Source organism: Populus nigra, chromosome 8 (assembly GCF_951802175.1).
Source record: "Populus nigra chromosome 8, ddPopNigr1.1, whole genome shotgun sequence".
NCBI lineage: Eukaryota > Viridiplantae > Streptophyta > Magnoliopsida > Malpighiales > Salicaceae > Populus > Populus nigra.
In genome coordinates this window covers 5,249,578-5,321,666 of record NC_084859.1, presented here as the reverse complement: position 1 = coordinate 5,321,666, position 72,089 = coordinate 5,249,578, and the positions used below count along the sequence as shown (strand labels likewise).

At 32.7% G+C, this 72,089-nt stretch overlaps 3 protein-coding genes across 6 annotated transcripts in view; 1 reads left to right on the top strand and 2 right to left on the bottom strand.

Moving 5' to 3' along the window:
• Positions 1-24,398: 24,398 nt before the first annotated feature.
• On the bottom strand, positions 24,399-45,769 carry LOC133700720 (leucine-rich repeat receptor protein kinase HPCA1-like). 2 transcript variants are annotated; one of them, XM_062124358.1, is made up of 19 exons: positions 45,334-45,769; positions 44,639-44,759; positions 44,483-44,554; positions 44,093-44,167; positions 43,922-43,993; positions 43,591-43,752; positions 43,417-43,491; positions 43,057-43,128; positions 42,894-42,965; positions 42,706-42,774; positions 42,515-42,589; positions 28,123-28,194; positions 27,820-27,957; positions 27,210-27,688; positions 26,944-27,102; positions 26,730-26,866; positions 25,941-26,160; positions 25,359-25,582; positions 24,399-25,180 (listed from the first exon to the last, which is right to left on the bottom strand). In XM_062124358.1, exons 1-19 carry the CDS (start codon positions 45,413-45,415, stop codon positions 24,701-24,703), a joined length of 2,856 nt encoding a protein of 951 aa, XP_061980342.1. In that variant the 5' UTR covers positions 45,416-45,769; the 3' UTR covers positions 24,399-24,700. The 2 variants fall into 2 exon arrangements, with proteins under 2 accessions (XP_061980342.1, XP_061980343.1); XM_062124359.1 differs by having other exon boundaries at positions 25,359-25,579; positions 45,334-45,764.
• A 3,875-nt stretch (positions 45,770-49,644) lies between these two features.
• Positions 49,645-52,272, top strand: LOC133701218 (uncharacterized). 3 transcript variants are annotated; one of them, XM_062125056.1, is made up of 4 exons: positions 49,645-50,294; positions 50,442-51,162; positions 51,228-51,331; positions 51,828-52,272. In XM_062125056.1, the coding sequence occupies exons 1-4, from the start codon at positions 49,774-49,776 to the stop codon at positions 51,901-51,903; spliced, it is 1,422 nt and encodes a 473-aa protein (XP_061981040.1). In that variant the 5' UTR covers positions 49,645-49,773; the 3' UTR covers positions 51,904-52,272. The 3 variants fall into 3 exon arrangements, with proteins under 3 accessions (XP_061981040.1, XP_061981038.1, XP_061981039.1); XM_062125054.1 differs by lacking the exon at positions 51,828-52,272 and adding an exon at positions 51,404-51,822 and having other exon boundaries at positions 49,648-50,294; XM_062125055.1 differs by lacking the exon at positions 51,828-52,272 and adding an exon at positions 51,404-51,822 and having other exon boundaries at positions 49,649-50,294; positions 51,240-51,331.
• Positions 52,273-69,942: 17,670 nt separating this feature from the next.
• LOC133702075 (pectin acetylesterase 11-like) overlaps positions 69,943-72,089 on the bottom strand; it is a 3,012-nt gene continuing 865 nt past the window's right edge. Inside the window, exons 5-13 of the mRNA XM_062126266.1 lie at positions 71,947-72,026; positions 71,772-71,858; positions 71,567-71,691; positions 71,397-71,457; positions 71,119-71,172; positions 70,960-71,037; positions 70,665-70,770; positions 70,386-70,534; positions 69,943-70,273 (exon numbers count right to left, since the gene is read on the bottom strand). Coding sequence (XP_061982250.1) covers positions 70,163-70,273; positions 70,386-70,534; positions 70,665-70,770; positions 70,960-71,037; positions 71,119-71,172; positions 71,397-71,457; positions 71,567-71,691; positions 71,772-71,858; positions 71,947-72,026 — 851 coding nt within the window. The 3' untranslated portion in view covers positions 69,943-70,162. The remainder of the gene's footprint in view (positions 70,274-70,385; positions 70,535-70,664; positions 70,771-70,959; positions 71,038-71,118; positions 71,173-71,396; positions 71,458-71,566; positions 71,692-71,771; positions 71,859-71,946; positions 72,027-72,089) is intronic.

The window sequence follows — 72,089 nt, the reverse complement described above, 5'->3', positions numbered from 1 at the left end:
AATTAAACTTTAAATGAGTCAAATTAATTTTATTAGGGGCTTAATTGAGAAGATTAGAATTTTAGGATACCAAATTTAATTTTTAGCAATTCAATTGATTGAAATTAACGGTAAAATCACAAAAAAATTAAAGTTTTGAGGTCAATTAGAGGTTAAATTGAAGAAATTCGCAGTCAAGGGCCATTTTACAAAAGGCGCTGAACTTTTGGGAACTAATTGGCTAAAATCAAGAGTGCAATTGATGAAAATTGAAAATTTAATGGTTAATTAAGGGTTAATTTGTTTAAATCCAAAACCAAGGACCAAAATGAAAAATGTGTTACAATCCGGGGTTGAATTTGAAGTTTGTCAGGGGTGAAATTGCATCAAATTGAAAGTTTTAAACCAAATAGGGGTGTAATTGAGATAAATCAGAAATCAAATGACTAAATTGAATTTTACCGAAATGGCGCCGTTTTGGTTACTGTTCATCGTCTTTTTCAATTTTTGTCAGAAAGATTGATCAGGGAGCTACTTTGTAGGTGCATTTAATGTCTCTACCCTTCACCAAATTTGACAAAAACTTGTATGAAGATGATCATCTAACATCTGACTACACCCTGATATGATTCTTTTTGGCCAATTGTTGCGATGTCACAGTCGCATAAATTAATTACCCTATCTTAAAACATACAAGATAGTATAGAGCAAATAAGGGGTCGATCCCACGAGGAAGGTTTAGTTTAGATTTTTATGTTATATGATATGTAATTGGGGAGGGGGGGTTTGAGATTATTTAGGCTATAGTAGAATAAAACAATCAAGCTAAATTAAATAAATCAGAAAACTATCAAGATAACAATCTTTGGTTTCAAGTAAACATCCACGTACAGAAATCAGAACCGATCATTGAAACGAAACATCAATTTATATTCTGAATCCTTATCTTTTATTAACATTGGTTAGTTAACAGACCCGCCGTATAACTAACCCTAACCATAAAAAAATCACAGTGTTCGCACTAGTAATTAAAATTCAATGGTAACCTTAAGAATTAGATAAGTTGATTAATCTAGACAACATAATTTTCCGTAGTTCATGTTTGATTTGATTGAATGTTTTTCTTATGATTAATAACAAAAATTCGTTACGATTATTAAACTTAGTTGCTTCACAAGTTCATATATTACAACTCCAGTTTTAATAGCAAACTTAGTAATAGATTATTCATAATAATAACTTAGAGTGCACTCTAACAATTAAAATAAACAATCCTAAGAAATAAGCATAAGAAAATAAACATATTCATTCATCATATAAACTAAAAAGAAAAGGTAAAATAAATCTCACAGTTCTTGAAATCGAAAGGTATTTTTGTGTCCTTGCAACCAAGAAAAAGAGTTTAGCCTTGCATGTTTATTGAATAACTAATCAAAAAGAAAGAAGAATGCATGATTTCGGTTTTTTTAGAGGAAAGAGTGTTTTTTCTCTCTTAGCTGGCCGCCCCATCTTCCTTTCTCTTTTCTTTTTATTCGATAGAAAACCTTAATATCTCTTTCCTACAAAATAGTCCTTACCTAAGTAGATAATTTACATTTAAGTAATTCAATAACTATTTTTCTAAATAAGGAGAAATAACCTTGCATAAAATCCTCAAACTTTGAATTTAGACTTATAAGAGTTAAATTGCTGAAATAAAGACTTGGATGTCGGTTTGGATGCTTTGGGAAGTAATTTGGACTTGTTTTTTCACAAAACCTGTATGCCAACAGAATTCATGTGTCATCTTAGAAAAATCATATCTCTCATATGAGCTCGTTTTTTGCTGAAATTTTGTATGATGATAGGTCTTCGAGTCAGAAATCCAAAACAATTGAGCTTTGCATCAAATAGACTTCTCTAGCTTAAGATATTCAAGTTGGGATGCCCAAAGGTCAACACTATAGCAGAATGTGATATTTGTCTTTGAAGGCTGTGATCTCCATGCTCTTTCTCTTTTTATTTTTCTTGCCATATATGTACAGAAAGGTATGGATGTTATCTTTCTAATGCCACTAGAATCACTTTGTTTTGACCTCTAGAGCTCAAGTTCTACACAAAACATCGATCGGGGGTCAAATCTATCAATTATCTCATATTTACTTCCTTTTGAATCGTACATCCAAAAGTGCCTTCAAAATATAAAACAAAGAATATCAAGGCATTTTATATATAAAACATAGGAAAAATACTAGGTAAATGTGGGTAAAATTATCAAATAATATGGTTGCATCACTACTTGACAGTACAACAATCGTGGCGCCGGCCCAAATAGGCCAACTCAAGCATCCTTCAACTGCTAGATTTGGCAATTCATAGTGACCACTTTGAACCAATTGTTAGGATCCTTCGGGGCTAAATCAAGAGCCAAGATTTGGCACCATAAAAGACAACATATTCCTCTTCCACTCCATATAAATATGGGTGGATTTCATGGCCTGAGAAAGGGGAAAATTGGGTCCAAAGTTGGAGAAAAACCAGCATTCTTCCCAGTTTTTCTGCCATTATTATTATTCTCTCTCTCTCTCTCTCTCTCTCTGTTGTGCCTTCAGCCATGATGACCTCGATGTTAGCCTCTCCACCAACAGCTCCACCACAAGCCACCCATTAGACCATCAGTCATCCACCATTTGTCTACGCCACAAACTCTTCCCCCAACAACCAACACCCCCTTCTCTTTCGTTACCAATACCCCTTCTCTTTGTTGTTACCAACACCCCCTATATGTTGTTGCCACCACAAGCCTCCACCGTTACAACCATCAACCTCACGTCGTCCTCCCAAACCACTAGCCAGGCTTCTCGACACCATGTGATCTCCTCCCCCCTTTAGCTATAAACTTGATAGCCATCTGCATGCGGAACCAAAAGACATATTAATTAACATGGTTGCTGGGTTGGGACAGTAACCATGTGGGAAGTGGGCTGCACCCATTCCAGCCCAGCCTAGATGGTTGGGTCGGGTCCAGCCCAATTTATATTTAATAATAATAATAATAATAATAATGAATTAAACATGAAAAAAATCAAAACAAAATCAAAGCCCTTTAAAAAAAACTTGTGTTTTTCTCGCATATTTTTCTACTAATTTTGCATAATATTGAGTTGTATATTTACATTGTAAGATAAAGATCCGGTATTAAAATACCTCGTTTTCTCTGAAATGTTTCTTAAAAAAATTAAAAATTCAAAAAAATCTCAAAACTTTAAATTAATTTCCCCTTTCAATAAACAAAAAAGTATTTTGTTTTCATGCATACAATCAAATCCTAAAAGTTTTCTAAGCATGTTTTCATAAATTAAAAAATTGTATCTTTCTCTTATTTAAAAAATTTAAAAAAAAATGGATATCGTAACTAATTTATGATTATCTATTAGGATTTAGTCAAAATATCAAAAACTCTTTACCAATCATTTTGTTTATTTTACATTAGGGTTTAGATGCAAACTTTAATATTTTGGAGTGTAAAATTACATTGTAGAGTAGACCTTCAAATATTAAAGATGCAAAAGATAAATGTGAGGCTAAATTTTAGAACATTTAAAATTGAACCTAATAAGGTAGAGACTTTCTCATAAAGGGAGATTTGTCATTAACCTTATAAAAAGACCAACGAATAAAAACTTGACCTATAAAAACAATCAAACAGCAATGCAACTAACCTTAGGCAGGTTGCACTAAGGCTGATGTGTCTTTCTTTTGCACAACCAATCCCTTACCTGAACTCTCGTAGACCATAGATTTTCTAATAGACTATGGGTTTCCTAGTAACCATAGTACTAGGTGGCGACTCCTGAATCTTAATCATAATTTTATGATTAAACCCAAACCCCTTTTTTTTCCCAATAACACCTCTCAAGAGGCTAAATAGCGCGTCGTTCGACATCTTTCCGTGACAACAACTATTGTTAATGTTTTTTTTATATATTCAAGAGAAGTTTTAATGCAAACTAAAAAAATTTTTGTTTGCATTCAATAGTATAAATTGAGAATTTATATTTATATACCAATAAATGATAACAAATTTGTTGATTACAACCAAAAAATGAATTGAAAAGCTAAAATAATTATTTAATTTCTTATAAAAAAACAAAATAAATATTTGTTTTAGTTTGAAAATTAATTTGAATCAATAATTTTTTTTGTATGTTTCCAAACTGAGTATTAACTCAATGTTGAGATTTATTCTTAACATTGTGAGAGCCCTACATAAAGCTAACCAGAAGAAAACATCAAAGACAATATCAAGTCACTTGACCACACATATGACTTGGGTTAAAAAATCTTTCTTTAATTAAGTTAGTTGCTAATTTGTATAAATTAAATGAGTTCTTTTTTATGTGTGCAACCACTTAAAAGCATTTTAAGAGAAAATTAAGTTAGTTGTGTGAGCTATTGAGGAAAATTGGAAGTCCAATTCTTATTAAAGTCACTATCCATAAGCATACCAAATTTGTATGCTTTTCTTAGTATCATGCTCGTCATGGTCAATTGAGGTTGGTGAGAGATTTGTGTATTTATGAGATTCGAGATCTTTAAATTTGGTTTTGACTTGTATTTTATATCCACTTTGTTTGATATTGTAAAATCTTTATATGTATTCATTGATGGATTAAATTTAGGTGAAACCACATAAGATTTTGGTGTTCTTGTTTTTTCTCTTTTAATTAACAATCTACAAGAATATTTTGTATGATCATTTAACCTTCTTTTAAGGTGTTTCCAAATGATATGCATCATGATTCTAACATGGAAGGGGTTGATTCTAATATGTATGGACATTCAGATGGTCCAATGACAAGAGCTCAAGCAAAATAACTATAAAGTGCTTTAATAAGTCAGACTAGCATGACTGAAGCTTCGATGAGTTTGAGGGCTTGAGAACTGAATGGAAATTGTTCAAATATGTTTGTTTGTCTACAAATAAGGCTTGGGTCATGATTTGGGATTTTTGACGAGTTTGGGTTTGCTGTCAGCCCCTAGATTAATTTTGGTCCAAATTTGCTTATGTTTAATGCGTGGGAAAATAAAGCCTATTCTACATGGTTTTCAAGTTCAGAATGTCATCTTTCTAGATGTCCAACCATGTATGTATTGGAGTTTTTTAGAAAACGTTATGGTTGTTTTAGTTTTATGTGTCTATTTAAATCTTCTATAAGTAAAAAGCATGTGTTATTTATTATTTGTTCAGTTTTCTGAACAAAGTCATTTATTGGGGTTTCCATTATGTTATTTTGGTATTTCTTAGACTTGAGGAGGGTTGTTTCAAGTATATAATGATTTTTTAGACCATGTTTTGTGACTTTTGGCAATAATATTAAACTTTTCAACTTCTCATTTAGAGAGTTTTCTTCCTTGTTCTTCCATTTCCAGGATTGGTTGAAGAACAAATCAGACTTATCACTCTTAATCACAAAGAGTGTGGCGTCTTTATTCTGAATGGAATTCCTTTGTGGCGTCTCCGACTTATCAATAAGTTTCATTCAAACTTTATCCCTCATTTCCATTATAAATTACATAATTTTTAGCCTAAACACCATAAGAAAAACCATATAACCAAACCTACCTTCCTTCATCTTCATATCAGATTATGTTAGTTTGTTTAGGTTAGAAAGCTAAGGCATATCACTTGTATTTTGTATCCACTTTGTTTGATATAGTAAAATCTTTATATGTATTCATTGATGGATTAGACAATTTAGCTGAAACCATGTAAGATTGGGTTATAAGCGCAACTTATTGGGTTACAATGATCTCATGATAAGATTTGGGAAAAAATAATAGGAATTCATGATTAGATAAATGCCCTTATACAAATAATGCAAACGAACAATTTGTAACCCCAACAAAAGTAAGCCTGTAGGGTGCAATGAAATGTTGTTGTAGAGGCTGAATTAGAGCCAAATAAGGATGTTGAGGCTGCCGAAACGGGTAAACCAAGAAGATAAAATATCTCTTTCATCATCTCTTCATAATCACCAAGGCTAGTTATCATAAGGTGGTTATGTTGGAGTTTATCGATTATGCTTTTGTTATGATAGGAAAACTTGAAAATTCAAAGGAGAAGGGATGACGAAGAGGATATCACCACTTGGACAGCTATGAAGAGGGTGATTAAGAAAAGGTTTGTACCTGATTACTACAAACAAGAGTTATACATAAAATTTCAGACCTTACGATAAGAATCTTTGAGTGTGAAGGAGTATATGATGGAGTTTGAGCTACTAATGATATGTTGCAAATTGATAGAAACCCAAGAACAAACCAAAGCTAGGTTTATTGGTGGGTTAATGAAGGATATTGCTAATGTTGTTGAGTTGCAGCCATATATCTTCCTTGAGGATGCGACAAAACTTAAGATAAGGATAGAGAGATAATATAAGAAAGGGTGTTTCCGAACTGGCATAACAACATCGAATGCTTCAAAATCTATTTCCACATCTTCACGAACATGAAATGCTCCTAAAAGGGATGAGAAAGTGGGGTTTAGTAAGGGGAGTACAAGTTTAAACTTTACAAAGGGTAAAGAAAAGGTGATCGAACCTCAACATCCTAAGAGGTCGCGAGACATTAAGTGTTTCAAACGTTTGGGGCTTAGGCATATTGCTTCTAAAGGTTCGAACACAAGATTTATAGTGGTGCATAGGAAACATGGAGAGTTGGTCAGTAGCGATGAGGCTGAAATTGAAATTAAGGATGAGCATGGAGAAGATTTTGAGCCAATAGAATGGGATTTGTTAATGGTGCAGCGAGTTTTGAACACAAAAATCAACGTTAGTGAAGAACAATGTGAGAACAACTTTCATATGAGGTGTCAGATTCAGGATAAGGTGTGTGGAATGATTATTAATAATGGAAGTTGAACTAATATTGTGTCCACTAACTTGATGGATAAGTTGGGTTTAACTACTGTTCCACATCCTAAACTGTATAGTTTACGATGGCTTAATGAGAATGAAGAGATCCGAGTGACAAAGGAGGTTCGTGTGCCTTTTTCCATCAAAACTTATCATGATAAGGTTTTGTATGACGTGGCTCCAATGTCAACTAGCTTTATTTTATTAGGGTGTCCATGGCAACTCGATAAAGATGTGACCTACAATGAACAAAAGAATACATACTCATTTATGTTGGATGGGAAGAAGGTGAATTTATTGCCATTGAGTTCTCGACAAGTTAGAGAGGATCAGTTGTGAAGTTAATAAAATGAGGTGAAATTGGGTAAGGGCTTCTATTAGCCAAGAAGGGAGACATCGAGCAAGCATTAGCTTCAATTGGGGCTGTTTTTATTATATGAGCGAAACCATTATTGCAAGTAGAGAATGTGGAAATGCTAGCACAAATTATAAAGTTGCTTGAGGAGTTTTCATATGTGTTTCCAAAAGAGTTACCTAAGGGTTTACCACCTATTCGTGGGATTAAGCATCAAATTGACTTGGTGTCAGGAGCTTCACTTCTTAACTAACCAACCTATAGGTGTAATCCAGAGGACGCAAAGGAGATTCAAAGGTAGGTTGGTGAGCTCTTAGATAAGGGTTACATGCGAGAGTCACTTAATCCATGTTTTGTGCCTACTTTGCTTGTGCCAAAAAAGGATGGAACCATGCAGATGTGTGTGGACAACTGTGCAATCAACAAGATAACAATTAAGTATCGATTTCCTATACCTATACGTGATGATTTGCTTGATGAGTTATATGGTGTTGTTTTTTTTCTAAAATTTATTTGATGAGTGGTTATCATAAGATTGAGATGAAAGAGGGGGATGAGTAAAAAATAACATTTAAAACTAAACAAAGGTTGTATAAATGGTTGGTAATACCATTTGGGCTATCTAATGCACCAAGTACATTTATGCGACTTTTGAATCATGTTTTGAGGAAGCATATTAGATTGTTTGTTGTCGTGTATTTTGCTGATATTTTGGTGTACGGTAGAACTTGTGATGATCATGTGGAGCATTTTAGGGCTGTATTTGAAACTTTGCGATATGCTAAATTATATGGGAAACTAGAGAAGTGTCATTTCTGTCAAGAAAGTGTTGTGTTTCTTGGTTATATAATTTCTAGTAGTGGGATTAAGGTTGATAAAGAAAAGATAAAAGCAATTAAAGATTGGCCAAAACCCTCTAGTATTGCTAATGTCAGGAGTTTCTATGGTTTAACTTCATTTTATCAATGATTTATGAAGAATTTCAGTTCTATAATTGCTTCTTTGATCGAATGTTTTTTTTTTTTAAAGTGAGTTTTGATGGAGCGAAAATGCACAGAAGTCTTTTGAGTTGATTAAAGAGAAGTTATGTACTATGTCTGTTTTAGCACTTCCAGATTTTGCTAAGACATTTGAGATAGAGTGTGATGCTTTTGGGGTTGGAATTGGGGTTGTGTTATTGCAAGAAAGGAGGCTTATTGCATACTTTAATGAAAAGTTTAATGGTGCACGATTAAACTACTCAACTTATGATAAGGAGTTTTATGCCTTAATTCGAGCTTTAGAGGTATGACAACACTACTTATTACCAAAGGAGTTTGTTGTGCATACAAACCATGAATCTTAAAAAGTATATTAAGGGTCAAAGCAAGTTGAACCGAAGACATGCTAAGTGGGTAGAGTTTATGGAGTCATCAAGTATAAGAAGGGGCAAGTTAATGTAGTTGTCAATGCTTGCTAATGATTTCTATTTTGCTAATGTAATTGCCAAATGTGTTAACGGAGCTTGTGATGGGTTCTTTATGCATGAAGGTTACTTGTTTAAGATGGGCAAATATGTATTCCTTCAAGATCTTCACGAGAGTTGCTTGTGCGAGTGGCTCATGGTGGTGGTCTTAGTGGTCATTTTGGTGAAAAGAAGATTTATGAGCTGCTGAAAGAACATTTCTTTTGGCCTAACATGTTGAAGGATGTTTACAAGGTGATTGAGAGATGTGTTGTGTGTAAAAAGGCTAAGGGCAAAGAGAATGCATATAGGCTTTAGATGCCATTACCTATTCCGAAGCAGCTATGGATGGATATTAGTATAAACTTTGTACTTGGGATGCCTAGAGCACATTGTGGAAAGGATTCAGTCATGGTTGTGGTTGATCGATTCTCCAAAATGTCATATTTTATATCTTACCACAAAGACTGATGGTGCTGTAACATTACTAATTTGTTCTTTAGAGAAGTTCTACATTTGCATAGAGTCCCTAAAAGTATTGTATCAGATCGTGATGAAAAATTCCTAAGCCATTTTTGGAAGACTCTTTGGAGGAAGCTTGGAATGAAATTATTATTCAGTATGACATGTCATCTGCAAACTGATGGACAAATGATGGTAGCGAACCAAACTCTTTCTTCTTCGTTGCTAGCTGTTATAAGTAAAAATTTGAAGAGTTGGGGCACTTGTTTGCCTATTATGGAGTTTTTTTTTTTATAATTGTAATGTGCATGGAGCTATAAAATTTTCATCATTTAAAGTTATGTATGGTTTTAACCCTTGCATTCCTATTGATCTAATGCCTATTTCAATTGATGAGAGGACTTTTATGGATGGGGTTAAAAAGGTAGAAATGATGAAAAAAACTCAACAAACAGGTTCGATCTCATATTGAGGAGAAGACAACAAATATGCCAAACATGCTAATAAAGGGAGAAAAATGGTCAGGTTTGAGTTGGGAGATCTTGTTTGGATTCATCTTAGCAAAGATAGATTTCCAAGTAAGCAAAAGTCCAAATTGATACCGAGAGATGATGGACCATTTCGGGTTGTTGAAAGAGTGAGAATGACGGTGCTTACAAGGTTGACCTTCCTGGTGAGTACAATATTTCAACTACTTTTAATGTAAAAGACTTGTTTCCTTACTTGGAAGATGTTGATGATTCTTATTTGAGGACAAATCACTTTCAACCCGAGGGTGATGATATGCATCATGATTCTAACATGGAAGGAGTTGATTCTAATGTGTATGGGCATTCAGATGGTTCAATGACAAGAGCTCAAGCAAAACAACTACAAAGACCTTAAAAAGTCAAATTAATGCGACTAAAGCTTCGATGAGTTTGAGGGCTTGTGAACTAAATGGAAATGGTTTAAATATGTTTGTTTGTCTACAAATAAGACTTGGGTCATGATTTGGGAGTTTTGACGAGTTTGAGTTTACTGTTATTCCATGGACCCATTTTGGCCTGAATTTGCTTTTGTTTAATGTGTGGGAAAATAAAGCTTATTCTATATGGTTTTCAAGTTCAGAATGTCATCTTTCCAGATTGTTCAACCATGTATGGATTGGAGTTTTTTAGAAAAAGTTATGGTTGTTTTAGTTTTGTGTGTCTATTTGTGTCTTTTATAAGTAAAAAACGTGTGATATTTATTATTTGTCTAATTTTCCAAACAAAGTCATTTATTTGGATCTCCATTATGTTATTTTGGTATTTTCTAGACTTGAGGGTTGTTCCAAGTATATAATGATGTTTCAGACCATGTTTTGTGACTTTTGGCAATAATATTAAACTTTTCAACTTCTCATTCAAAGAGTTTTCTTCCTTGTTCTTTCATTTCTAGAATTGGTTAAAGAACAAATCATATTTATCACTCTTAATCACAAAGAGTGTGGCGTCTTTATCCTGATTGGAATTCCTTTGTGGTGTCTCCAATTTATCATAAAGTTTCATTAAGACTTTATTCCTCATTTCCATTACAAATTACATAATTTTAAGCCTAAACACCTCGAGAAAACCATATAACCAAACCTACCTTCTTTCATCTTCACATTAGATTGTTAGCTTGTTTGGGTTAGGAAGCTAAGGCACATCATTTGTATTTTGTATTCACTTTGTTTGATATAGTAAAATATATGTATGTATTATTGATGGATTAGACAATTTAGCTGAAACCACATAAGATTTTGGTGTCCTTGTTTTTTCTCTTTTAATTAACAATCTACAAGAATATTTTGTATCATTTAGCCTCCTTTTAAGGTGTTTCCAACATAATGGTATCGAAGCTCTTACTTATTCTTATGGGCGTTTAAGATGTTAATAAAATTTAAAATAGAGAAATTTGATCAAGCTCTTAGTTTTGGCTTATTCTGATAAAATAAGGGTTACAAAAAGCATTGCTAGATGAGGAGAAAATAGTCACATAGATAACACATGATTAAAAGGTAGATATAGATAGGCAGGATTTAATGTTAATAATCTTATTTAGTATAAGCAAAAAAATTCTTAAACAATGTTGAAAAAATAATAAAAAAATTCTAAATAAAATAGAAAAAAATTCATAAATCAATTAGGAAACTAATACAAATCTCACACAATGGCTTTTGGACTTTATTGAAAAGCTTTTTCAATATCTGATCACTATGACATTTTAAAAGTATATATAAAAAGACCTTTGAAATCTTCTAACAAAATTTCAGTTCAATCAACTATTGAATTAAAAGTTATGCTTGTTAGTGTAAAACTATGTATTAGGAAAAATAAGCTCAAAATCACCTCTAATGTCCTTGAATGATAAGGAAACATTTCCAAATAAGTTTGCTGCTTCCTTTTAGTTTCCTTGTAGAACATGTCCTCTTTATAAAATTTATTTTCATATTAGATAAGAATTGTTGAGTTGTCAAACTTATCCAAGATGAACTCCTTTGTTTCCATAAATGTTTCCACACATAATAAGGACTCTTAAACTGATATGGAATTAATAAAACACATGGAAACACTTAATTAATTAAGTCTACCACATGCTCAATTTGGATAGCCCACTATTGCAAAATAATTAGGCCCATGTTGTAGATGAATTAGGCTCCTTTTGCAAATATATTAAACTGATTACTATATGCTCATCACTTGTTATAGTATCCTTGAAATTTGCATTGACCCAAATACTTTAAATAAGCTCATTGAATGCATCCTTTATCTTCTTTTCCCTTAAACGCGTAATTAGTCTAATTGGCACTTCTAATGAATCATTTGGTGTTGTAGGATGTGTTATTGATTTATTTGCATCAAGTTTTGTTTATTCGATGAGGCTTTATGTAAAGTTCTTAGCAAAAATATTGTAGGTAGTTTATAACTCATATTAGAGTCTTTTTATATTACAAAATCCTTCACCAATAAGTTTTAATTGAAACATCATTTGTATATGCCATGAATGACAAAAATTACTTAAATTAAGAATCATATTAATGAATTTGGTTATATTATGATGGATTTGAAGTCTATTAATGTTATGATTAAAGAGGAAGATTAATGTGAACCTTAAGTGATGCTAGCATGGTGATCACATAATCATGTAACCCTTAATGAAATTAAAAACCAACCCAAGAAAACCAAGTATCAAGTTTGAAACCATGACCCAAAGATATCCCTGTACCTAAGAATCAAAGATATTGGAAAAAAAACTTGGACCTAGAAATGACCTTGCACCTAAGAACCTGAAGTATGTAAATGACGTCACAAAGCCAATTAATCTTTGATAAATTAGTGTATGATATTTGTCCTGCAAATAATTTTTTTCCAACATGCAAAACGAAGGAAAAACCCTGTTAATTCAAAACTTCATAGCTGTCAAAACTTGCAGCCATAAAAGCAAAAAATAGTCCCTTCTAAGAGTGTGTTTGGTATTGCAGTAGCTGTTGTAGTTGTGGTTTGAAAAAAATTGTTTTATGAAAAGTACTTTTAGTTGAGGTTGGTTTGGAAAGATATATGTTTGGTTAAACCTGTGGTTGAAATTGAAATTGAACAAAAAGTAGTTTAATATGTTTGGTTAAAAATGCTTTTGAAATTGAGGTTATAAAATAATTTTAAAAAATATATATTAATATTTATGGTTTTTAATTTAAATATTATAGACTAACTATCGCTATTACATCATGAAATAAATAATATTTAAATATTTTTTATTGTTCCATTAAACTTTCTACAATTCCATCACGTATGAAATGCATCCGACAAGGACTATAGTTTTCACAAATTTCTTAAGAGCGCAACAACATCAGGTAAAATATAATCAGAAATAAAATTAGGATTGCAATCAAATTCTACAAATGCTACGTAATCAAGCGATCTCCGTCTAATTAATGTAGTGTCATTGAATAATATTTAACACTAGTTTTTGAATAAAACACAATATCTGTGAAATTTTATTGGATTTTTTTTTATTTTACTAGGTCACACCCGGTTCAATGTATTTAGGTTTGGAACAGACCCAGGTCAATGCATTTAGGTTTGGATCGGACCTGGTCCAACCCATATGGGCTGGGCTAAACCCAACCAGCCCGACCCGGTCACTGGCCCAAGCCAGTGACCCGGCTGTGCAAAGCAACACGCGTGTACTAAATTCACGCGTGTTGCTACACTGTTCAAGTGAATTAAAATTCACTTTAACAGTGTAATGTTGATAAAAACAAAGCGGGAGGAAGATGAAAGTTGAGCACTTTTCTATTCCTCTGTTCTGCTCCTTCTCCTCTCACAATGTCTGCTTGGTGCTGGAGTTGGACTTTTTCCCTGTTTTCCCCTGCCCCTCATTCTCCTTCTTCTTCTTCTGCACTTCCATATCTCCACTATTCACGTGAACAGTGGAGACATGGAAGTGCAGAAGAAGAAGAAGAAAAAATACGCGCCTCTGGTTACTGGAAGAAGAAGAAAAAGTGTGTGCCTTTGGTTACTGGAAGGAAGTTCAGTTGCGCGCATCTGGTTACTGTGCTATAACACAGGTTGCAGAAAAAGCAGCTTCAAGCTGCTTTTTCTCCCCCTGTATTGTAAACGCAGTAAACAATGGGGCTCATGCACAGTAAATCCTGTTTTTTTCTTTACCAAACAGCTTAAATATGCGGTTTACTCAAAATGCAGCCGCAACAGCGTAAACAAACGCTACTTAAATAACTTCTTCCCGAACTCTGATTGTTTTGAAAGAAATATGTAGAAAAGCATGTCTAGAAACTTCTATAAAAATCTCATCTCAATTCAATGATCGAATTGAAAGTTATGCTCGATAGTGTAAATCTGGACAATAAAAAATTTATGCCAAATTTCGAATCTGACCTTGCTTGGATCATATTATTCCCTCTCTCTTCAAGATGATTCATTCTTGAATCTCCAATAGGTATAATAGACTATTATTGAGCCTCTTGTTCAAGCCTTTTAAATTCGTTTCTTACCTGTACTTGCCTCCAACAATATTGTATGAAAGTAATAGTTGATAATAATTTCAAAAAAGCATGCTTTGCCATCCACTTGTATATATATTTTTGAATGATAACTATTGCTGCTCTCTTTTGTTTTTTTATCCTTTTAGTACTGAACTTAAACACTCAATTCTTCATGTTTTTTATTTGTTTCTTTATAAACCTTTACAATTCGTTTAGCTTCGCACTCTTTATCTAACATCATAGAATTATTATGATCATAAATATTTGAAACTTGTAACCTCGGCTTCTTTTCCTTACTCATATTGTATTCCCTCTAATCAACCCTATGTTCATTAGAACATCTCTCCAATCTTTCCGTCATATTCTATATATCACCCATCACCAAACTGAACTTTGTTAACTATTGAGTGACAACTCATAACTAAAAAGCAACGTCGTTACCCGTTGTTGGTGGTGACATATTGATTGACTTGGACATCCTCAAATCTGAAAGATTAGGTAGTGATAAAGAAAATATGTTTCCTTACTCACTCCCTCACATGCTTACACTCTTCTTGTGTTTCATATAAATTTCTTATGGTGATTTGCAAAAATAGTAACACGACAAGATGAAGACACCACAAGAATTAAATATATGATACAAAAAGACAAAGATTTTACCTAATATAAATTATAAAATTATAAAACCAAACTAAACTAAACTATAAAATAACAAAAAAATGACCTGAAACTTAAAACTAAAAAAGAATTGACCCAAACCTATGATTTTGAAAACAAACCTGAAAAAAATCAACTCTTAACCTAAATTTGCTATTTGGTTGCTTCCTTATTTTTGAAAAAACTAACATGACTAATCTAGATAGAAAGATTAATGTAATATGATTTTTTTTTATCAAGGAACCTTATATACAAACTAGTAAACTCTAGACAAGAAATAATTGAAAATCAAATCAAAGATAATAGAAGTTAATATATCCAAAAATAACAAGAAGAAAATAAACGATATAACTTGATTTTCTAAAGCCTTGCTTTGATACCAAGTGATGTGAACCTTGTGATCATGCAACCAACAATGAAATTGAAAACCAACCTAAAAAAGCTGAATATCAGGTTTGAAACCTTAAACCAAAGGTAACCCTATACCTAATAGCCGAAGGTATTGGAAAAAAAAACTTTGACCCGAAGATAACCTTGTACCTAAGAACCCAAAGTATACAAATAATGCCATGAAGCCATTTAATCTTTGATAAGTTCATGTATAATTTTTGTTCATGCAAAGAGAGGTTGTTTGCAACATGCCAAATAGAAAATAAATCTTGTTTATTCAAAACATTATAGCTGTCAAAACTTGCAGCCATAGAAGCAATATATATTTTCCTTTAAATAACCCCTTCCTAAACCTTGATTAAACTGAAATCTTAACCTAAAGTACAAAAGTTCATCTAAAAACTCTTGTAAAAATTTTAGCTTAATCCAATGGTCGAGTTGAAAGTTATGCTCGATAACGTAAACTAAACAATAGAAAATTTTATGTCAAAATCTGAATTTGGCATTGCTTGGATTGTGTCATTAAAAAATAACAAAATATTTTAAAATAAAATAGAAAAAAGAGTATTAAACCAACTAGAAAAGTAATGTAATTCTTGCATAGTAGCTTCTAATCTTTATCATAAAGCCTTATTCTTTTTCAATCACTAAAAATGTTTTAAATTATATAAAATAAGGCCTTTAGAATATTTGGGCCAAATTCTAGTCTGATCCAACAGTCAGATAAAAAATTATACTTGTTAGCGTAAAACTATATATAAAGAAAATAAGCTCAAAACTGTCTCTATTGTCCTTAAATAATAAGGATTATTGCCTGGTTGGTCTTCTTGGAAAATAAGGAGTCCTTGCAAAATAAGGATCAAACATGCAATTAACTCCTTGTCATGTAAGTATCCATAAATCATATGAAAAACATATTTTTTGAATTTCCTTGTTTGTTGGTAGATTTCAAACTTGAATTTAAACATATTGCTTTCTCTTATCTGGATGAGTTAATAAAGCCTACCATATAAGATGAAAATCTTGAGATGTTTAGTTTTTATCCCAATTGGAATCGTAGTAAAATTCCACTTGTAGCTTTATATATATCCTAATTAATACCTCCAATGGATCTTTTAGTGATGCTCATCGATTCTCACTAAATATAAAGCCTTTAAATTGTTCATTCCCTACCAGCCTCTTATAAATATCTTAGGAAAACCTTTTATATGGTAAATATGCCATTTTGGTTAATGAAGTCAAAGTTTCCATATTATCTAAAAAACATTGATATGCACATTAGTGGTGGTGTCATTGATATTTATGATGAGGCTTTGGTTGTAAGAGGTACGGTGTAGAAAAGGGATTTTTATAATAGTAGATACAAGTCTAGTGAGTCTCAATTGTATAATAATGTCATTCATAATTAATTTTGTCAAAAATGGCATATAAAAAATTATTTGATAGTGAAAAGGATATTTTAGAGAACGAGTAGGGATCATGAGATTATGAAAACTCCTAAGAGATCATGGTTGTATTTGATACTAAGTAAGAGTCCGAGTTTATTCTTCTATAACTAATGATGCGAATTTACAAGATGATTGAATTTTAGAGTCCATTTGTTCCAATTATATATGTCCTAACAAGGATTGGTTCTCCACATATGAGTCTTTTGCAGATGGAATTGTGATGCTTGATAATTATGTTCAAGAAACAACTAGTGTAAACCTCAAGAATAAACTTATACATAAACTAAAAAATTTATAAAAGACAAAAGAAGTATAACTCAAATTGTAAAAAAAAAAAGGAATGGGGTCAAAGTGTAATTAAGAAGAATGAGACTATAAATACCTCATTTTCTTCTTCCTAAGGCTGATGGCATGGACACAACATGAGAGGAAAAATTCTAGATTTTTCCATAAAAACATTAAGAGAGAAACAACAAAATTCATCAAGATTATACAAGTTTTAGATATATTGGTAGGGAAAACACCATTTGGCAAGGGAATTAGCAAGAAACAAGTGAAGAAATTGTGAGGGGAAAAGAGGGAGAGGGTCAGCTAGTGTGTAAAAGGGAGGAGTTGAAATTTTTCAACCGGTTAAGAATCAAAGTCCAAATTATCCCCAAGTAAGGAGCCATAAACTTGATTATACGAACCAATTTAAATTCAATTAGAAATTGTGTATTTATCTTGAATTGAAATTAAGGTTTTTGAGCAAAATTTGGAGGAAATGTAAAATTGGTTGGAATTGGATCAATTAGGGCATTTGTAGGTTGCTTTGGATGTGAAATTATGTAGGAATAACAAAGAAAAGTCAATGGTTAAGAGATCAAAGGTGGCTGACCATTAGGGGAGTGAGTGAAAAGAGAAGAATTTGTGATTTTCTTTGTTAGTTTCTTGTGATGTGTTGTTATAATATGAACAATGATTAGTAAGGATAATTATTGCATGAGAAGGAGAAGAGAACCCTTGGTTCCCTTAGGCCAAGTTTCGGCCAAGGCAAGGTTAAAGAGAGAGGAGGATTTTTTGAGATTTCATATGTTAATAATGGATAGATTATGTGTTATAGAATAGTTTTAAATGGAAAACCATAAAATTTGACGAAAGCCATTTGTAAAACTAAATCGAAAGCATGTGTTATGTAAAGTAGAAATGAATCTATTGGCCATTATGTGTAGCATATGGTTTGACTTAGAATGAATTGCAAAATGTATAGTAAATGTGGAATCCGATTGTGTGTATATTTCTTAAAATAGTTTTGACCATTTTACGCAAAAAAGGGTGGATTAGCTTAAGTGATTCTTGGGAAGTCATATTTAGTGAGGTTACCATACATATATTGTAGAAATGGTTGTTTTGGAAGGAGTGTGGGAAATGAGGATGTTTGAAGGTTCATTTAAACCATTGATGAAAACCAGACAAATTCAACTCCCTAATTTTTTGAGAGGATTCGAGCCTAAAAATGATACAATTTGGAAAAAGATTCTTCATAGAAGTTATGGCTAAGGATATTAGCTTTCCAACGAGACTTACCTCACTTAAATTATATATATATATATATATATATATATATATATATATATATATATATATATATATATATATATATGAGGAGAGGTCAGATTACAACCTCTGTTGATAAATTTGACAAGTGGCTAAAACAGGAGATTTAGACGTGTTAGGAGCAGAATTGAGTTTCCTTCCCTTTAAAAAATATGTAGTATTGTGTCTTAGCATTCTAGGAAAATAAGTCATGTTCGAAATTGAAATTTTATAATATTAGTCATGATTAAATAAAGAAAAATGATCTTAAGGGATGTAATGAGAAACATAAATGTGAAGGAAAAAATTATTGAAAGGAAATCAACATTTATCATTGTTGTTATTATTATTATTATTATTATTATGAGAAATGTAGCTTGAATAACAAATAATGTGGAATACCTGTGAATACAGGAGGGACCAGAGGAGCGTCACATCAACAACATTTGAGCGCGAACCGAGCTTCTGTAGTAGGTAAGTGTCATATACCTATAACCTTCGTAAATATACATAATTATGAAATTTTGTTTTATTATTGGATTGTATACATAAATACGTTGCCAAAAGAAGAAATAACTAATGAAACAGATGGTAAATGAAGATAGATTTGATTAATTACTCCAATTAGGAATAGTCAATGATATTAATGGGCTCCATTGATGTTGGCTTTTTTCCTGGATTTAATTAGTCAGTCTCGAGTACAAGAGACTAATGATGTTAACAAGGTTCACTAACATCGACATGATCACTTTGGATCATGGGGGATATTGAACTTGATTAACTATTCGGGTTAAGAATAGTTAATGATATCAATGGATGACATCAATATTGGCAATTCTATGAAACTTGATTAGTTATTCTTGGTGTGAAAGCTAATGATGTCAAGGATCTTTAACATCAACATTTCTGAAAATATCTCAAAGTACTGTTGAGGATTGATTAACTATTTTGGGTTAGGAATAGTTAATGATATCAATGAGTTGTATTGATATCGACATTTACAACAAACTTGATTAGTCAGTCCTAGTAAGGGAGACTAATGACACTAATGAGATTCATTAGTATCGGCATTATCATTCTAAGGCTCATGAGAAAAAGAAAAGAAAAAGAGATTTGGTTAGCGACCCGGTGAAGGATAAATAATGATACCAATGAATTGGTATCAGTATTTTGGAAGGAATTGTCCTTCGGCATTAACATATGACATTGGTGGGAAAATTAAAAATGGAATGGAAAATGTTAGTGAATCTAGAAAGAAGAAATCCAAAAATATTAAAAAGGGGGATTGAGTAGGAAATTGTAAAGCATATGAATGTATATTAGTCTTAAATAAATTGTTTGATTATAAATGTTAATATCATTTTTAATAAAAAATATTTTTCAATATTATAATTGTTTCAAGTCTGTTATAATCACGACAAGAGTGATATTTTTAGATCCTTTTATCCTTTTGTTATCTAGGACTAGATGGATGCTTGTGTATTTCGTATCTCAAGAAACTGTCATGACTTGAATTGTAATAACATCTTTTAAATTGAATGTTTAACTTAACTTATATTTCATGTATCTATATTTTTCATGTATGTTTGTTTTCTTATTTAAGTACTAATTAATACTTCGTTTTTATTATATTGATGTTTGAGAAATTGTGGTTATACTGTTGGGTCATAATTAGATAATGACCAATATAAGTGTCATAACTTGGAACTTCCTGGTATAGGGGAGACTGTCGAAATTTCGGTAGAAATTTTGGTAAAACTTTGCATAATTTGTCTTGATATAAAAAAAAAAATTTACCATGTTTTTTCTATATTACATTTGGTATGTTGTCCCAGTAATTGGGACGTTACAACTAGGATAAGAATTATTTAAGTTAGGGTGCATGATTGTTTGGTAAGAAATTCATTCGAGATTCAACATGTTAGTGATTTAAAGAAAAAAATTATTTCTCTTAGCCTCCTTGATTTTTATGGGTTTAATGAAATTTAAGATGGATAAATTTGATCAAATTCATAGTTTTAGGTAATAGAAATTGAAGATGTGAGTAGTAATTATGATACAATAGGTGCTGTAAAGAGCGTTGTTAAATAAGGAGAAAATACATGCATAAATTATAGATGATTGAAAGACCAATATGGATGAGAAGGCTTAGGTGATCATATAGTTTTGTTTATTTAATGAGGCTTTGTATGAGGTTCTTGGCAAAAATATTGATGCTAGTTTATAGCTCAGATTAGACTCTTTGTATATGGAAAAAGCTCTTACCATATATATTTAAAGCATCATTTTATATATGTTATGGATGATAGAAGGTACATCAATTAAGACTCATCTAGATGAATTTAATTCTATTATGATGAATTTCAAGTTTATTAATATTATGATTTAACATGAAGATAAAGTCTTTTATATTGTTACATTCCTTACCAGTCTCTTGTAAATACCTTAGAAAAACCTTTCTATATGGTAAAAATATCATTTTGATTGATGAAGTCAAAATCTACTTATTGTCTAAAAAAGGTTAATAGACACAATAATAGTGGTTTCGTTGATATTTTTCACTAGGATTTTATTGTGAGTGGTAGGATATAAAAAAATAATTTTCATAATAATAGATACAAATTTAATGAGTCTCAATTGCATACAAATGTCACTTGTAATTAATGTCGTCAAAAGGGATATATAAAGAAAAAAAATATGAGAGTAGAAGAAATTAGAGAATGAGAAATGATCATGTAGTTTTGAAAGCTTTAGAGAGGCCAATGTTGCACTTGGTATTCATTATGAGTCCGAGTATATTCTTTTATAACCAATAATGGAAAGTTCTTAGATGATTGGATTTTGTAGTCCACTTGTTTCTATTATATATGCCTTAACAAGAATTAGTTCTACACATATGAGTCTTATGAAGATGGAGTTGTTATGCTTGATAATTATGTTCAAGCAATAATTGGTATATGAACTATTGAAGTCAGGATGCATGATAGTTTGGTGAGAACTTCATTTAGGGTTTGACATGTTCCTGATTTGAAAAAAAATATTTCTCTTAGTCTTTTTGATAATTGTGAGTTTAAATACTACTAAATGTAGAGTTTTAAGAGTCAATAAATGTACTCTAACTAATATGAAAGAAAGGTAGGCTATAAAACTTCATGCCCTAGATGGTCAACTATTAGTAGTATTTAGTAGTACAATTGTTTCTTCTTCTTTGAAAAATTCTAGTTTTGTTAGGTTCAGAGATACATGGCCAAAGCATATGAAAGGAAAGGAGTTTTCTGTTTTGGACAAATTTCATACTTTGGTTTGTTAAAGTTTAGGGACCATGGATTTATGCATGTATAGTATTTGGTAGGCCGAACCGAGCTAGTTTTAGCACTTTGGATAATCCATATGGTATATGGAAGAAACCTCTTTTTATGTCATATAATAGCATGTTTGGGACTCGTTTAATGCCTGCATTAGTTGAGCATCCTTCATGGCTTTGGTGGAAAAGGTGAAGAAAAATTTCAACTATTTTATTTTATTTGATTATGTTCAAGCCTAAATAAAGATTGTTGTCAGATGACTTGAACCAAATAAAAGTTGTATGGTTCTTTTGGTATATATATCTATATCTTAGTAGCTCTCTTTTAGAATCCACTAGACAACACAAGCGACTTGGGTTGAAAAACTCTTTCATTGGTTAGTTAGCTATTCCTTGGTTTAAATAGAATGAGATGAGTTCTATAGAGCCACCTATATTAGAAAGCACTTTGAAAGAAAAATAAGCTTATGTGAGTTTTGAGAAGAAAAAAAAAAGAAATTCATTCTTGTTTAAGTCACTACTGTTCAAGATTTGTATGATTTTTTTAATATTATGCTCTTTATCATCAATTGAGCGTGGTGAGAGATTTGTTAGTGTTTTTGGGTTTTTGTGGGATTTGAGGTCTTTGAATTTGGTTTTAGCTCTCCTATATTTTGTGTCCAACTTATTTATTATAGTGAAATCTTGATCAAAATATGGCACGATAACACATCTCGACTTTAACTTGTTTTTTTTACCATTGCTTTTGATAAGAACTTGAGTTTATGTATTGTTTGTATTTTACTTGATTTAGTTCTTTTAAATATCCTAAAATTTAGATTGGATTCTTAACTTTCATGTATTTTTATTATAATGTTTATTGAATTATTTTGCATTATTTTAGCCTTAAATTTGTTTTTGTTTGCTTGTCTTTTTGTTTTCTTCAATAATGTAAGTTAAAAAGTGTGTTACATGATAACATTTTAATAATAGGTGGTGCTATGGATGCAAAAGATGTTATTGAGGCAGAAGGTGGAAATGAGTGATAGATACTGAGATGGACCATAGAAATGGATGAGGTTATGCTTGAAATTCTTAAAGAACAAAAGAATAAGGGTCAAAAGGAAGAGAAAACTTTTTCTTCTTAAGCTTATAGGAAGGTGATAGCTAAAATCAATGAAAGATTTTCATTGAACATCTCTAGGACAAAAGTGTTGAATCATTTAAAAACTCCTAAAGAGCAAATGGTTTTAGAAAAAGTAATCAACTTGAAAAATAGAATTAGATAAAATGACACTACCAAAACATTTAAGACTCCAATAAAGGTTTGGAAATCTTTATTGAAGATATGAATATTATAATTCACATGTCATATTTTCATTATTATGCATTTATTAGTTAAAATTATCTTAACTTATTTTATTTATTTATTGTTACAAGGACAACCCTAAGCTAAGACTTGTTAAAGGAAAGCCTCTACATCAAAGGAAAGCCTCTACATCACTTGGACAATCTTAAGAAGAGATATACAAGAAACATATAGTAAATGGAACTAAAGTCAAGAGTGCTCTTGAAAAGGTTTGAATATGGGATAGTGAGAGGGGAAATGAATATTGATGACATTGATGAGATGCAAGTAAATAATATTTATTTAGAGAACTTCCATCCCTATGACTATGAAAGAGCTCTATAAACACCAAAAATACAAGGTCAGTTATCATTTACTCCAACATTTTCTATAACTTTAACCTCCAAAGGTATAAAACAAAATACACAAATGACAAATAATTATTCTTCGAAATTTAAAGAGATGACTAGTGCAATAAATAATATTTTATAAACTATTATGAACATAAATCATCAAGTTTGGAAGTTAGCCGAGATAATTAAATACATGATGGAATTAGGATTAGAGGGATTAAATCTTTTTAAAACGGTTGAACGACTTATAAATCATCCTAATCTTATTGAAATGTTTTTTTAGATAAAAAGCTAAGCTTTGAATGGTTTTTTTTTCTTTAAAGATTGATAATATGTTATTGAGAAGTTGAATAAACAAAAGTCGGAATTAATATTTATGCAATTGCTATAAACTTATTTATGCAATTATTAAAAACTTATTTTATATGGTGATATTTCTTAGAGTATTAGAAATAAAAAATTTTGTATCTTTATTGAGTTAATAACATTATACAGAATTATTCTCGGCAAGCATCATATAGCTATAAATGCTACATAATTAATTGACCCAGAAACAAAATTCAGGGTGCCCACGGATTGCCTATTTTTTCCGGTGAGAGGATGTCAAACAGGGTTAACTCCACGGATTGCCCACAGCAAGTTATGAATTCTTGCCAAACTTGGTAGGTCGACACCAAGCTAGCAATAAGCTGAAGTGTTCGCAAAAATTATCATATCCATGTATATGTGCTCTACGTTACTGGGAACCTCAAAACTGATCAAGCTACCAGGTTGCATAGCTATTAATAGATCTATTGGGGAAGTGTCACTAATTACGGAGCCATTGGAGTGTTGGTAGACCACAAGAACCTGTGAACCATCCATTCTTGCACACCCCACTGCGATTTAGAGCCCTTGCAATCCAAATAGATGTTGATGCTCCAATTTTGTGAGAAATGCAATATCAGCTGTCATGTGTGATATTGGGTGGTAATTCCATTGATTATGCCCAAGTAATAAAAATAATTTAAGAGCAAAATACTTAAAATTACAAATTCAATTTATTTTAACATTATTATTAAATTCAATTATATGATTTAGTATTTTATTTTAAATATAAGAATTATAATATATCATCAATTAAATTCAAATTAAACATCCTATTATAAACATTTGGTTCGTCCCAGACAGTCTGAAATTGAAATTAAATGAAGAACAATGTTTTCGTAATATATTTTTCTTTAAAACAATCGTTTGCGTCTGAGCTGTTCGGATACGAGCATGCAAGCGACCCGCTCAAAGTGAGAATTTTACAGCAACAATATTCTCTGATCAGAAATCATATGCAACTCTTATAGTGCTTACTAAATGTTCAAAAGCAAAGAATTCAACGCATTTACAGTTCTGATTCAACATAAGCTACGAAGTACAAACAACACAAAAAATAAATAAATAAAAATGCAACTCATACTCGAGCAAGTAACATTCAACCATATACCGAGCCCATATATAATAAACTGAGCTCACAGTGGCTCTACCTTCGGATCTGGAAAGCCCTCACTGTATTCAAAGGAATCCTTGCTATGCATGTATGGATGTTTAGCACTTCCCTTGCTTACATCGTCATAACTCGCCGATGTCGATGCTGAATCCGCGTTGGGGTTCAGACCAGCAAGCTGTAAGATATTCTCTATCTCTTTCACCACCTCACCCATTGTTGGCCTGTCCCTTCCATTCTCTTGTACACATTTTAGGGCAACATCCACAAACTTATCTAAACCTTTTAATGTTGTGTCCAAACCAATGCTTGGGTCAAGAAGTTCGTGGAGGTTATATAAATCTTTTGTTCTATCCAATGCCATCTTGACCTCTCTCACAACGTACTTTCCTCGTTCTATTGGCCTTCTTCCGGTTAATAGTTCCAGCATTACAACTCCAAAGCTATAAACATCACTCTTCTCTGTTAGCTGCTGGGTCATGTAGTATTCTGGATCCAAATAACCCTAAAAAAATGCAATGATTATTACAATCAGTTCTATCATCCATTCTGGTCATATCAGATGCTGCATTTCATTTTGTTAAATGAATCATAGTTTACGACCAACAAAAAAAAAAGTAAGAAATAATGGTATTGTGCAGATGGAGTGAGGTTATGGAGGAATTGACCATCGTCCCTTTCACCTGAGTGGTAACACGACCCTTTTCACTGTCTCCCATAAGCTTGGAGAGGCCAAAATCGGCAACTTTTGCATTTAAGCTTTCATCTAATAATATGTTGGTTGATTTTATGTCCCTGTGGATAATGGGAGGGTTGGCAAGTTCATGCAGATAGGCCAAGCCTCTTGCTGCACCAAGGGCCACTTTGAGTCTCCTCACCCAATCAAGCCTGATTCCTGTCTTCCCTGCTTGGATTGGAAAGAACGAAGGAAAATGAGCGGTTAATGCAGTTTTGTCTACATTTATATTATATCTCATTATGCAGAGGGATTAAATTAGCAATAAATATCATTTTTATCGTTTGATGCTTGAGAGCGATAATCCTGAAACACAGGACATCTTGGCTGGTATTGGAAGACGGCAGCTATTATGGTTATGCGAAGCGCTTAAATTTGGATCTTGCGATAGGAGGTATAGCACTTTAATGTTATATGACATGCACGAAAATTTCTCATGAAAAAAAAGTGTAAGATAGCAAACTCCAAGTGACTGGTCCTGAAGAATCAAATTGAAGAATTGAGAGGTCGTAGGACCTGATGAAAGTACCTGATAGGCTTTCCATGAGACTTCCATTTGACACAAACTTGTATATGAGCATTTGTTCACCTCTTTCAAGGCAAAAGCCTACAAGGCTTACAACGTTTCTGTGGTGGACTCTGGATAAAAGTTCAATCTCAGTCTTGAATTCCAGCCCAGGCTGCATCCATTCTCGCAGAGCTCGTTTGATGGTAATTAGTTCTCCAGTAGGAAGAACTCCTCTATAAACCTGCAAATGTTATCACGTTTAACTTTGATGTTTTGGACAAATGAAAAAAAAATTCAATGGGAATGATTGTTTTTGCGTCAATGAAATAGAAAACGAATCTACATCCTTTCAAAATGATAATGTCAACAACACAAATTTTAAAAGCAGCAGAAAATACTTGAAGTGCAGAATGAAAAGTTACCTGGCTGGGAAGGTGAGAGCATAATTGTGTTATTTTGACAAAGATTTTGAAAACATCTGTAATGCTAGCATGCAAGATTGAAAGCAATTTATGTGTGGGGGCACAGATCTCTTTCTCCCCGATGATTGAGGATAAAATTGGCATAGTGTATTTTAGAAAACCTGGTCAACTGTGGTGAAGTTGTAATGTAAGAATTATGATTGACAAAAATCCAAGTGTTGTGAACCAGTTCCGACTAGTTTGAGATTCAGGGTTTTCTTTGAATGTTTATGTGAATAAATGTCATCAGTACATCATGAACATGGATAGATCAAATGCAAATAAATATCCATTTGCAGGTAAGATGTGAATAGGCTTTCAGAGAGGGAGAGAGATAATCAAACTTAACCTTTCCATACTCCCCAGAACCAATGTCATTGGTTTCTGAGAAGTTGTTGGTGTATTTTTTGATCTCTTCAAAAGAGAAGCATCTGGCTCCTTGTAACTGAGGAACACCTCCAACACCATTGTTTGATTCCCAGTGTGCTGAAAATACAACAAAATAAATCCAAGAAATTCCTTGAGTGCAATTGCCAAGTAAAAAACACAAATCCTTTTCATACCAAAAGGATTGTTTTGTTGAATTGCTTTTTCTGCTTTCATTTTTTGACCAAAAGCATAAAGCCCAGCACCAAGCAATAGCAACAGAAGGACAGAGCCACCAGCCGCAGCTCCGATGATAGCACCTGTGCTAGATGACTTTTTTGATCCTCTGACTTCTCCTGGATGAGAAGAAAGAGGGAGGGAGGGGAGAGTGGTGTTACAATAAGAATTGGAGAAACAGTAGGGTAAGTTTTTTCTTTCAGTTTTGTATCAGTTATGAGACTACCTGTGAAATGCAGATACGTATCACCAATAAAAAAGAAAGGTCCGAACTGCGCTGGAGGCTTGAAAGTCTGGTTGCTTAGCATAAAACCAATACTTAAAATTGCTGTTCTATTGAAACGATCTTGGCCAAATGGAAACACTTGCAGATTCAAATCAAGGTACTGAGATAGATCTTTTCTTGGTTGACTTAGATGAACTGAATCCACAGGAAATTGATGGGACTTGAATGAATTCATCAAAGATTTTTCGAGAACACTGAAGTAAGTGATGTTTCCAAGGTCTGAGAATGAAGGAGCTCTGAACACTAGAAGTCCTGTGTATGGAAATGCACATTTACAGTTGGGACTGGAATGCTGTTTAGCAAAGCAGGATGCAGGCACACAGTTATTTGGAGGCGTCGCGTAGGAAGAATTGGGTTGGGAGACGGTGCAGTAACTTTTTTTCACAGCTGTTCCCTGACATATTGGGTTGTCTGCAAGTCTGCAAGATTTCACAGACACACAAGATAAAGCTACTAACAAGAAACATATATCTCTGCAATTTGACTTTCTCAGAGTAGTAAAATGTTGTTTAGCAGAATAATAAAACATAAAATCAGGAATCTGGCTTACCTTACACTCACTCCTTCTCCTCCCAGTCTGTTAGTGTAGGCAGAAATTTGATTTTTTCGCAAATCAATCAATGCTAGTTGGTTTCCGTGGCCTGTTCCAATATCCAATGAGCCATTGAGCTTGTTATTTCTTGCATCCCTGTCACCAGAAGTGAAGGCAGGTATCGACCAGCCATGCCATAACATGTAAATATCAATCTAAACCTATTTTCTGTGAATCCAAGGAAGGAAGCAGCTAATTTTCTGTACAGGTTTCCAAACATCAATGGAATGAAACGTTGAACAACTTAATGCTGGCTCTTACACAGTCTGTAAATGAGAAAGGCTGAAGAAGTCAGCAGGAATCTGTCCTTGAAGTTGTGTTGTTTCCATCACCCTGCAATAAGAAGTTGACACAAATTGAGGTGTTGTCAAAGATTGATAATAAAGAGTATTAAGCTGTGAGAAGTTTAATATTTAAGTAGATATCGCTTCCCAAGATTGGAAATAAGAACTCCTACTTAATAGGGAAACTTTGCTTGACTTTCCGGGAGAGAAAAAAAATGATTTCATCAAGTGATTGATGTGCTGAAAGCCGATAGCATGTTACGTTCAGCCATTAAGCAATCAAGAAGCAACATTGGAAACAGAATTAAGCCTCGTGAGGAACATCAGCAGGGGAAGCAGCTAATCAATTAGAAGAGAATTAAGCCACGTGCACGTTCGTTGGTTAGCTGTTTAGTTGAATAACTGCTTTAGTTAGTTGACTGTTAGAAGTTACAAGTGTAACAAACGTGATATGAAAGAAATAAATGATTCATTGTTTTTACTGTTATTACTGTTATTCTCTCCTCTCACTTTTCTTCTCTTCTTCTTCTTAAATCTCTATTGTTAAAACATGATCTTAATAATGTGATATCAGAGCATTGATTCATAGCTATAATGATGGAAAATAACAAGATCAAGAACTTAAAGAAACACGGCAAAAAATGGATATGAGCATGAGAAGTTATATTGCAGAGGATCAAGTACAAAATGACAGCCAATTCAACTCAAAACTAGATTATTGCGATGTAGAGGTCACACAAATTAATTACTCTAACTTTAAACAAATAAGATAATATAGAGCAAGCAAGGAGTTGATCCCACGAGAAAAATCTAGTTCAGGTCTTTATGCTAAATGATTCAAAGTTTTGGGGTTTTGAGGTTATCTACACTATACTATGGTAAACAAAATAAAGTAATCAAACTACATTAAATAAACTAAAACTTATTAAGAGAAAAACATTGGTCTCAAGTAAACGTTCACCTACGACAATCAAAACTTATCAATGAAACGATACGTCAATTTATATTTTGAAAATTAATCTTTTATTAACATTAGTTAGTTAACCCATTCGCAGTTAATTATTAAACAACCACAGTGTCCACACTAGTAATTTAATTCAATGGTAGTCTTAAGAACTAGATAGGTTGATAAATTTAAATAACATGATTGTTTGCAATCTATGTTAGATTTAATTGAATATTTTTCCAAAGATTAATAACATAGATTCGTTATAATTATTAAACTTAGTCGCTTCATAAGTTTAAATATCACAACTCCGGTTTTCATAGCAAACTTAGTAATATATTGGTTAGAATAATAACTTAGAGTCTGCTCTAATAATCAATCTAAACAAACATAGAAAATAATAGTAGAAAAACATTCATACTCATTATATAAACTAAAAAGAAAAGATAAAATAGATCTCATAGTTTTTTAAATACAAAGATTTTTGTATCCTTTCAACCAAGAAAAATAATCTAGCCTTGCATTTCTATTAAAAACTAAGAAAGAGAGAGGATGAAAATATAATTTCAGGTATAGGAGAAAAGGGTGAGAGTTTCTTTCTTCTTTCTAGTCGCCTCCTTTTTCTTTCTCTCTTTCTTTTTATTTGATAGGAAACCCTAATCCCCATATCACTGCAATCCATTTGTATCCTCCAAAATAATAATAGTCCTTTCCAGAGTAGACGATCTATATTTTTAAGTAGTGCAGTAACTACTTTCCTAAAAAAGGGAAAATTAGTATTGTATAAAGTCTTCAAGCTTTGACTTTGGACTTAGAGAAGTTAAATTGTCCAAATAAAGACCTTTTCCATATGAAGAAATAACTTTCATGTCAGTTTGGATGCTTGGAAAATAAGTTGAATTTGTTTCTTCATAAAACTTGTCTGCTGACAGAATTTATAGGTTGTCTTAGAAAAATCATATCTCTCTCATATGAGCTCTTTTTCTACTGAAATCTGGTAGGTTGGTAGGTACTTGAGTCAACAATCCAATAAAATTGAGTTTGCATCAAATGAACTTCTCTAACTTAAGATATTGAAGTCAAAATGGTCGAAGGTCAAAACTGGCAGAATGCAAGACTTGTCTTTGAAGGCTGCGATTTCCATACTTTTTTTTTCTTTCCATATTATGTAGAAAGGTATGGATGTTATCATTCTAATTTCACTGGAATCATTTCATTTTGACTTCTATAGCTCAACAACTGCATAAAACATCAATTAGAGGTCAAATTTGTCAATATTCGACACGGGTTGGAACATGGTCTGAATCTTATCTCTAAGTTACTCCTTTTCGAATATTATATCCAAAAGTACCTTTAAAACATAAAACAAAGATTATCAAGGCATTTTATATATAAAACATGGGCAAAATACTAGGTAAATGTGGTAAAACTATTGAATAATATGATTGCATCATAGACTCTATCATAACTTCACTAAAAGCATCATTAGGAGTTATGGAGATCGATAGAGAAGGAAGAGTTAAGACGGATACTAATGGAATTCTTCCTCAGCATTGACACAATCAAAGTAGAGAAGGCCTAGAAAGTTAGGAAATCCAAAGGGGAGGATACAATGTCACATTGCCTAAAGTACATTGCCAAGCTTTAACGAATAGAATCCAAGGGGTTAGATCAAGAAATGTAGGAAACTCTTGAAGTTGAATTTCATTCCAGTTTAACAATGGGTGGAGATAACCTTCTTAAGCTTGGAAGGCAGGGCAGAGGTGTCGTATGAAGGCCTTTTGTTTCGAATGGAGGATCTAACTAGTTATGAGGAATTCAGTAAAGGACATTGTATGAGGTTTGGTAGCAGAGAGGAAGTAGTGGAGGAATTCAACAAACTAGTGTAAGATAGAAGTGTGGAGGAATATTTGGAGAAATTTGAAGAAATTAAGTCTCTCATGAATGCTTTGAATCCAACATTACCTGAAACCTATTACATTTCAAGTTTATTTGGTGGATTGAAGAATGGCATAAGACCTATGCTCAAGATTTTAAAACCTGTTACATTGATGTAAGCTTTTGAAGAGGTGAAATGTCAAGAAGATATGCAATAGCAAAAACAACCAAGTTGGTGCTACCAAGAACAAAACTTTCTCTTGGAACAGAAAGAGCACCAAGTAAATGCCAACAAAACCTTTTATTCCTTCTAAGGTATATTATAAAGTAGTATCAAAACACATTGAGACTTTAAATGAACAAAGAAGGTGTTTAGGACAATATTTTAAATGTGGATACAAGTTTGTATACCAGGGCATCATTATAATATGAAGGAAATTCATATGATGGATGGGTTAGTAGATGACAAAGATGAGTTATTGGAAACCATAAAAGGAGAGAGTAAAGAGATTGTGGGGTGAGATGAGAAAGTAGATGAATATGGGTTATCTTTGAATGCATTAGTTGATAATTATGCCATAACACCATCGAAATAAAAGTATGTTGTCAAGAAAATAATTTGGTTATTCTTATAGACATCGGAAGCATCCATAGCTTTATAAATGTTTTTGTGGTTAAGGAGATTAATTGTAGTAAAGATTATTGTGTTGACAGTGACAATAACAAATGATAGTTTTTTGAGATGTGATTCCATTGTTCAAAACTAACTTGGTTTATACAGGGACATGAATTTCAAGCTGATTTAAGGATATTAAAATTAGAAAGGTGTGATGTTGTTCTTGTTGTGAATTAGTTAAGAGTGTACTCTCTCATCTTGCTTGATATTATCAAGGTGAAATTATCATTCAGAAAAGAAGGAATAATTATAGAATTAAAAGGAATATTGAAACTACTGAGTTACAAATAATTAGAGTTATCAAGGTGCATAAAAGTTTAAAGGAGGTGTTTTGTGGGTTTATAGGCCAATTATTTTAAATTGAAGCAATTGATGAACCGATAGTAGAAAAACAAGATGGAGTAAAGGCTATTTTGAAAGAATATGATGATATTTTTTTTTAGAACCTAAACAGTAACCATCAGTTATGTAAAAGTTGATTATATTCTAACCCGACCAATAATAATAATAATAGATAAATAAATAGTAAGCAAGCATTTGGAGGGGCAAAATTAAATAAAAGAAAATTATAAAGCATTAATTTATTGAGAAAGAAAGGATGAGGACAAATTTGAAAAATGCTAAACACAAGGGGTCAATATGTAAATTTAAAAGATGGAACTATATAAATGCCCATTTTTTTCTTTGCTTGGCCAATGGCTAGAAGCCATAAGAGAGGGAAAGGATTTGTGTGATTTTTAGTTGTTTCCTTGCAAATTATATATATATAATTTGAAGAAAGAAATTAAGAGAAGTGTAATTAGAGTGATTAGCACTTAAAAAAAAAATTAAGAGGGGTGATTTAATGCTTGGAACTTGTTTTGAAGAAAGAAATTTAAAGCTAGGGTTTAAAAAGGGAGAAGAAGGAAACTTGAATTTTTCTTGCCTCCATTCCTTAAATCTTTATCCAAGTAAGTTGAAGAACATGTTTAGAATGATTAATTGTTATAATTTTATGTTTTGATGAAGAAATTAAATTGCTATGATTATGTGAATTTGGAGATTTATGGTGTTAACTATTGACATGATGCAATTTATAATTGAACCTATATTAGGAATCATAAATTATTAATGGGTAAGTGTTTAATTTAGAAATGGAAGAAACAAACCCCTCCCCCCTTTTTGTTATTGGTCTTGGCAAAAGGAGAAGTTTTGGGAGATTGATGAATTTAATACAATTGTTTAGGAATTGTGAGAATTTATGGGCTTATAAATGTTAAAAATTGAATGGTGAAGGATGTTACAAAAATAAAATATTCACCCTTTTTCCTTGAAGGAATTTCGGCCATGACATATGAAAAGGAAAAAAAGAATTTTGACTTGGATTTTGTTAATGTAAAAGAGTGATTTTAGATGAATCGGATGGATTGTTGGAGAATTAGAAAATTAATTTCGATGAAGGGTTAAAAAGAAGAATTTTATTCTTCTTAACTTAAAATGAAATGAGATTTTTATTGTTCGGTTATCAATAATAATTGACATGTTGATTTTTGTGCTGGTGCAGAAGAGGTTGCAAGATCTAATCAGCAACAGGGGACCACTTCACGCCCACAAACACCAGGTAGGTGTTAAATATCCTATAATAAATTAATTGTTCAATTTAGTATTTTAGAAGAAATTTCCTTTGATTGTAATTTTAATGTAGAAATTGTGAAATAAAAAAAATAGAAATAATGCCCTGTTAAATAAATGGGCGCATCGAAAGATTATTTCCTAATTAATGGAAATAATGCCCTGTTAAATGGACGTGTCGAAAGATTATTTTCTGGTTAATGAAAATAATGCCCTATTAAAATAGACAGATTGGTTGAACTATTTTCCTTTTCTTTCTTACCTGAACTTCAGATATAATGTATTATTTAATGGATAACTTGAGAAAGTCATATCCTAGTTAATGAAGAAGACATATAGTAAAGGATTGGCAAAAAAATAAAATTTAGATTAAATTATTATATTGACGATAAGTACTTCATTTAATGAGCTAGTGTGTATATTATTGTGTATGCTTCAAATAACCCTTATTTAAATTGTGTATTATTAATAAGTATAAATTTTCTAGTCTTTACCAAATGTTCACATGTTATATAAATATATTGTTAGGTACATTGCACCCTCGAGCTGAAAAGTAGAAGCATAGATAAGTTAATTTTTGTATTGGAAATATTAATATTATGTTTTATATTGCCTGTATGTTATGAAATTTTAAAATGTTTAAATTATTTTTTTATCAGGTATGTAATTAAGAACAATGCCTTTATTTAATAGTAATATAATTCTATTATATTTATATTTGAATGTGTTTGTGTCCTAAGAAATTAATGTTATTGTAAATAAATTAGTTTAAAATATTGTATATGAAATCATAGAATGTTAACTATAAAAATAAAACTATAAGGGATATGGAAATTGTTGTGTTTAGTGGAGTTGTGATGTATATTTATACTGGGATGAGTTTGTGGTTATTATTTATAGGTTTTGATTTTGAGTCGATAACTTGGTATTGAAAATACAAAAGAAACTCTGCTGAAATTTTTAGAAAATATTTACTTGAAAAGAGACCAATTAACTCTTTTAAATAACTTTTTTTAGGCCTTGACGAGTTAGGGCTTTAAATCACATAAATCCATTAATTCCCGGATCTAAAGCCATAAACATTAGACCTTGTAGGAGCTCTTATGTACATAAGGGAGAAATAAAACGATTAGTTAATGAGATGTTACAAAATATAATCATACAGCATAATTGCAACCATTATGCTTTTTAAGTTTTATTAGTCAAGAAAAAAGACAACATCTGAAAATTTTATATAAATTACAGGCAACTTAACAATATAACCATAAAAAACAAGTTTCATATTCCTCTAATCCATGATCTGTTAGATAAGCTATAGGGTTCATAGTTTTTCTCAAGACTTGACTTTAGATCAAGATACCATCAAATGAGAATGAACAATGAAGATATAGAGAAGACTGTCTTCAAGACACACCATGGTCATTATGAGTTTAAAGTAATGTCAGTCAGCTTAACAAATGCCCTTACTACATTCTAGATATTAATGAATACAATTCAGGAACCCTTCCTAAGGAGATTTGTGTCATAAATTTTTTTTATGATATATTAGTTTATAGTTCTTCATTAGACCTACATTTGCAAAACTTAAAGGCAGTGTTGGAGGTTTTAAGGAGAAACCAGTTATTTGCAAAAGAACCTAATGTTCATTTTGTGAACAAAAGGTTAAGTATTCTAGGCACAACATTTCTTTAGATTGAGTTTCAACATATCCTAAGAAGATTGAGGCAGTTAAGAGTTGGTCAACACCAAGTTTAGTCAAGGAATTAAGGGGTTTTCTAAGGTTTGCTAGATATTACAAGAAGTTTATAACGAGTTTTGGAGTAATCAGCAAACCTTTAACTGAGCTATTAAAGAAAAACAAGTTCAATGGAATGAGAATGCACATAAATCTTTTGAATAATTAAAGATTGCCCTCTATAAAGCTCGAGTTCTAGCTCTTCCTAACTTCAATGTAAGTTTTGAGTTTGAAACTAATGCTTGTGTTTATGGGTTGTGAGTTGTTTTGTGTTAGAAAGGAAGGCTTTTAGCTTATTTCAGCAAAGCCTTAAGTCCCAAGCTTTTAGAATTGTCCATTTATGAAAAGGAATAAATGGAAATCCTTATGATAATGGATAGATGGAGGTATTACATTGAACATGATCAATTTATTATTAAAAGTGATCATGAAAGTCTAAAATTCCTACTTGAACAAAAAATACATACTCCAATCTAGAAGAAAGGTTTAAACTAAACTTCTCGGATTAAGATATACATTCCAATACAAAAAAAGAAAAGAAAATACAGTAGCAGATGCATTATCTAGAAAGGGTAAAGATAAAGTTAATCAAACTTAGAAAAACTTGATTGGTTGTTTAACAACTATTATTCCAATCAATCCAACATGGTTTGACCAGGTTAGTGAGACTTGTTAAAGGAATAATCAATTCAAAAAAATTGTTGCTAAGAAAATGCTTGGCCTGAATATTCATGGATATATGGAATTCTTAGATACAAGAATAGAATTGTCATTGGCATTACTAGGGAGTTAAGAGAAAAGTTAGTTGTTTTTGCACATGACTTACAAATAGGAAGGCATGCTGGAGTGTAAAATTTCTATAAGGCTCAAGATAGTATTCTACTAGCCAATCTAGTCCTCCCTGAAAACTTAGGTAAGAAAATTTATAAAGGAATATGACATATATAAATAGGAAAGGATGGAAAGCATTCTTTATCCTGGATTACTTAAACCATTTCCAATCTCAAAAGGAATTTGGAAGCACATCACCATGGGCTTTATTAAAGGGTTGTCAAAGCTAGGGGGAGGAATATTATCCTAGTCATAGTGGATAGATTCACTAAGTATGGCTATTTTTTGGAAATAACACATCCCTTCATAGCTTAACAAATTGCTTAGATATTCTTGGATCACATTTACAAGTTTCATGTACTTCCTACAATATTTGTAACTGTCAGAGACAAAAAAAAAATTACCTATTTATTTTGGAGGGAGTTATTCAAATTACTAGATGTCAAGCTTATGTTAAGTTCATCCTATCATCCTTAAATGGATGGACAAACTGAGAGGGTCAACCAATGCTTGGAGACTTATCTAAGATGCATGACAATGCATAATCCTCATAGGTGGTATGATTGATTGTCTCAAACCTAGTGGTGATATAACTTTAGCTACCATTCAACTATTAAAATGACACCATTTGAAGCATTCTTTAGCTATCCTCCTTCAATAATGGAAAAAGTAGTTCAATAAAGGACAAGTCTAGATCGGTGGTTACAATTACAATTAGAAAGGGCTAGAAAGAGAATGAAGCAATTAGTAGACAAAAACAATTCAGAGAGGGAGTTTCAAATGGAAAACATGGTGTGTGTCAAAATTCAGCTTTATAGATAACTCACCCTTGCACTCAGAAAGCATTTCAAGTTGAATCCAAGGTTTTATAAACTATACAAGGTTATACAGAGAATAAAGGTAGTGGCTTATAACCTTCAGTTGCCCACATGAGCTTCCATTCATCCTATCTTTCATGTATCACCGCTCAAACAACATGTAAGAAATAATATAGTAACAACTTCAAATCTACCAATAGTAGATGAGGGAGGAAAAGACAAGGTCATGCTTGTGGCAATTCTAGACAGGAAGTTAATGAAAAAAAGGTAACCAAGCTATGGTAATAGAGTTAATGTAATGGTCAAACCTATTCAATAAAGATGCTACAAGAGAAGAACTAGCAAAGTTATTAAACATTTCCAGAATTTAACTTAGATTCTTCAGGATAAGAATCATTTGAAGAGGAAGGTATTGTTACGTTCAACCATTATGCAATCAATAAAGTTGAGAAAAAGCAACATTAGAAATAAAGTTATTTAAAAAAGTAGATTTGACATTTATTTGAGACTTTCCATTTATGTTTGGCAGTTATAGCAATGATTAATCAAATGGTCTTCAATCTAGCAATTAGAGCAAACATTTCATCATAGTCAATCACATGCTTTAAACTATAGCCTTTTGCCACTAACCTTGCCTTGTAACTCTCAACTTCTACTTTAATATTATTTTTTTCTTTGTAGATCCACTTAACACCTATTAGCTTCTTTCCTTTTGGTTTAGGAGCCGATTTCCATATGTCATTCTTCTCAATTTATGCAATCTCCTCATCCATAGCAATTCTTCACTTTTCATCATTTATTGCTTCTTCAAACACTATAGGATCACATGTAGCAAGGTGACAATATTGTGTTACATCATCATTAATAGGATTAGTTACCTCATATAAGTCATTAAGGCTCCTCATCTTTCTTGGTACGTACCAAGTGGGTTGTCACTATTGGAACTTCCACTGGAAGAAGAAGGTAAAGGTGAAGTTGAGTTCATTAGTGATTGTGGAGGTGTAATTATAGGTTTGTGATCTTTATATCTCTCCTCCTCTTCATCAAGAACTAGTGGAAAATTATGTTTCTCACCATCATCTATCTTCCAATCTTATGCTCATTCTCCATCAAATTTGACATCTCTATTAATCACCATCTTTTCTTCATTAGGATTGTAAAGCTTGTATCCTTTGAACCTTTGATCATAGCACATAAAGATTATATTTTTGCTCTTGTGATCTAGTTTGGTGCTTACTTGATCATCTACATGCACATAGTCAATGGTTCCAAACACTTTCAAGTGAGTAGCACTTGGCTTTCTTCCATTCCATGCTTCTTGTGGAGTCATGTCATTCAAACCTTTCGTAGGACACCTATTTGACAAGTATTCAACACAACTGCTTAAGCCCAAAACTCCTTAGTTATCTTCTTAGTTTTGAGCATGATTCTCGTCATATTGAGGATGCTTTTATTCTCTCTCTACCATGTTATTTTGTTGTGGGGATCTAGGCATTATGAGGAGTCTTTTATACTTTGAGCTTCACAAAACTCATTAGAACAAAATTCACCCCTTATCTATCATAAGTGGTTTTATAAAGTAACCAATTTTTTTTTCAATTAATGCCTTAAACTTCTTAAAACAATTAAATATATTAGACTTTTATCTTAAGAAGTATACATATGTTCTTCTACTATAATCATAAAAAAAAAGTAGAAAATACAGATTTTTACCAAATGAGCATGGTTGAATCGAACCACATGTTTGCATGTATCTCTTATAGAGGTTGACTTGCTCTAGATGTGGACTCCTTTGAAAAGCTTTTATGAAATTGTTTGCCCATTAAACATCCTTCACACAACATATATAGATGTCTTGTGGATGGTAGTCCCTTCAACATCTTCTTTTTTCTTATCATCTTCAAGCTATCAAAGTTTACATACCCAAGTCTTATATGCTAAAGTTATGTCTCATCCTTCACATATACCTTTAAGCATTTAGGCATATTCATCTATATGTTTAGTAAAGACATTCCTAGTGGTAGGGGGTTGGGGTGGGGGGCGGTGTCTTTCTTTTACAACCTAAACTCCACTTTCTAAAACTAGAGAGAATAGCGGCAGATTCACAGTTGGTTGGCGTCGGGGCAAGCTCCACAATTAGAGTGGGGCACCCTTACCTGAAAACGCGCTCTAATGGCTTCTCCATCAAATATGCCCTAATCTCAACCTTGATCCTTTCTTAGGGCTTGGGGTCCTTTCCTCACATCGGTCGTGGCTCTCTTAACTTAAAAGTTTTGAGCCGGATTATTCTTTTTATTCTTCCTTCAGAGTCAGGTCCAGAAAGGATTCAAAATCCACTTCTTTCTTAAAATAAATGCCATTAACCTTCCAGTATCTTCTATCTGTGAGCAAACATATATGAAGCAGGGGAGGGCTATCAAGTATCACGTACACTTGGTGAATCTTAACTTCCAGATGTTCTCACTGCTCATCCAAGCATTATGTTCTTTGCAATGATTACCTTTGCTATCATAGCTCCATGAGTATCAAGTAATATTAAGGTATGATCATTCATCTTAATCTCATAACTTTTCTCCAACAATTATCCCAAACTCAATATAATGTTTTTTTATAGTAGGAATATAATAAACATCACCAATAAATTAATGACTTTCATCCAATTTTATAAGAATCATACCTTTTACTTTGATGGAAATCTTTGAATAATCCACGAAGGTGAAATTACCTTTAATTTATTCATCAAGGTCCATAAACTTGCCTCTATCTCCATATATATGATAGTTGGTATCATTGTCTAGATAACACATGCTTTCTTTGACATGCATTCCACTACCAGAATTTTTATATTTACCGGTGGAATCACAAAAGGAAATGCTCTGTCGATGAATTGTTTGTCAGTAATTTTTTTTTTCTGTTGGTAAGTCCATCAATAATAAAAAAAATATTATTACCGATGGATTTACTAACTGAAAAGGCGCTAAAAAAATTATCTGCTTCTTTCTGTCAGTATTTTCCTTGGAAAACTTGTCATATAACCGACAAAATACCATATGTAATTTTGACGGTGATTATTTAAAAATATTTTTTTAAAAAAATATATTTTACAAAACGAGAAAATAATTAAATTAATTTATATCAACACTCTATAATACTCAAAACTGAGTTACTTGTAAAAAAGAAGAAGAAAATCAACTCAAACAAATTTGTAACAAATAAATAACATAACAAAATAAATTAACTAAAAAAAATTCATATGAAAAAAATGAAGTTGCGATTGCTAAAAATTTAAAAACCCTATAAATAAATAAATAAATAAATTGATAAAATCCTACAAAAACATTCATAAAATTATTAAGAATATAAAAATTTAAAAACAAAATAAAAAAAAACAAATATAATGAAAAAAACACACAAAAAAAAGAAGAAAAAACAAAAATCTTACCTTAATGTAGTTATGAGTGAAGCTAAGAGAAAAAAAATTCATAAAGTATATTAATTAAAAAAAGAGAGAGAAAAGAAGAAAGGAGAAGATAACATACATGAGCATGGAGGAAAAGAGAAGGAGTTGAGGAGAGAAGAGAAGAGAAAGAAAGGGATGTCGATGTTTTTTTCATAGGGAGAAGAAGAAGAAGAAAGGAGGCCTGTTTGTTGTGAAATGAGGGATTCTATGCTTTTTATTTGAGGGTTTTACTGGCAAATAATTAAATATTAATATTTTTAACTATCCGTTGGTGATTCCGTCTGTAATGTTTAATTTAAATTTTTAATTTAATCAAAAAATTTAAAAAACCCCGTCAAATAACACCGATGACTTTTCAATCTGTCAATGATTTTGTTTGTAAAGAACAGTAATTAACAGTGTAATTGCGAAGTGAGCAGTTCTAAAGCTCTTTGGAAAATACCGACGGAATTTTCCATCGGTGATTCCCTTTGTAATTGACATGATGAATATTGTCAGTGAGATGTTAACAGTTTACCAATAATTTTACCGTTGGTATAAATGATACATTATCATATTTTTTGGCTTTGTTTTAATTATTTGTGTTCCCACTGTAATTCCCTCGAATATTTCTGTCAGTAAAATTCATTGTAATTTACCGACGAAAATATTTTGTCGGTATTTCCATTTATATTTATCAATTTTCTGGTAGTGTTCGTTCATCATGGACTAGTAATAGAGTGACTTCTTTCTCATCTTATACAACAAGATTGTCATTCTCTTCAATCCTTTTGGTTGGATTCCAACAATCCCTGACATGATGACCAATATTTTCATAATTGTAACATTTAACTCTTGTTTTGTCAAACCTAGGTCTCAGATTGTCATTGTCAGATGAATCGGTCGACCAATTGAGAGTAGAATCTTTTCCACCACACGTGTTTCCTCCATCTTCTCCCCATATATCTTTATTTAATTGTATATAGTCAAACTCTAGCAAAGTAATCTGAAATACTCTTCGATTCAAGCATAGTTAGCTTTTCAAAATCACCTCATAACTTTTATATGTGTACATTTCTGACATTGTCAGCTTTTTAGTTTAATTATTGCAAAACTTCTCATGCTTGCTTGGTGGTGGTTATATTAGCCACTATCTCAAAAGTGGCATCATTCAAACATTAGTGGATGATTGTGAATTCTTGTTAATCCTTTCTTCATGCCTTTTGCACGATCTCCCTTTGAGCTGAAGTCAATATTATTCTTTTTATAAGCTTCTCAATGCATTTTTCAACCGTTTCTCACACATCTTAGAAACCTAGTCAAGCTTTCACATGAATACTCCAAATTTCATAATTGTCATTTATCAAACAAGGAAATTGAAGTGTGAAGTTTGAATTGGCCAAGTTAAACAATAAAAAAGCTCTGATATCACTTGTTGGAAGAAACTCTAGGTGTCATGGAAGATAATTTTAAAAACCAAAACTAAAGAACAAGAAAAATTTGAGAGAAAGGATGTTTTTGCATTAAGTGTTTTCTCAAATATACACTCTATAAGCTCTTCTACATTGCTCTCTCATGTTCTTATTACAAGCTTATTTATAGACACAAAATCCTAGACAATCAAGGAATTAAACTAACAAAAGAAAAACCTAATCTGAATAGGAAAAGTATTATACTCACTCAATTGGTCGAACAATTCATTTAATCCAACTGGTCGATTAGTACTTAACTGATAGATCGATTCCTCTGTTTTAAAAATAAAATCAAAATCTAGTTTACTTTTAACAAAACAATCAGTAGAAGAAGCAATTAATCAGTTATAAGATAATTAAGCCACATGCACATTGGTTGGTTAGCTGTTAGTTGAATAACATTTTTTTTTTATCAACGTTAGTATCCAGGCTAACTTGCATGCACCTCGACTAATTTCACAGATCCTGAAGTTAACGACCATGTAAACCTCCAGTAATTCTGAAGTTTGTGAAACTCGAATTAATAACTTCTAGAGAACAAATATAAAGTCTAACCAGTTGAGTTACACCCCCTTAGGGTTAATAGCATCTTTAGTTAGTTCACAGTTAGAAGTTAAAAGTTAAGTGTATATAAATACTGGTGCAACAAACGTGATATGCAAGAAATAAATGATTCCTTGTGTTGACAGTTAATACTGTTATCCTCTCTTCTCTCAATTTTCTTCTCTTCTTATTCTCAATCTTCTTCTTAAATCTCTATTGTTAAGACGTGATCTTAACATAGCATTTCAGCTAGCACATGGCTATAATACGTCAAGTGAGTTAATATATGAACTCATTCAAAGCAAGTTGATGGAAAGGGTTTGTGCTTTTAATTAATGAGTTCAGGGATGTGTACGTGATAGTTTAGGGAGAGCGGATTTAGACTGGGAAGGAAAGCAGAGAACCATGATATAACCATACAATGTTGTCAAAGACTGCAAGGTTGAAAGCCATGGAGGAAATTCTGTACCCTCGAAACTATTGTTGCTCATGTCCCTGCGAACAACAATTTGATCAGAATAAACATATAGCAAGAAAGAAGGGGAAAAAAAGTAGAGCTAGATTTCATCTCAGAAACTGATCATATACTTGTAAATCATGTAAAGTCTTACAAATAAGTGAGAACATTCATGCCAGTAAGGTTGGGAAGTGGCCCAGTTAAATCATTGTTGGATAAAAACCTGAAAAATGGTAACCAAGCAACACTCTTTAACATAAGAAAAATTCCCACAAGAGATATTGAATATTAATGATTGAATACAACCGGTTATGATGGAATGTCTCTCCCCTCCATACTTACATCGTACTGACAATGGTAAGACCATTGATGTTTGACGGGACAGATCCTCTGAATGAGTTATTATCAAGGCGCCTGTAACCAATACAGCATACTCCATTACAAAATTGAGCATCGTGAATCACTGTACAAAATGACATGAGTCTCCGATACTACTGATACTTACACAACCTCCAAAGTCTTCACAAGGCCAAGGGTGGAAGGAATGCTGCCTGTCAGCTTGTTGCTTTCAAAAAGTCTGCCGAAGGGAAGGAAAAGAAAGAAACAATCAAAGAAATCTTAAGTAGGCAGATATCGGTGATTATGAATTCTGCTATTCCAGAAGAGTCAAACGAATTGTAAAACAATTTTAACAATCCGAGAAGAGAAAAGAAATGTACAAGTGAACAGTTTTGTGGATTATTGTGATTTAAGCGTGTATTCAACCGAAAAGGATTACACAGCATATAGCCACATGATCTCTTATCCAGTTTGTGAAATAGTTATTTACCACCATCCAATATTTTAACAATTGAATGAAACTTACACATGTATGAGTTTCATCTCTGAGCTAAAAAGCTTAGGAGGGATTGTGCCTGAGAGCTGATTCAATCCAAGATGACTGTAAATAGGTTTTAGAGTATCAACAAACATGGTAAACGGAATCATTTGTAGTAAGAAAGCAGCAATGAGAATTATAGCACGAAGAGATCTGACATACAAGTGTTTTGTATGAACTAGCAGGTCAAGACCAGGTGTAGTCGCTGTGGAGACAGGGATGGTCCCAGTAAGCCTGTTATCAGCAAGATCTAGCCAATAAAGGCTAGTTAGATTCCCAATTGAAGAGGGAATAGATCCAGTGAAGCCATTCGAATTCAGAGATCTGCAGGTAATACCAATGAAGGGTTTTAGAAATGCTGCCACAGGCATAAACGATGGCAAATGATGAAAGCATATTACTACAAGCATATATTACAAGAATCATGAGCAAAAACTGTTCCACTGACATTGCGGTAAAGCAAGGAAAGTATTACACGTTGAAAAGTTCTTACAGAGAGGCAAGTAGTGGCAAAGATCCTATTGAATCAGGGATCGGACCCCAGAAACTACAACCAACCAGTATTCTACAATGAAAGGAAACAAGAAAAGTTAACATCAGGACCGATATCAGGCAAGAAATTTAGCATCAAATTACAGTATGGTGCAATAGAATATCCCCTTACAAGTTTGTTAGCTTCTTCAACTCCCCAATTGCCGAAGGAAGAGGGCCGCTCAGGCCCTTGTTGTAGGATAAATCCCTATATAAAGATGCAATATTAGAAATGTATAATTGCAATCCCTTGCATGGAAATATATCCCTTTATTCAATCATTTAATCACTCTATATGAAAGCAATCCCTTGCCAACAGTTATTCTAAGCAATGCCCATCTCGAATATAAAAGCAAGCTCTGAGAGTGAGGGAGGCATCAGTATTTAATGCCTATATATAATCATCCTTTAGAAGACTAAAAGCTGAACAATAATTCAAGCACATTACTTGCAACTCGGATGATTGGATCCTATTCATCACATTAAAAAGGAAAGGGTACAACAGTGTAGAATGAAGACATACAGAATCTGCAATTCTGACAAGGATTGGATATCTCCAGATAGTGAACCTTTCAATCCCATGCTTGCCAATGTTCTACAGTTGAGATTATCGGGTTAATATTAAAAACTGAAGAAGGAAAAATCTGCAAGCCTCAATCAAACATAGCCAGTGGCTTACATGGAAGTCACACGTGAGTTGGCGCACAAAATGCCTTCCCACCGACTTCCGCAGGGATCAGCGCCCACCCAAGTAGGTGGTACATTTTTCCAGATATCCTTGAGAGCTTTCAATGCAGTAACTGCATCAGGAGTCAACGATATTATAAAACAAAATCAATCAATTAATGTGAAAATTGTCAAATAATATGATATAGATTGAGGAGATAAATAAAAAATATTACAACTACTTGATTTCCCAGATTAAACAAGACTAATGGACAATTCTGGGGCCTAGACTTCAATAATCGTACAAGAATAGGAAAGCGTCCAATGAAGGCTGGATACTCTTCCGAGTTGACAAAGTATATCATACGCCAAAGATTTAGAAGCAAGATCTAGTACATCTTAAACCAGATACAACTGAACTGACATTAATAACAAATCCTGGCTCTGGAAATTTGCACAAGCAGGCATGCATGGACACCAAAATTCAGCTTAATAAGACTGCAATTAATTGCACAACAAACAAACAAACATCTGTGAATTAACAAAGGTGGAATCTGGAGTCCTGAGTCTATTTTTAAGCATAGTATCTGTTAGACATGAGCAATTGATACTAATTTGGATCAAAAGAGTGCTTAAACAAGATGCATGTTTTCTAAGTAATTCACCAAAACAAGAAAACGGGAAGATAATAATTTGTAGAGAACTTACAGTCAGCCTCATCAGTCATTGCTGGTATGGTACATACTTGACTTAAAGCAACAACCAGAAATACAAGAATTCTTGGACCCATTTCTCAAGAAATCTTCAAAGAAGCTCTTTGTTTTCAGTTAATTTGTAATGTTGAAAAACCGAAAACCCATTTAGTATTCTCACACTTAAAAAGACTTGAACTGCTGAAAACTTGGCCTTGTAAATCTTTCTTTCACCAAACTATACCAAAATCTGTTCTCTCAATGCCAGAAGAACTTGTCGTCCTAAGTTGACTTGCACAAGTTTATCCATTTCGTATGATGATCATAAGTTAAAGCAAGCAATACGTTAAGACGCCTCACCAAACAACTTTATTGAATTACACTGCAAAGGAATAACTTGGAGCTGGAGGTTGGCTGGCGTACCACTAACACGTCAATATCAAAAAATTTCAAAATTTTGCAGTAATAAATTAAACATAATAAAGATAAATGATTAAAACAGGCTTGTGTGAGTCATGGAACGAACCACGTCAAGCTATGTAGGGGTGGGTTGTGGTATTAAATTCTTCCTGCACAAAATAGGCGAGACGCATTTAATAAATATCTGTATACATTAATTATGAGATAGGTCCTCACTGCCATGCAGTGGCGGAGTCACGGGGGCTGCCGGTTTGAAAATTTTTCTCAACCTCTTTCTTGTATAAAATAATTAAAATTTTAATTTTTTTATAATAATTCTTTTAGTTTAGCTCCTTTAATAATTTTTTCTTGCTCCGCCCTTTCTTGTTTATTAACAACATTATATACTACTAATATTAATATAATAAGTAAATTTAACCACAACACTAATTAATAAATAGATCAATATTGATAAAATTCTTAAAAATAAATTATTATATAATTCCTAAAAAATAGGCTATTTAAATCACCCCAAAACTTTATAGTAAAAATTCATGTATGTATTATAAATTTATATTGATATATGTTACATATAATTGGAAAAAAATATTTAAAATAAAAAAGTAGTTAATACGAATTTTAGTGATTATCATTTTAAATACTTACATATCTTATGCATATGTATCCTATTTTATTATTTTGAAATATTTATTAAAACAATTGCATGTATACTTTTTATTCATGTATATATTATTAAATTATATTTACATCACATATAATTGAAAGATTCTTTTAACTAAAATATTAATAGTAGTAGTATATATATAATGTCACACACAAATGTTTTAGTAATTATTATTTTTAAGATTTTATATAGATTTATCCTCCCTATTAATTATTATATTTTGAAAGATAATTCAAATCATGTCCCTAATTGTTTACTTAAGTTGAGCAACAAATTATTTTATATGATTCTTAAATTATAAAAATTGATTTAATTTATCATTATTTGACAATCAAACTTATTTATTTAATACAAAAATAAATTTATTCATTTATGAATTATTCTAAACAATCTATTAGAAAGGGAAATTTATTATAAATTATTTAAATAACACAGAGTGAAACACCTTATAACAATCTAACCCGATTGAGAAATCCTACATTAAATGGAGTTGGATAAGAATTAGTCATTTAACCCATTTAAAAATACAGCCCAAAGCACTAGTGGAGTAAATAAAATTTTCGCTACAGTTCATTTTAATTCCTAAACGTTTTTTTAAGAGTTACTTTAATTTATTTTCTTATAAATAAATCCTTTTTTGAAATTTTTGGTTCCTATGGCAACATAAAACATAGTTATTAAATAAAAAATAAATACAATTAAGTTTGAACTTGTTAAATAGTAAATTTGGTCGCATTTAACCAAATAATTTAAATAAATTGGTAAATAAAGTATCAAGTATGGATTGATTATGATATCTATTTATGAAATAAATATATCAAAAATAGAATAATCTTAGTTTTCTAAATCACATTAAAAATAAATGCTACATATGATTTAAAAATATTAAATTATGACATTAAATGCATTAATGATCTATATACTAAATAATCTCTAGTGATTATTATGATTGTATTTATAAATCATTCATGATATCTTTTATGTTTAGAAATCATATATATAGTGTTTTAATTATGTGTTTATTATTATTATTAAATGATTTTATATTTCTTTATAATATTTATATTATTTAATAAATTTCTAGGGCCAACCACCCAACGCAATAGTAATATGTTGGTCTAGGGCCTTGGCTATGTCAAATCATAGTTTACGGCTATGGTTTTGAGGGACATGGAAGGGAAATGTGAGGTCAAGATCCTCCATCTTTGTTTGACTTTCAATGCTCATAAAAGAAAAGGTGAGAGGTAAATGAAATATCATCATCTAATTCAAATTTAGCCGTTAAAATCAAGTTTTGAATTTTTAGATTTAAAAAAATTATTTTTAATTTATTTTCATCTAAAAACATTTAAAATACATGCTAATAAGGTCAATGGGAGAGCCAAAAAAAAAACTAATTTATTAAGCTTTTCTCTCCTAATTTTGCAACTTCAAAAGAATAGTCAAATGAGGAGTCAAAATAACTTTTTTTTTTAATCAAAGAAAAACAATTCCTGTATATCTATATAAAAAAAATTAAAATAGATTATTTAAATATTTATTCTTTCATCTCCATAACTTTTCTTAAAAAATAAAAGTATTAATATTAAATATATTAAAATACAAAAGGGTTGTTAAAATGATTTTTCTTTATAGGAATGCACAAAAGAGAAAAAAAAACTATATATATTTACCCTAATTAATAAGCTATATCAACAATTTAAATTTTCTAAATAATTTTTACTATTGAAGATGCTCTAATAACCTAGTTAAATCTAATTTTTATCCCCGAAACACCATCAAATTATTCAAAAAAAAAAACAAAAATTTGACCGAATAAAAAAACTTATTTTTTTACTGAAGCTTTCCACACCATTTTAACAATGAGCCCTGTTTTTTGGTTTATTTTGATCCTTAATTGGTTTTTTAACTTTCATCTTAAATTTTATCTCGTAATTAAACAATTTTAGTTAATTTGATTTTGGAATTTTCTAAAACTGTACATACATGACTTTATGCAAATACAAGCAAACGTCAACGTATAAACAATTTTAACATAATTTAAAAAAAAAATTGAAAAAAAATATTTGATGGAAAAGAAAAAACCCTCTCCAATATTATCTCAAGTAAAGTCTTATATATTGTTTTATATGAACAAGAGCTTATATAAGCTAAGAGCTATTTGAATAATAGATTTTCATTTTAAAAAAAAGTCTAAATAAATTATATTTATCAATTATTTCTTCTAAAATAAAAATTATTTCCACTTAAAAAAATATTCTACATATAAAATAAAATAGTTTAGATGTCACTTGTTAAATATATATATATATATATATATATATATATATATAAAAAATAAAAAATATTTTTTAAATATTTTTTAAAAAATTATTTCTAATTTTTCCTAAAAATTATTGCTTTATAGTTATCAAACCCAGCCCGGGGGTTAACTTGGTCAAGGGGCCGGGTCCTGAATTTCATGGGTCAACCGGGAAAAATTAAAAATATATATATTTAAATTTTTAATATTTCATATGAAAAAATAAAAAAAAAATCATGTCAATATAGGCTATACATGTTGTAAATAATGAAGTTTAAAAGAATATTTTAAAAAGTTTTTTATCCCACATTAAAAAAACATAACTTTTTTTCTTGTGAACATAGAGTATATATACTAAAGGGTTTCAAATTTCACATTGAAAAGATATTATGTTATCCTTTTAAGTTGAAGTATTTAAACTAAAAAAATTTTATCCCATATTAAAAAAACATAATTTTTTTTCTTGTGAACATAAAGTATATATATGAAAGGGTTTCAAATCTCATATTGAAAAAATAATTTTTAAAAAAAACATAGAATATATATACGAAAGGGTTTCAAATCATACATTAAAAAACATAATTTTTTTCTTGTAAACATATAATATATATACGAAAGGATTTCAAATCTCACATTGAAAAAAATAAAATTTTTTTCTAATATTTATATAGCAAACTTTAAAAAGTGTTAATAATAAATTAAAAAAATATGAAAAAAAAGGTACAAGAGAAAAACTACATTTAAAAAAGAAAAATAATAATAAATAAAAATATTAGATCTCGTCATGATTCATTGGAGTCATGAATTAACCTACCGAGTTAATCGAGATTTGCCAAGTTATTACTCTGACCGGTTTCTTACCTGTCAAGCAAGACCGAGTTTAATGATCTTATTGAAGCTATTGTAAAGTTTTTTCAAGAATAAAGTAATTTGTAATGAAAAAATAAAATAAAAAAGTAACAACCAGCACATAATTTTATAAAAGCAACGACCATCTTTCATTTACTATGCTTTATTACATAGTAGATTAAAAGCTAGTTGGGTTGCAATCTCGAAGCAGAAGAAGAGAAATGGAAAACACAAAAACTAATGTGGCAGAAGAAGAAGAAGAAGAGAGTGTAGTGTTGGAAATTCCACTAGGAGACGCAGCAGAGACATTCAACTTAGAGAAAGCAGTATGCAGCCATGGCTTATTCATGATGTCTCCCAACCACTGGGACCCTCTCTCCCTAACATTCTCTCGCCCTTTGCGTCTCTCTCTATCTGATTCTGATCCTCAAGTTTCCACTCCTACTACTTCACTCTTTGTCTCCATCTCTCACCCTCCTCACCCCCCTCACTCTCTCAGCGTCCGCGTTTATGGCACGCGTTGTCTCTCTCCAAAGCATCAAGAATCACTGGTGGCTCAGGTGGTGAGGATGCTGAGGTTGTCGGAAACAGATGAAAGTAATGCAAGAGAGTTTAGAAAGATGGCAGAGGCGGCAGCCGCGGAGGAAAATAATTCTTGGTTGACAGGTTTTGGTGGGAGAGTGTTTAGGTCTCCCACTTTGTTTGAGGATATGGTCAAGTGCATTCTTCTTTGTAATTGCCAGTAATACTCTCCACGCCATCTTTTCTTTTATTAACGAATGTCGAGTCCTTTCTCCATGTCTTTGGCATGCCTTTGCATTGTTTGATAAAATGTCCCTGAGAGTAATAGATGGTGTCTTTTGTCTCTCTCTCTCTCTTTCTTGAACAGATGGCCGAGGACTTTGAGCATGGCTAGAGCACTTTGTGAGCTACAGTGTGAACTGCAGTGTAAATCATCTGCTGTGTTTGTTGCTCAAGCTGTGAATGCGACTGTCAAGAATAAAAGTAATGACACTGCTCATAATTTTATTCCGAACACGCCTGCCGATAAAGAGTCCAAGAGAAATATCAGAGCATCTAAAGTTTCAAAAAACTTAGCAAGCAAGATTGAGGAAACAGAAACCCTCTTGGAAGCTGATGCTAACTTGAAAACAGATAGTGCCTATATTGGAAGAGAAACTCAGGAGAGTGTAGAAAATGATTCATGTGCAAGATGCAGTTCACGTCATGGGTCTGATTCCTGTGCGCCTGATAGTCTTCAATCTCAGCATGGAATACAACCTGGTGTGAACAAGATGATTTGTAATTTCCCCAGTCCAAGAGAACTAGCAAATCTTGATGAAAGTTTTCTGGCCAAGCGCTGCAATCTTGGCTATCGAGCAATTCGAATCATAAAACTTGCTCAGAGTATTGTAGAAGGGAGGATTCCACTAAGAGAAGTTGAAGAAGGTTGTGCTAATGGAGCAAGCTCTTCTTGCTATAACAAGTTGGCTGATCAGTTTAGACAGATAGATGGATTTGGTCCTTTCACATGCGCAAATGTGCTTATGTGCATGGGATTTTATCATATCATTCCAACTGATTCTGAGACAGTGAGACATCTAAAACAGGTCAGCTTTTGTTTCTAACCCAATGCTCTGTCAACTGTTGAAGATATGCTTCCAATGTCCCATAGCTGTCAATACAGGTGCATGCCAAAAAATCCACCATTCAAACAGTTCAAAGGGATGTTGAAGAGATATATGGAAAATATGCGCCTTTCCAGTTCCTAGCATACTGGTAATTATGGAGTGTGCTGAAGTTTTAATTATTCCATGTCAATATCTTACTCGCGTGAATTTCTATGTTCAGGGCTGAGTTATGGCACTTCTATGAGAAAAGATTTGGGAAGCTAAGTGAAATACCAACATCTGATTATAAACTTATTACTGCCAGCAATATGAGAAGTAAAGGTGGTCATAAAAATAAGAGGACTAAAAGATGCTAATGGAAAGCGCCCTTACCTTAAGTTAATTAAGAAAGTAGGTCAAAATTTGTGCTTGTGAAAGAGTGTTATGTGCTTGTTGACTTTCACATCTTTATGTATGACCACACAACTAATGCATATTGGGGCTCTTTAAAAACTGATCTGTCACCCCTTTCAAATAATATCTTCTGATTTATGATAGTTCTTGTTTAGTTTTCCAGTACTGTAATATTTGTTCTTCATCAATGTACTTCTTGTGCCCAATGATTTTTATACTACTCTATTGATGCTTATTGTTCATTAATGTAGTTTGCATCATCCCCATGATATATACTTCGATATGACAAGCACCCAGCCAATAAAAAATACAGCAACGAAGATCTAACCAACTCCATGGAAGGTTGCAATTGTTTTGTATTTTTGTTGAAAATTTGTGTCTCTCTCTTAGACTTTTGGGAATTAAGGATTATTAGCTGCAGATATATTTGTGACAATGGTAAACATGTACCAGGATGGTATTTACTAAGTGCAGAAGCAAAGTCCAATTCACACCCATGAGAACATGCATTCTTCTTACAGCCCTCGAGTACGAGGAAGATGAAAGAGTTCAACATTGCCGTTGACACAGCCAACTGCAAGATGTTCTCAAGCTCTTTAACCACCTCATTCATTGTTGGCCTGTTGGCTGCCAATTCTTTGACACGCCCAATTGCCAGATCAATAAACTTTTCTACACCTGTCAGTGGTGTGCACAGACTAAGAGTGGGATCAAGGATGTATGAATCTTTTGTCTTCTGGTTATCCATTGGTGTCTTCACCTCTCTCACAACAAAGTTCCCATGTTCTATTGCTTTTTGACCAGTAACGAACTCCAACATTTCCACTCCAAAACTATAAACATTGCTTTTCCAGTCAACTGTCCGGTCATGAAATATTCAGGATCCATGTAGCCCTACACCTTACATGACTTGAACTTCGGGTCTCTGGCAACGCAGGGCGGTGCCATGAGAACATCTCATTTATGCTAAGTTTTGGAGCATACATATCATAAAATAAAATTATATAAAATTTATAGCATTTCTAAACTTTCAAAAATATTCTTTAATTCCAATAAAATCAAATAATAATCCATAATACTTATTACAATATCAAAATCCAAACTTTAACAAAAATAATGTAATAGGGGAGCATTTTAAGATATTAAACAAGTCTAGAAGATAGAAGATTCAAGGAAACAAAACATACAAACAAAGTAGCAAAAACCCTAAATTAAAAATTAACCTGCTAATTGAAATTAAAAACTTGAAATAATATTAAAATGAAAGGGTGAGTTCAACTAACTCAGTGAGGGAATAACAATTAATATACATTATAGATATTTATGAGTATAGGCCATCAGTTGAGATAATATAGAAGTAAAAGAACTGAAATAAATATATATACATATATATTAAGCATAATAGCATATGGTAATAGAATACATTACAGATATCAAATAAAACTACAAGCTCGAATAACAAACAAAACCTAAGATTTTGGTAAAAGATGAGATTTGTAGCCTCGATCATTATGGGAGGATCAGTCGTCATATGCCGGTGTCTCTTTTACCAGCTAAGTATACATAATATTATGTGTATATAAACTGATTACTCTTTGTTAGTATGGAGTTTTTAACAAGTATACTAATATCAAGACATAATAGATACTCGTATAATTATTAAAGTAAGAAATGTCGTATTGAATAGCATTTACTTCAACAAAATACGAGTAAAAAATCAAGAATAGATGAGTGCTCATAAAAATAAACAACACACACATATTTATTCAAGAATTAACCAGTTGTACTCTTCATATAATAAACATACATATATTATTTATATTATATGCATATTAAAGATTATCCCACTCACCTGTAAAATGAAGCAAAAGACAAACGAATACAGAACCAGAGACTACTGAGGATTGTTAGTAGAAATGTCAGCAGAACGTATAATGGATACGAAAAATACTCAAAAACAATCAAAGAAAATAATATAAAAAATTAACACTCTAAGATTAGAGACTAAAATGTAATTATAAAGCTGAATTAATTTACCCAATCGATTCCAAAAATACCGCAAACTGGTCAAATTTAACAACCCTATTAACCCTACTATTGGGTCAACCAGACAACTTAAATAACCAACCAGTCGCACACCACTACAAGCCATCTAGTTGGCCGGTTTAGACCAACTAGTTGACCGACAACATTGAGCTAACCGGTCGACTAGTTTATTAGGATTCTAGAATCCCGATTTGTTAGTCTTCAAATCTAGAGATCCAAAAATAATTGACTTGTTCCTCTAAAACCTATAATTTCAATCATCTAATTAGTTTATTTTAAGTCAAATAACATCCTAAAATATCAATTGAATTTCTTAAGTCGTTCAAACATCATAATAAAATTCTCAAATACTTTTTTAATTCATCAACTATCAAATTTCTAATTGAAAACAATAAAAAAAAGATACTTAGTTGTTTCTTCAACCCTTCTCCAAACTTAAAAATTTAAGATTAAAACTGAAATTCTTCGAATTTTTAAGAGAAGTCTTGGTAGAGGAAAGAAAATAGAAGAAGCGAGGAAAAACAATTATCTCGGAACCTTTTCTTTAAATACCTAAATTAATTTGAGCGGGGTTTGGGCTTTCTAGCTTGCTGGGACAGCAAATGGATAGTGAAGAAAATATAACCTCAGTCACATTTTATATTAGGCCCTGTTTGTTTGCAGGAAAGTAGTTTTCTTTTGGAAAGTGAATTCCGGAGAAAGTAAATTCCGGGAAAGTAAATTCCGGGAAAGTATTTTCCGATGTTTGGTAGTGTAATGGAAAATAAGTTGGAAAACACTTTCCAGTGTTTGGTTATGTTATGGAAAATGAGCTGGAAAATAACTTATTAATATTTTATTTTTTGAAGTTTATTAAAATAATGAGGAACAAATCTTACAAATTAAAAAGTTGAATGAGAATGAAATTGAAAAAAAATATAATTTCATAAATTATCTCAAATAAAATAAATAATAATCAAAATAATAGAGATCAAATCTAAAAAATTAAAAAAAATAAAAGGTGAAGAAATTAAAATAATAATAATTAACATTTCATAAATTATTTCAAATAAAATAAGTAAAAATCAAAAGAATGAGGACCAAATTTGATAGATAAAAAATTTCAATAAAAAAATGATAAGAAAAAAGCAAATAGCAATTATAAAAGTAAGGACCAAAATTAATATAAAAATTAAATTTTAAGAGATGAAATTGAAAAATAAATATTCAAAACAAATTATATATAGCAATCAAAAGTTTGAGGATCAAATTTGATATAATCAGCAAATAATGACATTTCTAAATTTTTCACAACTTCCGGAAAGTGTTTTCCGCCCAAATTTTTCAGGAAAACACTTTCCTGAAAACCAAGCCAAATTTTCCTTTGACTGGAAAGTGTTTTTCGTCGACCAATTTTTCCAATAGCAAACAAACACAGGAAAGTTTGGAAAGTGGTTTCCCGGAAACCACTTTCCGGAAAACAAACACAGCCAAAAGGGAAAACACTTTCCTAGAAATCAAACTAAATTTTTCTTTGACTGGAAAGTGTTTTCCGTTGACCGAAAAGTGTTTCCGTTGACCAGAAAGTGTTTCCGTTGACCGGAAAGTGTTTTCCGTTGACCAACTTTTCTAATGGCAAACAAACACATGAAAGTTTGGAAAATGGTTTCCCGAAAAATGAATTCTGGGAAACAAACATGGCTTTAGTGTGTTACGATATTCAATAAACTTTAGCCTTTAGTCTTTAGAGCTTCTATAAATTTATTTAATCTTAACTTGTTTTGACGTCATTCAATTAGATAACTCTAGTTTGACAGGATAATTTAGACTTCTAGCTAGCTAGCACGTGCATTATCACTGGCTTATGTTCTCCTGACATTCATCCTGCAAACTTTTTTTTTTTTTGGTTGGGGGGGGGGGGGGGGGGGGGGCGGGGGGGGCTCCGCAGCTGGGAACTTGGTCCTGAAAATACTGCCATTTTCAAATTCTCTTGTTAAGATAGAAACTGTATCCATCGTTTCAAGAGTAAAGATTTAAAGAATACTAACCAGTGACCGACCCTTCGACTCCAGTAGAAACCTGGCCTTCAGCAATGTCCAAAGATTTCGATAGACCAAAATCAGTAACTTTTGTGTATGATTGGTGGATTGGCAAGCTCATGCATGCAAATAAGCAAATATCTCTAGCTGAATCGAGTGCTATTCCGAGTCTCTTCACCCACACCCAACTTAACTGGAAGACCGACTTAACTGCAGGATATATATTATCGAATGGGAAGCTGAGAACCTGCGACGTTCCCAAAGAAACTTCATTTCTAAGATGGCCACCCATCTACACATGAGAGACTCCCCAATTTACTTTTCAACTTTGTCAATACTGATATGCTACTGCAAGTTTTATTCTGTTGTTATTGGAATTGCACTGTATGCTGATGTGATTACGTTATGCAGTTTTGTTGTCTTCAGTACTGTTTTATGGATAATAATAATATTCTGTAAAGAATGCAACTTGATTCAATTTTTATGAAAAGCACAATTGAGGTCTCAACAAGTACTTTCTTTTGTTGTAAGAAATGTGAAGATGCCTGAAAAACCCAATCTGTTAGACTACAATCTCTAATTCAACTTACTCTTAACTGATAACAGAAATCTAAAAAGGCTGACTAGATTCTTGTGATGAACCCTTGAAAGAAGCTCAAGCAGTACAGTTTTGAACTCAAGATTACCCTGCGATGATCTCTTCTAATGGCAACCAGCATACCAGTGGGAAGAGTTCCTTTGTCAACCTGAGAACACATTGCAAATTGAGTGCAAAGAAAGAGGTAAAAAAAAAATATAGAGAGAGGATTGGCATTAATGTTGAGTGCACAGTTACAGTTTGGACTCTGAATTTGTTGCGTACGCAATTTTCTGTCGGTGTAGAAGGTGAAGAATGTGGCTGTTGGGAAACTTTGCAGCATTCTGATGATTGCATCTTCTTACAAACGGAATACCATGAAGCCTGAAAAGTGAAGACAGTTGGCACAGCATTATAATGTGACAAATTCGACCCTATGTTTGTTTCATTTAGATAATTCAATTCAACTTCCATCAATTCTTAACAAACATCCATAACTTATGGGGAAAATATTAGTCAAATGGCACACAATTTTTGACTAAAATGCTATGCGATAATTTTCTTTTTCTTAGTAAAACAGATGTAGGATATCATTTTTTGAAAATAATTTCTTTTACATTTTTTAAAATGATTTTTTAATTAGGGTAGGATATTTTAGTCTAAATTTTCTAACATGTTGCTATGTTTTCACTAAATAAGTGACTCGCAGTACGTTATAGGTTCACTACAACATTATACAGTTTCACCAACGGACTCATTCCGTCGGTGACAGCAATGAACTCCGTCGGTGAAATAACTACCGACGGCATCACCGACGGAACACGTCCGTCGGTATAACAGTCGTTGGTAACTCCTATTTCCATCGTTAAATCTGTCGCAAATAAAAAAAAACACACACCGACGGAATACCGACGGTCTTTCAGACGGATACGCGCGCGCCAAAAAAAAGTTTCCCGTGGGAACATTACCGACAGAATAAATCCGTATGAAATTTCATCGATATGTACCGACGGAATCACCGACGGACTTGGCGTCGGTAATTATGGCATGGCTGGTAATTGTTTTGCAACTCTCTGTGAAATACCGACGGATAATATCCGTCGGTATATCTGTCTGAATTTAATCACCGACGGATGGTATCCGTCGGTGATGCCGTCGGTAATGATGGCATGGCTGTAATTGTTTGGCAACTCTCTGTGTAATACCGACGGATATTATCCGTCGGTATATCCATCGGTATGTATTTAAAATAAATAAAAAAATAATTTATTAATTGTAAAAAACCTTAATAAACAAATAAAAATGGATTAAACATTAAAAATATAAAAGTAATGTTAAATAATATTCATTACAAATTTAATGTGTTTAAAAAACAAAATTAAACTAGAATAGCGGCGGAGCTGGAGGAGGAGGAGGAGGCTGGTTGTTCTCGGGACCATACGGCCAAAAAGAAGCTGCACAAGTATCGTCACCCATCTTTGATCTCATCTCCATGACTATTTGACGGAGCTCATCATAATTCGTCGAGAGTTATTGATATTGTTGTTTCAACGCAATGAACTCCTCAGACTGGGTGTTTGATACTGATGGAGAGCTTCCAACAGTTGAGACACTACGAGCCGAGCGCAAGTTTTTAGCCGTAGTGTTGGAGAGCCCGTAGACCCGATTTTTATCGGGTCCACCAGACAATCCCGCCTCCATCCATAAATCTGGATCGAAATCTGGATGGGTCGACGGATTGTCCCCATATCTCTCCCTCAACCGGCTATTATAGGTCTCCTGAAAATTCTGTCGGTAAAAAAATCACCAAATGCAATTCAAGATGCAATTCAAGAAATTAATAACTTACAAAATAAAATGAATGAACGAACATACCACGAAGTGCTGAGCACGGTTGTCCACGAACTGTTGCACCCCCTTTTGGCGGTCTTGACTCCGCACATGCGTCTCTACAAACAGCTCCATTGGACTCGGTTCACGTCCAAGAGACGCAGCCTGTAAGGAAAAAATAGGTTGGAAGTTAAATATATTATAAGGAACGACAAATTATTTAACGATATATTTCATTAAAATTAATCTTATCATCCGCTTTGCATGTGCGCTGAATGGGACGGATCCGCCAGTATACGTGGTCACCGAACCATGAATTTGCCAGTTCTGGTTGTCGACGCCGGACTGTGAGCACCGTGAGAATCGCTCTGAGGTCACGTGCTCAATATATGCCGTCCATATTTCCCCCGAGATGAATGGCGGTTTGAATTCCTGTCAAACCGCCACCTCATTCCATCCTTCAAGACCGTTATCCCTCGCTTGTCTTTTTAATTTTTTTTGGGTGTCATACCAAAAATCACGCAACTTACTTCCATACTAACAAATTAGAATTTAAAATATAAAATTATAAAACAAAAATAAATATTATTTTCGATGTTACCTAGTTGCCGCGTGATTCTCCCATACCCTCCTCACAACATTGTTGTCCGCCCTATCCCACTCAAATTTGTTCTGTGTATATAAATAATTCATATAAAATAAGAATAGTACAAGATATAAAATTATAAAAATCATTTATTAAAAATAAGCTGGAAATTAAAAATTAACACCGACCTGAAATCGCTTAAACTATGCATCGATATTAGGTTTCCAATCAAGATGTCTGGAAACCTGGCTCCATTGAAACAATGGAATCTCCATCGACGATTTAAATGTTAATGTTATAGTCCTTGCAACCTCAATGTTTGTGAACCTGATATTAAATAAAAATAGTAATATTAATTAGTTGTTCATAAATTATGTTATAAGTATATAAAAAAAACACTAAAACCTAAACAAACTTACATTGAGAGGTCATCCTTCCATTGTGCCTGGTACTTGCGGGTGAATTGACCCCGCTGTGAAGACACACCGCTTCTGCACTGTGAAACCGCGCTAGAAGAGGCAGCATCACAAGTTGGTGTAGATTCCTCGCCGTGATCAGCACTTAAGGATACATCCTCCTCGCTGCTAGAAGAACTAGCTGCAACCGTCTTCTGACGACGTGCTGTAGATTTCATTCTACGCATCTACACAAATTTATACGAATAATTACATAATTAACTTCGATTATTTTAAAAAAAAATTCGACAGAGTCTCCCCTATACCGGGGGATCCCAAGTTATCGACAAAATCATATTACACTTCTAATTTTATTTCACATCCCGATCCAATCATCGTGGATCTCAACCCAACTCATCATCATCAACACAACATTTTATTCAATAACATCATATAATGATATTCAAGTAAAAGAATCAATTTCAACTATGAATATTCATTGTTAAATTGGTACTTAGAGTTACAAACATTAGATTAAAGTCATACATTCAAATTTACGGATTAATATTACATTTCAAGTTTTAGGAGACAAGACTCTTAATTTATAAATAATTACATGGTCATAAGCAAAAGATAACTAAATCAATATCATTCCTAACACAATCGACCCTAATGGACCTCAAAATAGAAATTAACGTGTACACATAAATATAAAAATGTAATAACAAGCAATAACAATGACATGGAAACAATAATATCCTAAATTAAGATAAACTAATTAAATGTAATTCTATATATATAAATTAACATTTTTAACATAAATTCAACAAGAACAATTATAGCAATACAAACAATAATATCCTAAATTAAGATAAACTAATTAAATGTAATTATATATATATAAATTAACATTTTTAAAATAATTCAACAATAACAATTATATATATAAATTAACATTTTTAACATCAATTCAACAATAACAATTATATATATAAATTAACATTTTTGACATAAATTCAACAATAACAATTATAGCAATACAAACAATAATATCCTAAATTAAGATAAACTAATTAAATGTAATTCTATATATATAAATTAACATTTTTAAAATAATTCAACAATAACAATTATATATATAAATTAACATTTTTAACATAAATTCAACAATAAAAATTATAGCAATACAAACAATAATATCCTAAATTAATAAATAAAATTAAAAAACTAAAAAACACTACACAAAACAACATAAACACAAAACATGCAATACACAAAACTAAAAAACACTATATCAATTCAAAATAAATTTGGGAATAAAAAATGCTTACCTTAATAGTGTGTTGAATTTAAGATTTTATCTACAAACAATACACAAAACAAAGAACACCAAAAAAAATAATCATAATTAAAATAAAAAAATACAAAGATAAAGAAAAAAGACTACATACCTTGGTAAAATCACAACCACCAAAACAATAAAATCTCTTCAATTTGCCAAATAGAAACGGAGAGGAGAAGAGAAATGAAGAAGAAGAGAAACGGAGCCGAGAGAAAAAAAATGAACCAAATGGGGGAAAGGGGGGATTTATATTGCAATTTTTCCGACGGAATTACCGACGGACATTAATTGTTGTCGGTGGCATTAAATTCCATCGGTAATTCCATCGGAAATTAATTGAAATGCGCACCAAAAAAGTTCGAAAATCTCACCGAACTTTTCGATCCGTCGGCAAATCCGTCGGTATACCCGTCGGTATTCGTGCAGACGGACACGTGTCAGACATGCGTTAGCTGTCAGTGATTCTGTCGGTATTGGGCGTCGGGAAATCCATCGGTATTCGTGCAGACGGACACGTGTCAGACATGCATGCGCTTCGATATGTGCGTTAATTCGTCGGTGATTCCGTCGGTATTGGGCGTCGGCAAATCCGTCAGTGAATGTGGCACAATCTCGTAAACTTTTTGCAACTCTCTGTGAAATACCGACGGGTTATATTCCGTCAAAAACGCCGTCGGTGAATGTGGCACAATCTCGTAAATTTTTTGCAACTCTCTGTGAAATACCGACGGGTTATATTCCATCGAAAAAGCTGTCGGTGAAACCGTAAATTTGTCTTATTGTTTGTATGTAACCTTGTCAAAAAATCTTGAATTGCAATCTTACAGCACACACAACACAATAACAAGTGCTGACCATTAAAGAAGAATAAATATTTCATGTTTCAAATTATTACAGTATAAAATAAGGCTTTATAACATGTTTAGTTAGTCGGAATTTTCATCTTCGTCCTCTATTGAATTGTTATCATCAGCTTCATCGCACTCTTCAATTTCGTTATCATCTTCTTCAACAACGTTTTTTTTTCCACTAGTAGAGCTCAGAACAACATTCAACTCCTCTGCGTCAACATCAACAAGACTATCGTTGAAAACACGAAAATTCAAATTTTCTTCTAAGTCAATCGACGGAGCAACTCGGTATGGTTCAACCAACTCACTAGCTTAAAAGACTTCATCTATCACACTTGTGTCTTTGTTCTCATCCTGAACAACCTCGACACGACCCTTGGGTTTTGTTTTTAAAATGGATAACCAATCAACTCTTGATCGGTCCTTTCTAAAGGAAGGGGTGTGTGTGTAATAAACTTGTTGGCCTTGCTTTGCGAAAACAAAGATGTCGTTTACGTTGCGGTGTCTAGCTTTTGAGTTGATTTCAATGAGACCATAGTGAGGATCTACTCTGATTCCTCTGTCAATTGTGTCATACCAATAGCATTTGAATAAAAACACTCTATTTTGCTCGCTATGATATTGCAGTTCGATGACCTCTTCCACCGTAGTAGTCAACTTCAAACTCACTAGAAGTCGATCCCTTAATACAAACACCGCTGTTGTATGTCTTTCTTCCATGCCCGTATTCTGCAGTATGAAAGACATATCCATTGACAAAATATCCATTATAGCACTTGACTTTTCTTTCAAGGCCCAGACATAGTAAAGACAGTGAAATAGCAGCACTACCTCCCATTTGATAAACCTAGCTTGTAAATTAAATACAACAATAATCACTAAATGGATATAATGTAACATTGACTACAATTAATTACATTGCAAGAGATAATGAGTTTGTGATAGGACATACATGTGTTCTAAACCATGTGGCAAATTGTTCATCTTGTAATTGAAAGATCTGGGATTCGATCAGCTGTGAGTTATTGGACAGTAAGTATTGTCGATGTTGCCTACAAGGTTGTTCTAAATTATATGAGTGTATGAGTGTATGGTATCACAAAACATAAATAGTACACTCTTGACAAAGTTTAAGTCGAACATCTACTTACTTAATAAAAGGTCTTAGCTCATCACAGTTAAATAGGACATAATTGTGTGCTTGTCTGAACTCTATTTCAGACAAATATCTTTCCTTCACGGCATTTTTAGGTGTGGGTCGTCCAGGATTGGAGAATATTGACAAGTTCCCACTTGAATGCACTTCACCACCATCATCATGTCGTGAAACACGGTTTATCCTCGTTCTCAAATGAGGTTCGAAATAGTATGAGATAAATGTTGAGATCTCCTCGACAATATATGCCTCACATATTGACGCCTCAACATGCGCCTTGTTCTTAACCTTTTTTTTAAGATTGAACAAGTACCTGCATATATATATATATATAATAAAAACATTTAATTATAAATGTCATATCAACTGTAATATCTAACCTCTCGAATGGATACATCCATCTGTACTGGACCGGTCCTCCAACTTTTACCTCAAACGGTAAATGTACGGGTAGATGCTCCATTGAGTCAAAAAATGATGGAGGGAATATCATCTCAAGTTTGCATATTGTCTCGACGATATTCTTTTCAAGCCTTTCAATGTGATCAACATTGAACTTGCTGGAGCATATGTCTCTAAAGAAATGACTCATCTCCATTAGTGCATCCCATATCCCCTTTGGCAACAAATCACGAAAAGCTAATAGGATGAGTGTTTGCATAAACACATGGTAGTCATGACTCTTCATTCCATATAATATGCATTCCTCCGTATTAACCAACCTTGATATGTTCGAGGCATGTCCATCGGGGAAACGCAGACTCTTAAGCCATTTGTAGACTAGTAGTTGTGCGTTTTTCTCTAGCACGAAGCTTGCTCTTGATTTTACGACCCGTGACCCATCACAAACCAACTCCTTATTTTTACGGTTACAGAACAGCGCTACATCCAATCTAGCCTTGATGTTGTCCTTTGTCTTTCCCTTCACATCCATGACGGTGTTGAAAATGTTCTCAAACATGTTCTTTTCAATGTGCATGACGTCAAGGTTATGGCGAAGAAGATTGGTCTTCCAATAAGGAAGCTCCCAAAAGATACTTCGTTTCACCCAATTATGGGTCAAACCAAAACCAGGAAACTTATGCTTACCTGATTGGAGACCAAACACAATTTCACCGTACTTTGACACAGCATCAAACAATTTTTCACCGGAAAGACGCGGGGGTGCAACATCATTTTCAACTCTGCCAACAAAGAAATCCTTTATGTTCTTTTTGTACCTGTGGTTATGTGGCAAGAAACGACGGTGACAGTCAAAAAAAAAAGCTTTACCCCCATTTGTTAGCGTGAATGCCTTGTTGTTCTCCATACAGTATGGACATGCTAGCTTTCCATACGTGCTCCAACCAGAAACCATTCCATAAGCTTGGAAATCATTGATAGTCCACATCAAAGTCGCTCTTATAACAAAATTTTGTTTCCTCGAGATGTCATAAGTCAAAGCTCCAGAGGACCACAACTGCGTCAACTCATCAATCAACGGACGAAGACAAACATCTATATTCCACCCCGGACTGCTCGGACCTGGTATGACCATAGATAAAAACATGAATTCCGGCCTCATACACATCCCCGGTGGCAAGTTATAAACTGTCAGTATGACCGGCCAACAAGAATAAGGAGCAGCAAATGACATGAATGGGTTGAATCCGTCTGTACACAACCCAAGACGCACGTTCCTTGATTCAGCTGAAAAGTGAGGATGCATATTGTTAAAGTGTTTCCAGGCTTCACCGTCAGAAAGATGAACCATTACTCCATCAACCGCATGATGTGATTGGTGCCATGTCATGTGCTCAACAGTCCTTGGTGACATGAATAACCTCTGCAGTCTAGGTGTGATTGGGAAGTATCTAAGTTTTTTATATGCCACGAGAGTCTTCCCTCTACCAGTTCTGGGTTTGTAACGGGAATGCCTGCATGTCATGCACTCGGTCATCTCAGCATTTTCAAAGTAGTATAACATGCAGAAGTTAGGGCATATATCAATTTTCTGGTATCCTAAACCGAGGGGTTTCATCATAGACTTAGCAGCATAGAAGTTCTCTTTCAGCCTGTTCCCTTCAGGTAAAATGCTTCTCGCCCATTCAATAATTTTGTCATAACCGGCCTCACTCAACACGTGATCTGACTTGATGGTGAACACCTGTGCTACGGCTGATAATTTACTGCGGTTTGTGCAGCCATTCCATAATGGTTCGTCAGAATCTCTCAACAGATCAAAAAACCTTGATGCATCTGCATTAGGTTCTTCTTCTACGATTGGACATTACCTTCACTCATTCTCATTGCATCCATAACCATATTCCTGTAAGGATTACTGTTCTCATTTCCAACTTCATGCATGTTGCTAGCACTAGAAGTTGACCCAGCCACCTGTTCTTCCATGCTCTCATCAGGAACAAATAGTTCTCCGTGAGCATACCAACACATGTAATCTTCCATGAACCCTTTGGTTAGAAGATGCATCATTACAACATCTTGATGCAGAAACTTTAATTTTTTACACTTCCTGCATGGACACCTAATATCGCCATCAGTAAAATTCCTCGGAATAGATGTTGCAAAATTAATAAAACCCTGGACACCGTTACAATAATCCATCCTCCGCAATCCTTGGGGTGAGTCCCGATACTTCCATGAATGATCATCCATGACTTCTATTGAACCTCTATAAAACATAACAAAAATATTGGTTTTCCCCGACATTATCCAACAAACTAAAACAACACTTATGTTAAATATTCATTATCAACTATCAACGTTCATACATACAAATTTATACATATATAAATTTACAGAAATCACAACTTCGAAATAGAATTGATAACAATTAAACAAAACTCGTTAAACAAGCTATTAATTATTTATTTCATCACAACGACACATTTAATTCGGTGTAATTCAAATAAAATTTCAATAAATTACAAACAAATATAATTTGATAAAATCTAAAACAAACTATAACAACTACAAAATTATACATTCATACTACAAGTTTCTTTGACAAATAACAATTAAACAAGCACAAACGTTAACAAAATACATATACTAAAACAATAAAATTCACAATTAAATATTAAAACTAAAAAGGATAGATTTACTTACAAAAAAATGATAAAATCTACAAGAAATGGATATTGTGACCACGTACAAGATATAAAAAACTTGAGTGCTTGTGTTGAGAATAGTGGAGAGTTGGGATGGGTGTTTGGTTGCAGTTTGGGAGGGGAGAGGTGGGATGGGAAAGAAGAAGAAGGAGAAACAAAGGCAGAGAGTGTTGGTAGATTGGGGATATATAATGGTTTTTCCGACGGCATCACCGACGGAATTAATCCGTCGGTGATTCCGTCGATGATGTCGTCGGTGAAGGTGTCACGTCACTGTACGAATATCTCAGTTTGAATCCCTCTGTACTTCCGTCGGTAAAATTGCCTGACGTCACCACGTCGTTGCATATTTCCAGACAAACTGTATACCCCGTCGGCGAAACCGTCGGTATATACCGACAAAAATATTCCGTCGGTATATACCGACGGTGTCGCCGACAGGTTTATTCCGTCGGTATATACCGACAGATTTTGAGACGGAATTATTTCCGTCAGTATATATTACCGACAAAAAAATTCCGTCGGTAATTCCGTTGGTTTTCTCTGGTTTTCTGGTAGTGGTTGTTTTAGATTTTTCCTAACGTAAAAAAAAAGATGTTTAGGCAATGATAACTTGACCAAACCCAGGTTAACTTAATCAATACGTAACTTGAGATATAAGATCAAGATAACTCCGTATAATAAAAGGCGAAGAAAAAATCACAAAGCTCAAGGCCTAAAATCCTAATGTCAAAGGATGAAACTGATAAAAAATCAATTTAAAAAAAGTAATGTTGAAGAAAAAAAATCCCGAGTAAATATGGGTTAACTTGATTAACTCGCAACCCATGATATGAGATTAGGAAAAAAATTAGATTTAAAAAAAAACTTAGCAAAAAATACAAAGTTAAATAAAAAAAATATTGAAAAAAAAACTCGACTGAACTTGACTAACTCGCACTTGAGATAACTTAATAGAAGAAAAAAAGAAAAAAAATACAAAGCTCAAGAGTTAATAACTTAATGCCAAAGAATGAAACCGAAAAGGAAATCAATTTCATAAAAAACAAATTAAAAAAAAAACTCGAGTTAACTCAACTAACCCACCATCTATAATATGAGATCGAGGTAAACTCATAAAAAGGAAAGTGAAGCAAATAACAAGACTCAGAACCTAATAATCCATCATTCAATGATAAAATTGAAATAAATTTCAATTTTTAATAAAGGACCTAAAAAAGACAAAACTTAAATCGGGCTAATATTTTAAACCAGTGACCTAGGACATAAGACCGAGATTAGTTTAGCAACACCAGGCATTGTTGTTGCCTCTGCTGATAGCAGCCACTAGTTGTGCGTGTAGCACAACCTAGCACACCAACCACACTGACAGATATACAACTTTTAAATCTTTTTTTTTTAATTTATAGCATATTCAAAAAAATCTAGGCAAATTTCACCAAAATAGTAGCCAAAAGGATTTTTTTTTTTTTTGAAAACCATGAGAAAAAATTACTTTTGGAAAAAATACTTTTTGAAAGTAAAATTAATTTATAATTATCTCCAATAACAATTCAAACATGCAATCAACAACCTTAATTGTCTAATAAAGGCTCTGATATTAGTGTTAGGTTTCTTGAAAGGCATACACGCAGAACAGATGGTAAATTTAAAATTTTTCAAGAGTCTCAAGGATCTATTTAGACATATCTAGAGTTTTTTAATGTTTATATGAAGATTACTTAAAGATTAGATGTTCTTTTATACTTCAAATAATTGCTTCAAGGTTAGGTTATCGCAAACCACAAGTTATTTAAATGTCTGACCTCTAACGGTAATCTACATGAATCACCAATAAGAAATCTTTTAAACCCTTTTAGAAGAGAGGGATTCATATACCTTTAAGTGTTAGCTCTTTTATTTTATGTTTAGATATTTATATACTGTACTCTACTCTCAGAAAATAAAAGACACAACTTTCTATTTATAGAGAAAGCTAAAAAACTTTATAAATAAAAAATATTAATTTTCCCATTAAATAATATCACATATATTGTTTTAGATTAATTTTAGAAATTTATTCAACCAAGTCATTTATTGTTTCTAGATCTAGAATTGTAATCCCCTGTGTTAATTATATTTTAGTCCTCAATTTCTAAAACTTATTTACAATCAAGTCACACTTGATTAATAATTGTCATTTTAATTTATAACCAATGGTTCTTATGTATGTGACCTATTAGGTTTCCTAATAAGTTGGTTGAAATATAAATCATAATCCTAAATAAAATAAGATTAAATAAATTAAATAATTTGATTTATTATCAATTCAACAATTGATTGACTTATATTTGAAGATCAAGTAAAATGTTTACCAACCTGTCATGATCCCTTAAATATTAAGAAATGTACAAGTGGTTTGACCTAACATTTTAGTGATCAGTTTCTCAATGTAATTATTAACTATCACTTAATCAAGAATGTTATGATTTAGACATCATAACATGGAGTATGTCTACTTTGTTAAATCATTTTAATTCTCAACACTATAATTAACAATTAGGGGAAAATAAAGCTCTTAAGGAAAGAAAAAAAAAACAAAAGCTTCGGAATTCAAATGGAGGAAAGAGGAAACAAAAAAGAAAAGAAAGAGAAAGAAAATTGGTCATCGACACTATTAATGGGAAATCCAGCCGCCACTTGCCATTTCTATTGGACATTACCACCGAGACGTTTTTAGAGACGCCAAGGAAGACAACTTTTGGATATTGGAGGACGTCGTATATGCCACTACAATATTGTGGGTCTGTCCACATGCGAGTGCGTGTTCTTCACGTACAAGCTTTTTTCCCCTTCCATTAATTTTGGTCTCTTATTGTATAAGAACCCATCAATCAATTCCAAATTTTAATCTACCTAGGTCCAAACCTTTTTCTTTTAATTAAGTCTCAAATTATCTAATAATTCTTCAATTTAAATCATAATTTCACCCATCTCAAAGCCCAATTAAGGTCCAACCAAGGAGAGAGAAAAAAACAAGGTGAAAAAAAGATAGTTGACTGATTGGGTTAGCATATTGTGATCATGCACATCACTCGAGTGCACGAGTTGACCAAGGATACTTCGATATGTTTTTATCTCAAATTATAACAAGAAAATATGTCATACTAATTTATTTGTGAAAGTTAACCCATGTTTTTATCTATCATCAAAGTTACATTTGGCTCGTCAAATCAACTTGATTATACTAGGCAAATCTACATTATGTTAATTTAAAACTTAGACTATGTAAACAATTAAATCGAGGAGGTTCAAGATTGATTTGCTAGGCCAGACTTATTGATAATGTCAAAGAGTTCCTCACTGCTTGCCTTTTTTTAGTGAAATTGAGTTTCACCTAGTTCATCTTTTACCATATATGAGATTATGACTAATGATTACAAAAGAAAAATCATAAAGACTTTAATAACACCTAATTTATGTCTAATCTAATTTTAAATTGATGTGACATATTTTTTTTGTTACCCAATCTAATTTTAAATTATAAAAACTTTACTAACACCTTTAATCTTTAAAAATGCACCTGATCTCAAAATCAAAATTCGATCATCGCTTCTAGCTCTGACCTTTCTAAACCTAATTTTTTTTACTTAGTTCTATTCAAAAGAACTTTAGAACATAGTTTTTGTGTTTTGCCCAGTTAGTTTGTTAGGTTTCGTTTATACACGGCCAAACGCACACTTCTACTCTCAAGTTCTATGAGTCCTCATGGGAAGGTTGTCATATGCAAGGTTAATGATTAGCATACTTGGACTCATGGCTGTATGGTGAGTTTTGGACAATCATCTAGGACACCAAATCCATTTTCAGTGGTCAGCATTTGCACCAAAATCACTTTTCTTGACAAGGCCTTTCCTCTGCTATCACTACAATCGGAGATGAGCTGCTAGAAACTGCTGGAGAGGTATATACTAACAGTGCTTCTAGCGTATTGCGGGTTCGAGTAAATCACACATACCCTTTATCCTAAGAAGCATAGGCTCATGCAGACCTAGAGAGTCTAAAAAACACATCTAGATCGGTTGTATTGATACCATCAGGCTCCGATCAGTAAAAAATAAAGTTATTGTCCCTTAGCTCCGTAGAGAAATAGGTTCCCTTCCAAAGACAAGACACGTGTTCTAAGTCATAAATTGAGAGATATAATAGAAATGATATCTTATACACTTGATTATAAGATCCATCAATACAGAAAATACATTAAAAATTTAAAATTATTTGAATTAAAAAAAATTTATGAAATGTTAGAAAAATAATGAATAGCAATCGATATATGTTTTCTTCTAAATAATAGTGCTTTGAATTAAGACTTTTTTATATAAATTACTATTAAAACCAAACAATAAGCGATAGCTTAATCTTTAAAAAATTATTTAAAACTGAAAAAAAATCAACAATTCTAAATCTAACACAATCTTAGAAACTCCCGATAATTTTATTTTACTATTTGACTCAATCACTTTATAATAATGATTACATGAATAATGACTCTTTTTCGAACAAGTATTACATAAATAATGACAGAACTCCAAGAAGCAGTACGTACTCTAAATCAGCTTGCTGTATAGCTTATAAACTCGACTCATGAGAGTGGCATGTTTCTTAATGACAATAAATATACACTAGGCGACTGCTCTCATGATTCGGAATCAATACTGACGCAAGTAGGGTTGCAAGGGTAAGCGCAGTCGATTTTTTCGAAGGCACTTCGGTCGTAGAACCAATCTCCAACTGCCTTTCCGATTTTCTGCAGTCAAAAAGCCATGCATACACACACCAAGGATCAGTAAAAATGCAGTAGTAATCAATGTAGGGTGGGGAAAAACAGCGAAGGAAATTGAAGTTATGACAGTCATTACCACATTGCCCACCAAGGGGGATTTATCGGCTAACCAAGTAGATACCGACCCAGATTGGCAGTGAGCGTAGCAAGAATTTATCCACAGTCCTCTCGATGAAGAGCTGCCGAGTCCAATATTCACTGCTTTTAGGAATTGTGTCCTGTAATCTGAAAATTAAACTTTTTGTTGGTCACCAAGCTGATAAACTTAACTTCACTTCCCCATCACGAACAAAGAACTTCCCTAAAACCTCCCAAATTTGGTCATTAATAAAGGAGCATAAGTTTTCGAAATTACTCTGCACAGTTTGGAGTTGAGTAGCCGAGCACTTTTTCAAGTCAAGCTTGCAGTTCTTCCATTCTTTTTTGGAATCAACAGCGGTTGGTGCAAGGATGTTCTTTATCTGAATGAATATGAAAAGGATGGAAGATTAGAGAAAATACAAGGAAAAATGTAAAAAGTCAAAACAAATCAAGCTGCAATTCTGCCCATTTTCATTTCCTGTTCTTATGAGAAAGACTTAACAAAAGAAGAGGATAGTCAAACGATAAGAGAGTGTTGTCGATAACATTTCTCAGAAAATTTTGCTAACCTGCCAGGAATCATAGGCTGAGTTGATTATAAAAAGTGGCGTTCGCATGGTCTGTGCCACATATTGTGGGAAGAAACACTGCAAAAACAAGTATTGGTGAGGCCGAAGAAGACATGGTGAAGAGTAGTACTAAGTCAATATCAGAATAGTCTTCCTTACCAATTCTGGTCTCGTTTTTGAAGTGCATGTTGCAGGCAAATTCTTTGCTGATCCCTGCAGAAAAGATAGAGAAACAGAATCAAAAGATGTTGCAACGACTAAAGTGCAAATTCCAGTAAATCAAATTCACAAGTTAGCAACAAGAGAAGGAAAAGAAATCGAGTTTCTCCTTGGGATGGGCTTTCTTTCTGGTATGATGGACTTAAGTACAATCACGTTATAACAAGGTCAGAAACTGGGAATAAGATAAGAACAATTATCAAAAGATAGAGAGTTACATGGGTTTTAACAACTTGACCGAAGAAGGATTCAATTCGAGACCCTCCAGAGATGTCTGTTCTGTTAAGAAAATAACGATAACAATGATGGTGATGGTGATGATTTAGAAAAGTTATGGCAATTAAACAAAGGGAGATAGATTCGATCGGTCCTTATTATATGAGCTTACCCATGGATAAAATAACCAGCATCAGAAACACATTTTACTCTAGCACTTGCAGGCAGGAGAGATTGGAATTTATCACAATGCAAAATAGCAGCCAATCCACCAGCAGAGCATCCAGAAAGAATAGCCTGTCATTTACAAGTCCCAACAGGTTAAAAGATTAAAATGAAGGTAAATAAGTTGTAGCAGTCATTAAAGGGAGTCATACATTTCGAGCATTTCTCATTCCTTTCGCCAATAGATCATCAATGACAGCCTGCCAAATCCTTTCTCCCCTGAAGTAAAGCTTAGTTTTCTGGTCCAGCAAAACAGATACAGCAACTTCAGAATTCTTAAACTATAAGAAAATCTTTCAAGTTCCGAGGAAACTTCAAGTAGCTTACCGGATCAACAGCTTCCACATCACCAGTAAATGATGAACCATCACAGTATCTGATCTTGATTCTATTCCAGTTATAAAAATCTGAGCCATTCAAACAGAGCTCAATTACTCTACCGAACACCTTGAAAAGAATGGCTCCTAAAC

Coding starts and splice junctions, on each gene's coding strand:
- LOC133701218 (XM_062125054.1), top strand. CDS start 49,774: ATGGAAAACACAAAAACTAATGTGGCAGAAGAAGAAGAAGAAGAGAGT. Junction 51,163..51,227: donor CAGTGAGACATCTAAAACAG/GTCAGCTTTTGT, acceptor AATGTCCCATAG/CTGTCAATACAGGTGCATGC. Junction 51,332..51,403: donor TTCCAGTTCCTAGCATACTG/GTAATTATGGAG, acceptor TTCTATGTTCAG/GGCTGAGTTATGGCACTTCT.
- LOC133700720 (XM_062124358.1), bottom strand. CDS start 45,415: ATGGGTCCAAGAATTCTTGTATTTCTGGTTGTTGCTTTAAGTCAAGTA. Junction 42,590..42,705: donor ATGAATGTTCTCACTTATTT/GTAAGACTTTAC, acceptor TGTTGTTCGCAG/GGACATGAGCAACAATAGTT. Junction 27,689..27,819: donor GGAGAAGGAGTGAGTGTAAG/GTAAGCCAGATT, acceptor GAAATCTTGCAG/ACTTGCAGACAACCCAATAT.